This window comes from Melospiza georgiana, chromosome 1, assembly GCF_028018845.1.
Source record: "Melospiza georgiana isolate bMelGeo1 chromosome 1, bMelGeo1.pri, whole genome shotgun sequence".
Classification (NCBI taxonomy): Eukaryota; Metazoa; Chordata; class Aves; order Passeriformes; family Passerellidae; genus Melospiza; species Melospiza georgiana.
In genome coordinates this window covers 154,279,634-154,346,810 of record NC_080430.1, presented here as the reverse complement: position 1 = coordinate 154,346,810, position 67,177 = coordinate 154,279,634, and the positions used below count along the sequence as shown (strand labels likewise).

Here is a 67,177-nt window from a genome sequence, read left to right as displayed (position 1 = left end):
GATGTTCGCTGAAAAACTGGATTTCCACGCCATAGCATGTGCGCAGCTCGAGCATTGTCTCACCGGGACACTCGCCAATTTGTTTGCTCGGGAACACCGGCGTGAAATGACCAAACCGGATGGTTTCACCAGGCTGTGTCTCAAACCGGGTGTCACACACCTTCAGGAACGTGTCCCGACACTGCCCTTTCTGAGTGTCCCTCAGTGTGGCCAGGGCATCGGTCAGCAGGAAATGCAGTGTTTTGAAGTGGAAGTTGTCCCGGTATTCCTGCCTGGAGCGCCCAACCACATGCACGGCCTCATTGAATGTCCTGGGGTCAGTCATTGTGAAGGCCATGATGGCAGTGGCCTGCTCTGCAGACAGAGGGGACTCAGGGAGGCCCTGACCCTGCACCTTGGCTGCAGCCTTCACCCAAACCTCAGCAAACTCCTCGTTCTGCTGGAAATCAGAGCGGTTGAGGGCCGGCAATGCCGCCTTCATGGCAGGGCCACAGCCCCGGTACTGGTCATCGAAGGAGTCCGGGGCCATGTCCAGGGGAATCACGTCGACAGCCATGGTGTCCATGGCCATTGCCAGCAGTGCCAGTGTCTGAGCCAGTGGGGCCATGGCAGGGAGAGGCCACAGGGACCGATGTGGACACTGGAGGACACAGAGGGGACATGGGAGAGACACGGGGAGGGTTCATCAGTGAGGGACTGGGTAAGGGAGTGGGATCAGCAGGTGAGTGGGGTCAGGGGGAAGGGAGGCACTCCTGCCCAGCGGACACCTAAACATATCTGAGTTCCTTGATCTCAAATCCTGGGGTTACTTATGCCTCCCCAAGATACCCCAGCCCCACAGACCCCAATCCCACAGTACCATCGCGACCAGAAGCCCAATCCCACACCTGACTACAAGTCCCCTCAGCCCCAGCAGAATCCCGACCCAAATCCTGGGGTCACTCCCCGAGACCCCCGGTGTCCCCCTCAGCTGGTCCCCAGACCCCACTCCTACTACCATTCCCGAAATTCTTTGGTGTCACCCTATAACCTCAACCCAAATCCAGGCATCATCCCCAGCCCCAAAAGTGTCTCCCAGCCCCCCATGACCCCAGTCGCACTCTCACCATACCATGTCCCCCCTCATTTTCCCCCAGAAAACCCCATTACCCCAATCCCAGACCTGTGACTCCCCAGTATTCCCCCATGTCCACAATCCCAGTCCCTCAGTCCCGTGTCCCCTCAAGGAGTCCTCCCACACTCACCCCTCCACAATACCTAAATCAGCTGGAGTGAACTCCCGGATAGATATGGAGATAGCAGAAAGCCAGAATTCTTTATCAGCTCGGACTCACAACAGATCTCTCCTGGTCCTGCACATCAGGGGGAAATTTGCCATGGGGTATTTATTCACCATAATTATAAATATTCATTAAAATGTCTCCCTTATCTAATACAGAAACTGTACTTTTCTAGTAAATCATTTGCATTGATCCACCTTCTTTGACAAGTCCTTTTATTGTCCTGGAGAGTCATAAAAATGGGGCTTCAGGGGCTCAGTTTCACCAAATACTGTGATATCAAAGGGACTGTTCCTGGAACAATTTCTTTGCACAGGTGCTGTTTGTTCCTGTTACAGAACTTGCCAAAACCCCACTGGAGTTCCCTTTAGCTGTTTCTCCAACGGTTCTAGCCGTGACTTTCATCCTGTGTGCACTCCTCTCCATCCTTTTATCATTTCTGCCAGTTTGTCTTCAGGCTTTGTCCAGCACCTTCAGGGGAAGGGTAAATTTCCATTCTCTCTGTTATTTGTCACTTTGTGACAGAAATGCTCCAGTTCTGTCATCATCCATGCTGCCTTCCAGGATCTCCAGGTCTTTCCTGTCCTGAGGAGCCCAGAATGGGCAAGAGCACTGGGCAGAACTGGACATGGCACTGGGCAGAACTGGACATGGCACCGGGTAAAACTAGACATGGCACTGGGAAGAGGTTGACACCGCCCTGAGCACAGCTGGAAATGGCTCTGAACAGAATTGGGCACAGCACTCCTAATGTGCCTCACTGGCAGGGAGAGGGACATGATCACTCCCTGACTTCCTGGCCTCGCTCATCTGAGTGTCCCCCAGATCCCTTCTGGCCCCAGGCCACATGGCCAGCTCCACTGGTCACCCAGCAGCAGCCCCCGGTCATTCCCTAGAGCTGCTCCAGCAGGTCTCCACCAGCCAGGCAGGGCACTGGTGCTAAATTGGGCTAAAACCAGCACAAGTCACCAACCCTGAACAGACAATTGAGGGTAAAGCACCAGAACTGGGCCTGGCCATCCATTACCTGACTCTGGCAATGCCCAGTCCCCTCTCAGACAGAAATTCTTCTCCCCTATTCATACTTGGAATGAAATATGTGTGAAGTTCCTCCCTCAGGAAGGGCACGCTCCCCAAGAGTCCTCCTCAAAGGTGGGAGAAAGAGACGTTCCCACAAGTGTTGGTATGGGGAGTGACAATGAGCCCTGCTTAGGAATGGTCACTTTTGACTGGCTTTGTCAGAATTACTTCATGGAATAATTTTGGTAGAATTATTTAACGGAGTTGTTTTGATAGAATCAGGTAATAGATTTTATTTGACACAATATGTTAATAGAATGTGAATTGACTAAACTGGACCTTCTGGCCACACTGTGCCTGAAATTGGACATCATGCACACCCCAGAACACGTGGTGACACTGCCCTTTCTGAGCATGCCTCAGTGTCACCTGTGCATCAGTTAGCAGGAAATGCACTGTTTTGAAGCAGAAGTTGTTCTGGTATTCCTGGCAGGAGCATGCAGCTGCACACATGGCTGCGTTGAAGTCCTTGTAAATGTCCTTTGTTGTGTAGGCCGTGAGAGCGACGGTCTGGGCTGGAGATGCCAGAGGGGACAGTGGGAACCCCCGCTTTGCCAATGAGCCTCGGCCTTCACCCAGGTCTGGGTGAAGAAGGGAGGATTCACCTAGAACTCAAAGTGGCTGAGAGCTGGCAAGGTGGCGATAATGGCAGGGCCTCAGCCCCGGTACTGGTCATTGAAGGAGTCCTGGGTCCTGTCCAGGGGCACAACCTTGATGGCTGCAGTGGTCACAGTCATTGCCAGCAGTGCCAGGGGGTGAGCCAGGAGAGCCATGGCAGGGAGGTTACTGGGAGCAGTGTGGGAAACTCGGGGACAAAGTGGGACACATACTGAGGGGACACTGAGGACACACGGGGGTACATGGGAAGGGTTCCTCTGTGAGGGGCTCAGCATGGCCACCAATCTCCAACCAGATGAACTTTAGTACAGTGGCCATTTATTCTCATTTTCTAGGAGGCCTTGGACATTATTCTTTTGTTCTCCTATGCAGTGAATCTCTTTGTCAGTGCCATGATTGCCTTTGGCAAATTTTTATGGATTGTGATCTGTACTCTATATATTTCATCCTGAATTTAGCAGATGACCAGTTCTGGGGTCTTAATTAGATAATAGCCTTACAGATGGGAACTGCTTTAACATGTATGCATTACATAAAAAACCAAAAAAGAGGGAGATGTGGAAGCCCAGACCACTACAGAAGCTCAAATGGGGAGCACGGCAGACCTTGCAGCCCTGGTACAGTGAAGACCATGAGAGAGAAAAATTCAATAAAGAACAGAAGTGAAGACATCATCTCTGGTCACTCTGACCCTCTGACGCTGACCACTCTGAGTAAAGAAGAGATGACAGGGACGTTTCTGGTGAAACAGACAACAAGGACATTACTAGTGAAAGAAGGATAATTGAGAAAATTGTGCTTTTAAGGGGACTGGGGCAAAGGGGTCCAAGTAGAAAATTTTCATATGAACATAGTGAGCTATAAATCCTGGTAAACTGGTGTAATAAATGGCTTTGCTTTGCTGGCATTGAAGAGTCCATGTCTCTCAATCCCCACACACCAGCCACCCAGTCCCAATCCCAATCCTCTGTTTATCCTTCCAGTGTCCCCTTGGTGCTCCCCAGGATCTCATTTATACTCCCAGACATTTATAGCCCTGTTGTGACCCCAGCACGCTCAGGAACCTCACTCATACTCCTTAAGCCACCCCGTCATTTGCCCCCAACCATCTGCCTTGGTCCTCTCCCAGATGCCAGACCCACACACAGTCCTGTTACCCATTTCATGTCACCCCAGGACACCTAACTAAATTCAGGGACCAACCCGTGACCCTGCAATGTCGGCCTGGAGCCCTCCAGGCCCCCACTCTACAATCCCAGTCCCATGTCCCTCCACTAGTGTCCCGTGGAATAGTCCCAGCTACCAATATCGAAATCGGCAGGAGCAAACTCCCTCATGGAACTGAAGGTAGCAGAAAGATCGAATTCTTTATCAGCTCGGACTCACAACACATCTCTCCTGGTCCACATCAGGGGGGACCTTGTCAAGAGAATCTGTTAATCCTAATTATAAATAGTCATCAAAATGGGCTTCTTAGCTAATACAAAACCAGCACATTTCCCGTAAATAATTGGCATGGCTCGGCCTCTTTTGGGAAATAATTATTATTGTCTTGGAGGGTCATAAAAATGGGGTGATAGGAGGTGGGTTTCACTAAGTGCCCCAATATGCCAGATGACCTTGCCTCAAACTTTTGCTTTTGCAGTGACTGCTCTTTTTGTGTTACAGAACTTGCCAAAAACCCCTCACTGCATTGCCCTTTATCTCTTCCTCTACAGGCTCCAGCAACCTTTGCCCTTCTGTGTACATATTTTTACATCCTTTTATTGTTTTTTGCTCGTTCTTTTTAAAGCCCTATGCAGCACCTGCAGGAGAACTCAAACTTTTTATTCTCTCTCTTATTGCTCAGCCTCCAAGACCCCAATCCCATGTCCCTCCAGTGCCACCCAGTCCCACTCCCCACTTCTCACTGAGTTGCTGCCACACCTCAGATACCTGTTGGAGATCCCTATCAGATGACATCCCAGTAGGCACCTTGAACCTGAGTATGGTTCTCTTGAGGAGTGCCTGGGTGACTTCCCTGGCCTTGTTGGTGTGGCAGGAGTACTTCTGGACCCCTCAAAAAGGGATCCACCAACACCAGGAGATACCTGAGCCTATGTTGGCATGGTAGTTCAGAAAATCCATTGGCCAGTTATAGCCAGGAGTGTTTCATCGTTCAGTGACACCTGGAGGTGATGGTTTTGAATTCAAAGGGTTCTTTTGAAGACATATCAGACATTGCTCTGTAACAGACCTGACAATTTTCTCCTATGGACACTGAGGATCTGAGGCTGCAGACCAGTACCCTTCACATCAATGCCCCAGAGCTTTGCTGGTGCTTTTCTCCTTTACAAATTGCAGCATCAACTGGGGAGGGCCTGAAACCTGGTTATTGGGAATTACCTCTCACCCACTCACCCAGCCACCCTCTTTATTGTGTGCTTCTAGATAAGCAGCCAATTTCCAATCTGCCCAACTCTACCCAGGCTTCACCTCTGGGGCTGAAATTCCTTTCTCAGGAATTAACACCAGGATGCTTTGTTTCAGAACCTCTCCTGCAGCTTTATTGTAAGTTTATTTCCCACAGAGATTTGTCAGTCCTCAAGCTGGTATGCCCTGGATTGTTGTACAGCCACTTCTTTGGGCAGCTGGGTGGTAAACAGGACACATAGGGACTGCTGCTTTCATTGGTACACAAAAAGCTCAAAGGAGAGGAAATCCCACGGGAGATGCAGACCTGAGGAGCATCTTTAAGTTACTGAATGCCTGTCCTTCCAGAGGAGTCCAAATCAAGGTCATTTGGGGGCCTCATGTTTGAGGGAGCCTTCAGGGCTCCTGTGGGGTGCTCTTCAAAACAACTCGACATCAGCCAGGATTGGCACAAATGAATGTAAGCCACAGCAGTGACTGTTCTCCTCATCCAAGTAGCCCAGAAATCCAATTTGTGACAAAGGTTTCTGGTATATACTCTGGTCACTGTAACTGCAAGGAGATGTAGAACAAGGGGAGGAGCTCGATGTGTTACAAAGAGCTCTGGAATTGGCAGTGAGGAAAAGGGCAAACCTAGGAACTCACTTGCCATCTGCTTTGAGCACTACTCATGCCCATGGAGACATATGGAAATAAATAAGTCAATTACAGCACAGGGATCTCCGATTAAATATAAGCAAGAATTATTGTCCCTCCTTGATTCCACCCAGCTGCCCAAAGAAGTGGCTGTACTACAATCCAGGACACACCAGGTTGGGGGCTGAAAAATCCCTGTGGGAAATAAACTTGCATCAAAGCTATACGGTAGGTTCTGTGACAAAGCATCCTGGTGTTAATTCCTGAGACAGGAATTTCAGCCCCAGAGGTGAGACCTGGATAGAGTTGGGCAGATTGAAAATTGGCTGCTTATCTAAAAGCCCACAATAATGAGGATGGCTGGGTGGGTAGGTGAGAGGTAACTCCCATTAACCAGGTTTCAGGGCCCCCCCCAACTGATGCTGCAATTGGTAAAGGAGAAAAGCACCAGCAAAACTCTGGGGAATCGATGTGATGGGGATCGATCTGTGGCCTCAGAACCACAGCGTCCTTAGAACAAATTGTCAGGTCTGTTAGAGAGCAATGCCTGATATGTTTTTAAAAAAACCATTTGAATTCAAAACAATCTCCTCCGGGCATCACTGGAAGTGGAATCACTCCTGGCTATAACTGGCCAATGGATTTACTGAGCTTCCACACCAACATAGGCTCAGGTTATCTCCTGGTGTTGGTGGATCCCTTTTTGGGGTCCAGAACTTCTCCTGCCACACCAACAAGGCCAGGGAAGTCACCCACGCACTCCCCCAGGAGATCATCCCCAGGCTCAAGGTGCCTACAGGGATGCCATCTGATAGGGGACCCCAATTGGTATCTGAGATAAGGCAGCAACTCAGTGAGGAGTGGGGAGCGAGACTGGGGGGAACTGGGGAACATGGGACTGTGGGATTGGGGTCATGGGGACTGAGCAATAGGAGAGAGAAATGAAAGTTTCAGACCCCCTGAAGATGCTGGATAGTGCTTTAAAAAGAACTAGCAAAAAACAATAAAAGGATGTAGAATTGTGCACACAGAAGAGCAAAGGTTACTGGAACCTGTGGAGAAAGAGATATAGGGAACTGCAGTGAGAGGTATGTGGCAAGATCTGTTACACAAAGATCTGTTACAGTGCCAGCCCAAAACGAAAGTTTGAGGCACGGTCATCTGAGATATTGGGGTACTGAGTGAAAAACCCACATCCTGATACCCCATTTTTATGACCCTCCAGGACAATAAAAATTATTTCCCAAAAGAGGCAGAGCCATGCCAATTATTTATGGGAAATGTGCTGGTTTTGTATTAGCTAAGAAGTGCATTTTGATGTATATATACAATTAGGATGGATAGATTCTGCTGGCAAAGTCCCCCCTGATGTGCAGCACCAGGAGAGATGTGTTGTGAGTCCTTGCTGATAAAGAATTCCGGCTTTCTGCTACCTCCAGTTCAATCAGGGAATTCACTCTGGCCGATTTTGATATTGGTGGCTGGGGGGATTCCACGGGACACTTGTGGAGGGGCATGGGACTGGGGCTGTAGACTGTGGTCATGGAGGGCTCCAAGCTGACGTTGCAGGATCAGGGGTTGGTTCCCAAATTTGGGTTGGGGTCCTGGGGTGACATGAAATGGGTAACAGGGCTGGAAGTAGGACAGTGGGACTGGGGTCTGGGAGAGGGCCAAGGCTGATGGGGGGGGCTGATGGTGACTTTAGGAATTTGGGTGAGGTTCCTGAGTGGCCTGGAGTCACAAGTGGGCTACAAAGGTCTGGGAGCAGAAACAAGATGCTGGGGAGTACCAGTGGGACACTGGAAGGGTAAACAGAGGTTTGGGATTGGGACTGGGTAGCTGGTGTGTGGGGATTGAGAGACATGGACTCTGCAATGCCAGCAAAGTAAAGCCATTTATTACACCAGTTTACCAGGATTTATAGCTCACTATGTTCATACGAAAATTTCTACTTGGTCTTCTTTGCCCCAGTCCCCTTAAAAACCCAATATTCTCGATTATCCTTCTTTCACTAGTAATGTCCTTGTTATCTCTTTCACCAGCTACATCCTGATTATCTCTTTTCTGTCCTGAGCAGTGAGTGTGAAAGTCAGGAGTGTCCAGACATGATGTTCAGAGTGATCAGAAGTGATGTCTGTTGTTGCCTTGATTCTTTCTCTCCCACAGTCCTCACGGTACCCAGGCCACAAGTTCTGCCATGCTCCACAGTTGAGCTTCTGTAGCAGTCTGGTCTTCCACATCTTCTCCTTCTCTGTTCTTTATGCAAAGAGTTTGTGTACCCTTATGTTAAAGCAGTTCCCACCTGTAAGGCTATTATCTTATTAATACTATTACTGGTTATCTGCTGAATACAGGATGAAATATATAGAGTAAAGAACACAATCAAGAAAAATCTACTGAATAAAATCATGTCACTGACAAAGAGACTCACTGCATAGAAGAACAAAAGGATAATATCCAAGGCCTCCTTGGAAATGAGAATAAATGACCACTGTTCTAAAGTTCCTATGGTTGGAACTTGAGAGCCATGCTGAGCCCCTCACAGAGGAACCCTTCCCATGTACCCCCGTGTGTCCTCAGCGTCCCCTCAGTGTGTGTCCCACTTTGTTCCTCCAGTGTCCCACACTGCTCCCAGTAAGCTCCATGCCATGGCTCTCCTGGCTCACACCCTGGCACTGCTGGCAATGACTGTGACCACTGCAGCCATCAAGGTGGTGCCCCTGGACAAGGCCCAGGACTCCTTTGATGACCAGTACCAGAGCTGCTGAGGCTGCTGGCCCTCAGCCACTCTGAGTTCCAGGTGAATCCTCTCTTCACCCAGACCTGGGTGAAGGCCGAGGCTGAGTGGCAAATCAGGGCTCTCCCGTGTCCCCTGTGTCCCCTCTGGCATACCCAGCCCAGGCTGTTGCTCTCATGGCCTACACAAGGATATTTGCAAGGACTACAATGCAGCTGTGTGTGCAGCCTGGCGCTCCAGCCAGGAATTCTGGAATGACTTCCACTTCCAAACTCTGCATTTCCTGCTGACCAAGGCCTTGGTGATACTGAGGCATGCTCAGAACAGGCAGTGTCACGTTGTGTTCTGGGGTGTGCATGATGTCTGGTTCCAGACACGTTGTGGCCAGAGGGTCTGGTTTGGTCAATTCACATTCTATACAATTATTCTGTCAAATCAAATCTATTAAATGATTCTATCAAAACAACTCCATTAAATGATTCTACCAAAACAATTCCATGAAGTAATTCTTACAGAGCCAGACAAAAATGACCATTCCTAAGCAGGACTCAATGTCACTCCCCATACCAACACTTGCGGAAAAGTCTCTTTCTCTCAGCTTTGAGGAGGACTGCTGGGGAGCATCCTCTCCCCGAGGGAGGAACTTCACACACATTTAATCTCAAGTCTGAATAGGGGACAGAAATTTCTGTCTGAGGGGAGACTGGGCATTGCCAGGGTCGGGTGATGGATGGCCAGGCCCAGCTCTGGTGATTTACCCTCAATTGTCAATTTAGAGTTGGTGCCTTGTGCTGGTTTTAGCCCAGTTTAGCACCAGTGCCCTGCCTGGCTGGTGGAGACCTGCTGGAGCAGCTGTGGGGAATGACCTGGGGGTGCTGCTGGGTGACCAATGGAGCTGGCCATGCAGCCAGGAGGGATCTGGGGGGCACTCAGATGAGCAAGCCCAGGAAGTCAGGGAGTGTTAGTGCCCCTCTCCCTGCCCAGTGAGGCACATTAGGAGTGCTGTGCCCAACTCTGTTCAGAGCCATTTCCAGCTGTGCTCAGGGCTGTATCAACCTCTTCCCAGTGTCATGTCCAGTTCGCTTGGGGCTGTGTCCAGTTCAGCCCAGTGCCATGTCCAGCTCTGCCTAGAGCCATGTCCAGCTCTGCCCAGTGCTCTTTCCCATTCTGGGCTCCTCAGGACAGGAAAGACCTGGAGATCCTGGAGGGCAGCATGGATGATGACAGGACTGGAGCGTTTCTGTCACAAAGTGACAAATAACAGAGAATGGATATCTTCCCTTCCCTTGAAGGTGCTGGACAGAGCCTGAAGACAAACTGGTAGAAATGATAAAAAGAGGGATAGGTGTGCACACAGGATGAAAATCATGGCTAGAACCTGAGGAGAAACATATAAAGGGAACTCCAGTTGGGTTTTGGCAAGTTCTGTAACAGGAACCAACAGCACCTGTGCAACGAAATTGTTCCAGGGAAAGTCCCTTTGATATCAAAGTTTTTGGTGAAAATGATACCCAGAAGCCCCATTTTTACAACATTCCAGGGCAATAAAAGAACTTGTAGGAGGAGGGAGATATATGCAAATGATTTATGGGAAAAGTACATTTTCTGTATTAGATAAGTGGCACATTTTAATTAATATTTATGATTATGGTGAATAAATACCCCATAGCTGAGTCCTCACTGATCTGCGGACCAGGAGAGATCTGCTGTGAGTCCCAGCTGATCAAGAATTCCGGCTTTCTGATACCTCCAGTTCCATCAGGGAGTTCACTCCGGCCGATTTCGGTATCGAGGTCTGGGGGGGACTCCAAGCAGACACTTAGTGGTGGACATGGGACTGAGGGATTGGGATTCTGGTGCTTGGGGGATACTGGGGGAGTCACAGGACTGGTATTGGGGTCATGGGATGTTCTGGGGGTAAGTGAGGGGAGAACACGGGATGATGAGAGGGGATTGGGGTCATGGGGGTGCTGGCAGACACTTTTGGGGCTGGGAGTGATGCCTGGATTTGGGTTGATGTCCTGAGGTGACACCAAAGGAACTGGGGAATGGGAGTGGGATTGGGGTCTAAGGATGGGTGAGAGGGACACTGGGGGGCTCAGGATGTGACTCCAGGATTTGGATCAGTGTTGTAGGGGGCCTTGGGGAACTTGAATTCCTGTGAGTATAATTGGGCTTCTGGGGGGCTGAGGTACTGCGCAATTGGAATTGGCATCCCTGGGGAGCTTGGGGAGGCCTAAGTAACCCAGAATTTGGGATCAGGGACTCCAGACATGCCCAGGGGTCTGCTGGCCAGGAGTGCCTCCCTTCCCCCTGGGCTGACCCCACTCCCCTCCCCAGTCCCTCACTGAGGAACCCTCCCCGTGTCTCCCCCATGTCCCCTCTGTGTCCTCCAGTGTCCACACTTGGTCGCTGTGGCCTCTCCCCGACATGGCCCCTCTGGCTCAGACCCTGGCACTGCTGGCAATGGCCATGGCTACCACGGCTGTCGAGGTGGTGACCCTGGACATGGCCCCGTACTCCTTCGATGACCAGTACCAGGGCTGTGGCCCTGCCATGAAGGCAGCATTGCCAGCCCTCAACAACTCCGAGTTTGAGCAGAATGAGAAGTTTGCCGAGGTTTGGGTAAAGGCTGCAGCCGAGTGGCAGAGACGGGGGCCCCCTGAGTCCCCTCTGTCTCCAGAGCAGGCCACTGCCATTATGGCCTTCACAATGGATGGCCTGTCCAGCATGTTCAATGATGCTGTGCGTGTGGCCGGGCGTCCTGACATGGAATACCGGGACAACTTCCACTTCAAAACGCTGCATTTCCTGCTGACCGATGCCCTGGCAACGCTGCGGGATGCTCAGAAAGGGCAGTGTCTTGATGTTTTCCAGAGGGTTTGTGGGGTCTGGTTTGAGGCACAGCATGGTGATATCATCCGGTTGGGTGAATTCATGTTGGTGTCCCCGAGCAAACCAACTGGCGAGTGCTCCAATGACACGGTGCTCGAGCTGCACACGTGCCATGGCGTGGAAATCCAGTTTTTCACTGAACATCCAGAAGAGAAGGTGGTGCTGATCCCACCCTTTGAGACCTTCAATGTCACCCAAATCACCCAGGAAAGAAACAAGACACAGATCCAACTCCTCTCCACCGGCACCTTAAGCGAATTCAACTGCGTGTGGTGTGAGGTGAGAGCACTAAGGAACGGCCTGGGGGGATGGGAAACCCACTGTGGCCATGGGGACACCCATGAGAGGGCACAGAGGACAATGACACTCACTGGGGATGGGGACTGGGACAGAGACTCCCACTGTGTGTGGGGGAACATGCTGGAGACAGCAAGTTTGGGGACTGCTGTTGTGGGCATGGGGATAGGAACACCCATGAAAGGCCACAGGGATGGGGGCCCGCACTTCTGGGTGGGAACACGGACAGAGACACCCCTGCCAGGGGATAACAGGGACAGGGACAGAGATTGGGATCTCCTCGTTCTGACCCTGTCCCTCCCCGCCCTGGGCAGTGCTGTGAGAATGGGCCCTGTGAGCGGGATGAGGGTGGGTCATGAACCCCCATGGCTCCCCCCTGTAACCCCTAAGCCCACCATGAATCCCTGACCTCCCTGGCTCCCTATAGACCCCTATGCCCTCACCGACATCCTGCAATGCATCACCTCATGGTCCCCATCACTCCTGTAATCCCTCTCTCCCCATTATGGCCATCCCCAAACCCCTCACTCCCCTCACAGTCCCTCTGATCTCTCTCTTTGTCCCTCAGGTTGGAGCATCCCCAGCACCCCTTTCCACCTCAGAGGACTCCTCCTAGCTGCCACAGCTCTGGCAGTGGACACCAGGATCCTCTGAGCCATGAGGCTGCCAAGGTCACTGAGGTCACCATAGTGACTCTGGAAGCCATGGCCACCATGATCACCAAGACTCCCTGAGATACAAGGCTTCCACAGCCACACTGACCACTGTGCATACCAAAGCCATTGGGCAAACACATTTTAATAAATAATTCTATCAAAACAACTCCATTAAATAAATCTGTCACAGCCAGCCAAAAGTGACAATTCTTATGCACGGCTCGATGTCACTCCCCGGACAACACTTTTGGGAACGTCTCTTTCTCTCAGCCTCGAGGAGGATCCTTGGTGAACAACCCCTTCCCGAGGGAGGAATGTCACACACATTTCATTCCAAACAGGAATAGGGGAGAGGAATCTCTGTCTGAGAGTGGGCTGGACACTCCCAGGGTCAGTTGATAGATGGCCAGGTCCAGCTCTGGCACTTAATCCTCAGTTGTCTATTTGGGGTTCATGATTTGGGCTGGTTTTAGCCCAATTCAGCACCAAAATTAGATCAAGACACCCCTCAATGTTGCCCTGATGGCCACAAAAATAGAGTACTGTCCCTTGGGTGCATTCTAGGAAGAGCATCCAGCCACATCCTGGACTTCAGGGGACCTTAAAGACTGGAAACTGGGAGGTTCTAGAGGGCATGGGCAGGTCCTGTCCCTGGGGGAACACAGTCCCCAGTGCCAGTCCTGGCTGGTGGGGATGTGCTGGAGCAGCTCTGGAGAAGGACCTGGGGGTGCTGGTGGGTAACAAGTAGAGCTGGCCATGACGATAAGGGCCAGAAGGGAACCAGGGGGTGTTGGAAAGTGTGAGGCCAAGAGGTCAGGGAGTGATTGTGCCCCTGTGCCCTGCCCAGGGAGGCACATCGCAAGTGCCGTGTCTAGCTCTGCCCAATGCCATGTCCTGTTACGGGGCTGCTCTAGTTTCCAATCCCAGTCTCAGGGATGATGCTGCCTGAGCTGGGAGGTGGGGCCAGGTGCCCACTCTGGGTCCTTCCAGCCTGACCCATTCTGGGATTCGGGGATTCTGGGAGTTGTGGTTCAGGAATTGTCCACCGGAGGGCAGCAGCGAGTCTGGGAAATCAGCAGCACTGTGCATGCACCGCCCCCAGCTGCACTTCCAGGTGCCAACAGCAGGTGGCAGCACGAGCTGCTGGCCCTGCTGGCGCTGCTGAGTGCCTAAACCCCCCCCCCCCCCCCACCATCTCGGCCCCGGGGGCTCTGCAATGGTTTGGGATGGAGAACCCTTAAAGCCTTAAAGCCCGTCCGGTGCCAGCCCTGCCATGGGCAGGGACATCTTCCCCTGGGCCAGACTTCCCTTTATCTCTTTGAACACTGCTTCCAGCCACTTTAATTGTCCTGTGTAAATACTTTTACATCCTTTTATAATTTTTGCCAGTCAGACTTTAGGCTCTAACCTTCAGCATGTGGGGAAAAGCCACACTAGGAAAAGCTAAGTGTTCACAAAATAGTCTTGAAACTCAATTCAAATAAAGGGACAGAGTTTCCACAGCCATATTCCCTGTGGGGTTTCTCTCTCCAAGTTCTGGAGTAAAAACTTTCTGGTCAAAGCACCAGGGTTCAGTGACAAACTTCATTTTTGTGGAGCCATCAAGATCCATTTTGAAGACATTGACAACAATTTCTCCCGAAAAAGAATCCAATTCATCTAGTCATTTTTCACAACCCACCTTTGCTATAAAATCCTTCCCAGTGACAGTGGTGATGCCCCGGCAGAGGCTGCCCAGAGAAGCTGTGGCTGCCCCATCTCTGGCCATGTCCAAGGCCAGGCTGGGCAGGGCCTGGTGCAGCCTGGCCCAGGGGAAGATGTCCCTGCCAATGCCTGGGCTGGCACCGAACGGGCTTTAAGGGTTCTCCATCCCAAATCATTGCAGAGCCCCCGGGGCCAGCATGGAGCAGGGCAGGCCCTTGGCAGCGCCAGCAGCTCGTGCTGCCGCCTGCTGTTGGCACCTGGAACTGCACAGTGCAACTGAATTCCCACGCTCACTGCTGTCCTCCGGTGGACAATTCCTGAACTGCAACCGCCAGAATCCCCAAATCCCAGAAAGGATGAGACACGAAGGACACAGAGTGTGCACCTGGCCCAACCTCCCAGCTCAGCCAGCATTATCCCTGAGACCACGAATGGATCCAGAGCAGCCCAGAACTGGACATGGCACTGGACAGAGCTGGACACAGCAATCCTGATGTGCCTCACTGGGCAGGGCAGAGGGGCACAATCACTTCCTGACCTCCTGGCCCCGCACCTCCTGAAGTCCCCTAGATCCCTCTTGGCCCCAGGCCACACAGCCAGCTCCACCAGTCACCCACAAGCAACCCCATGTCCTTCTCCAGATATGCTCCAGTATGTCTCCCCCAGCCTGGACTGGAACTAGGGACTGTCCCTCCCCAGGGACAGGACCTGTCCTTGCCCTCTTCAGCCTTCCAATTTCCAGCCTTTAAGGTCTCCATGAACAGCAGGATGTGGTAGGATGCTCTGCCTGGAATGTGACCAAGAATCAATGCCCCATTTGTTGCCATCAGGGCTGGATTGGGAGGGGTCCGGTGCTGATTTTGGTGCTGAATTGGGCTAAAACCAGCCCAAATCACCAACTCTGAATTGATAACTGATGCTGAAGCACCAGACCTGGGCCTGGCTATTCATCAGCTGACCCTGGGAATGTCCAGTCCCCTCTAAGACAGGGATTCCTCTCCCCTATTTCTGCTTGCAATGAAATGTCTTTGATGTTCCACTTTTGGAAAGGGGATGTTCCCTAAGGATCCTCCTTGAAGCTGAGAGAAAGAGAAATTCTCGTGAGTGTTGGTGTGGGGAATGACATCAAGTCCTGCTTAAGAATAATCACTTTTGGCTGGCTGTGACAGATTTATTTAATGGAATTGTTATGATGGCATTATTTAATAGAATTCCTTTGAACAAAGGCCTTGGTGGTCATAGTGGTCACAGTGGCTGTGGTATCCTTGTGGCTCAGGGAGTCTCGGTGATCATGATGGTCACAGTGGCCTTGGTGGTTTATAGTGGTCATGGGGACCAGAGTGGCTGTGGTGGCCTTGGTAACTTTGGGGGTCTTATTTCCATGGGAGTCTTGGTGATCTTGCTGATTGTGGTGGCCACAGCAATGACAGTGATCTTGGCATCTATGGTGGCCATGGTGGCCACAGTTACCACAGTCACCACAGTGACCTCGGGGGTCTTGCCAGCCTTGCGGCTCAGAGGATCCTGGTGGCAACTTCCTGGGATGTGGGGTGAGGAGGAGATCTCTGAGGTGGAAGGCGGCTCTGGGGGTGCTCCTGGGGATGCTCCTGCTAATAAAAGAGGGTGCTCAGGGGGACCAGGGAAGGAGTAAGGTCAGGGACAGTCATAAAGGTATGTCAGGGGTGACAAGATAGAGGGGACCATGAGGTGACAGGTGATGAGGTTTTGGGGGCTGTGGGGTATGGGGGCCAGGGGTGTAAGAGATTTCATGGTGGGCTTAGCAGTGACAGGGGTTAGGGGGACTCACGGAGTGCCATAGGGGTGACAGGGGTTCAGGGAATGCTATGGTGCTCCTGGCCCACCCACATACAGCACAAAGGGCCCATCCCCACAGCAGTGCATTTGGTAGGGAGGGACAGGGTGAGTATGGGGATTTCTCTGTCTCTGTCGCTTTCTCTGTCTCTGTCTCTGGCCTTTCCTGGCAGGAATGTCCCAGCTGAGGGGTTCCCCTCCAAGTGTCCTGTCATGGGTTTTCCTTTTCCCATGACCACAAATGGGTGTCCGTAGATTCAGTGTCCCCATCATGGGGTGTCCCTCACCCCAAACTCTCAGTTAGTGTCCCCACAGGTGACAGGGAGTGTCCCCAAACCCCACATGTCCTGTCTTGTGTGTCCCCAGCCAACAGTGGCTGTCCCCAGGACTGGGTTTACCTGTCCCCACACTGTCAGTGGGCGTACCCTGCACTGGCTATCCCAGTGTTTCTCTCCAGCTCTGGGTGTCCTTGTCCACCCACTGTTCCCCATCCCCAGTGAGTGTCATGGTCCTCTGAGCCTTGTCATGGGAGTCCCCATGCCCACAGTGAGTGTCCGCATCCCCCCAGGGTGTCCCCAGTGCTGTCACCTCACAGCAATGCGCAGTTGTATTTGCTGAAGGTCCCGAAGGAGCGGAGCCAGATCCATGTCCTCTTCCCATCCCAGATGACTTGGGTGACCTGAAAGGTCTCAAATGGTGGGATCAGCACCTCTTCCTCTGTTGGATACATGGAGAACTGCCGGATATCCACACCATGGCACGTCTGCACTTGGAATATCGTGTCTGTCCCAAAGTGCAGAGCAATCTCTTTACGTGGAGATGTTGATGTGAATTGACCAAACCGGACCCTCTGGCCTTGCCGCGCCTGGAACCGGACATCACGCACACCCCGGTACACCTGGCGACACTGCCCGTTCTGAGCCTGCCTCAGTGTCACCAGGGCCTGGGTCAGCAGGAAATGCAGCATTTTGAAGTGGAAGTTGTTCCGGTATTCCTGGCGGGAGCGTCCAGCCACGTGTACGGCTGCATTGAAGTCCTTGTAAATGTCCTTCATTGTGTAGGCCATGACAGCGACAGCCTGGCCTGGAGACGTCAAAGGGGACACATGGGAGCCCCGCTTGCGCCACTCAGCCTCAGCCTTCACCCAGGTCTTGGCAAAGAGAGGATTCTTCTGAAACTCAAATTTGTAGAGTGCTGGCAATGCCTTGGTCATGGCAGGGCCGCAGCCCCGGTACTGGTCATCGAAGGAGTCCTGGGCCATGTCCAGGGGCACCACCTTGATGGCTGTGGCGGCCAAAGTCATTGCCAGCAGTGCCAGGGTGTGAGCCAGGAGGACCATGGCAGTGAATGTCCACCAAGACCAGTGTGGGAAACTGGAAGACAAATATAGACACACAAAGGAGACACTTAGGTGGCACTGGAGTACATGGGAAATGTTCCTCTATGAGGGACTGTGGACGGGAACTGGAGTCCACCTGGAGCAGGGTTGAGAGGCAGCTCAGGCCAGAAGACCTGTGGACACATCCTGGAATGCTGATCCCAAATCCTGAGATTATTCCTGGAATCCCCAGTATCCCTCAGAAACCCAGGACATCAATCTCACTGCCAAGGTCCCATGTCCCCTACAACTGGTGTTCTCCTAATGAGCCCCAGGAACTTGACCCAAATTCTGGCATAACTTTCTGTTCCCCCAGCACTGTCCCGCAAGACCCCAGTCCCACTCCAACAATGCACCCCCTATACCTGACTTTTGTGTCCCCCTCCCAGTGTCATTCCTTTGCCCACAAACCCCACAACTGCACTCACAGTCCCGTGTTCCTTCCCCCCTAGTATCACCCCAGCCCCTCTGCAGTTCTCCAGCCCAAACCCTGGGAACAATCCCTGACATCCCCATTGTCATCTCAGTGCTCCACAACTCTCCAGTCCAAATCTCAGTGCTTTGTTCAGCCTTCTGATATCCCCCCAATTCTCCCCAGAAACTCATTCCTACTACCACAACTCTTTAGACCACTTGTGACCCAGGCCTCTCAGGAACCTCTCCCAAATTCCTAAAGCCACTCCCTCACCCACCCCAGCATCCCCCTCAGCCCTCTCCTAAACCTCAGTCACGCTCCCTGTCTCATGACACTTTTGGTGTCACCCCAGGACCCCAAATCTGGGGATCAACCCCTGTCTCCACAATGTCATGCTGGAGCCCCCCATGCCCCAGTCTGCAACCCCAGTCCCGTGGCCCTCCCTCCTGACTCCCCAGTGTCCCCCACCACCTGATACCGAAATCAACCGGAGTGAAATCCCTGATGGAGCTGGAGGTAGCAGAAAGCTGGAATTCTTGATCAGCTCGGACTCACAGCAGATCTCTCCTGGTCCTGCAGCTCAGGGGGGACATTGCCATGGGGTATTTATCCACCACAATTATAAATATTCATTACAATCAGCTTCTTATCTCATACAGAAACAGCACTTTCTCAAGAAATAATTTGCATGCCTCCACCTTTCTCTGGAAGTTCTTTCATTGTACTGGAAGGCCATAAAAATGGGGTCTCAGGGGGGCCATTTTCACTGAGTGCCCCAATATGCCAGATGACCTCACCTGGAATATTTGCTTTTAACAGGTGCTGCTCATTCTTTATTGCCAAAAACCCCTCACTGGCGTTCCCTTTACCTGTCTTTCCATGGGCTCCAGCCACGTTCTTCCTTCATTTTCATCCTTTTCATCCTTTTCATGCTTTTATCAGTCAGTCTTTAGGCTCTATCCAGTGCCTTCAGGGAAACTGAAACTTTCTATTTTATTTCTATCAACTGAGACTTCAGGTGACCTGTGTGGTGCTTTTCCAAACAACTCAGTCAGACACGACTGGCCCAGGTCAATGTGGGCTGTAGCAGCAACTGCTCTCCTCATCCAAGAAATCCGGGAAATCCAATTTGGGACAAAAGTTTGTGGTATACACTATGCTCATCGTAACTGCAAAAAGATGTGTTACAAGGGGCAGAGCTCGATATGTTACAAAGAGCTATGGAATTGGAAGTGAGAAAATTAACAAGCATAGGAACTCACTTGCCATCCGCTTTGAGCATTGTTCATGCCCACGGAGCCATTGCTGTGAGGTGACAACACAGGAGACAGCCAGGGGCTTGTGGGATGGCGGGTGCAGGATTAGGGTGCTGGGGCAGTGAGAAATAACAGAAAGAATAGAAAGTTTCAGTTCCCCTGAAGGTGCTGGGTAGAGTTTAATGCCTGATTGGCAAAAGCAAGAAAAGGATGTAAACATGTGGATATGCAGAATAAATGTGGAGGTGACGGGGAGTAACCACCCTCTTTATACTGGGCTTTTAGATAAGCAGCCAATTTTCAATCTGCCCAACTCTATCCAGGCCTCACCTCTGGGGCTGAAATTCATTTCTCAGGAATTAACACCAGGATGCTTTGTTGCAAAACCTCTTGTGCAGCTTTATTACAAATCTATTTACCCACCGAAACTTGTCAATCCCCAAGCTAGTGTGCACTGGAATGTAGTATGGCCACTTCTTTGGGCAGCTGAATGGAATCAAGAAGGAACAATATTTGCTCTTTATATTTAATCAGAGACTGGTGTGCTGATAACCGACTTCCTTCTTCCAATATGGCTCCATGGGCATGAGCAATGCTCAAAGCAGCTGGCAAGTGAGTTCCAATGTTTGCTCTTTTTCTCACTGAGAGCTCTGGAGCTCTATGTAACATATCGAGCTCTGCCCCTTGTACCACATCTTCTTGCAGTTACGATGAGCAGAGTGTATACCACAAAATTTTGTCCCAAATTGGATTTCCCTGATTTCTTGGATGAGGAGAGCAGTTGCTGCTACAGCCCGCATTGAACTGGGCCTATTGTGTCTGACTGAGTTGTTTGGAAAAGCACTGCACAGGTCACCTGAAGTCTCAGTTGATAGAAATAAAATAGAAAGTTTCAATTTCCCTGAAGGCACTGCATAGAGCTTAAAGACTGACTGATAAAAGCATGAAAAGGATGAAAATGGATGGAGGATGAAGGATGAACAGGGCTGGAGCCCATAGAGAAACCCATATGTAAAAGGAGCTCCAGTGAGGTTTTTCTGGCAAGTCCTGTAACTTGCCGAAGTTACAGAATGAGCAGCATGTGTTCAAAGCAAATATTCCAGGTGAGGTCATCTGGCATATTGGGGCACTCAGTGAAAATGGCCCCCCTGAGACCCCATTTTTATGGCCTTCCAGTACAATGAAAGAACTTCCAGAGAAAGGTGGAGGCATGCAAATTATTTCTTGAGAAAGTGCTGTTTCTGTATGAGATAAGAAGTTGATTGTAATGAATATTTATAATTGTGGTGGATAAATACCCCATGGCAATGTCCCCCCTGAGCTGCAGGACCAGGAGAGATCTGCTGTGAGTCCGAGCTGATCAAGAATTCCAGCTTTCTGCTACCTCCAGCTCCATCAGGGATTTCACTCCGGCTGATTTCGGGATCAGGTGGTGGGGGACACTGGGAACACATGAGGGAGGGACAGGGGACTGGGGTTTCAGACTGAGCCATGGGGAGCTCCAGCATGACATTGTGAAAACAAGGGTTGATCCCCAGATTTGGGTTGAGGTCCTGGGGTGACACCAAAAGGATCATGGGATGGAGAGCTAGACTGTATTGTAGGAGAGGGCTGAGGGGGATGCTGGAGTGGGTGAGGGGGTAGCTTTGGGATTTTGGGTGAGATTCCTGAGGGTCCTGGGGTCACAAGTGGTCTAATGAGATATGGGAGCAGGAATGAGTTCCTGGGGAGCATTGGGGGGACATCAGAAGGCTAAACACAGGACTGGGATTCAGATTGGGAGTTGGTGAAGCACTGAGGGGACCCTGGGGATGTCAGGGATTGTTCCCAGGGTTTGACCTGGGAAACTGCAGAGGGCTGGAGTGACACTAGGCGGGAAGTGAAATGAGACTGGGAGTGGGGTTGGGGGGCTAGTGGGCACAGAGACAACATTTGAAGGGTCACAGAAATGGGATTCAGGAGTTCACTACTGGGGGAACAGGGAGTTACCTCAGAATTTGGGTTAAGTTCCTGGGGGTCATTAGGGGGAACCAGTGGTTGGGGACATGGGACCATGGGAGTGGGATTGATGTCCTGGGATTCTGAGGGATACTGTGGAGTTCTGGAATGACCCCAGGATTTGGGATCAGCATTCCAGGTTACATCCTCAGGTCTTCTGGCCTGAGCTGCCCCTCTAGCCCTGCTCCAGACTGATCCCATTTGCCCTCCTCAGCCCCTCATAGAGGAACACTTCTCATGTAACCCTGTGTGCTCTTATTGTCCCCTCAGTGTGTCCCTCTTTGTCCCCTAGTGTCCCACCCAACTTCTAGTGGCCTCTCACCGCCATGGCCCTCCTGGCTCACACCCTGGCACTGCTGGCAATGGCTGTGGCCACCGTGGCCATCAAGGTGGTACCCATGGACATGGCCCAGGACTCCTTCGATGACCAGTACCGGGGCTGCGGCCCTGCCATGACCAAGGCATTACCAGCACTCTACAAATTTGAGTCTCAGAAGAATCCTCTCTTTGCCAAGACCTGGATGAAGGCCGAGGCTGAGTGGCGCAAGAGGGGCTCCCATGTGTCCCCTCTGGCATCTCCAGCCCAGGCCGTTGCTGTCATGGCCTACTCAACAAAGGACATTTACAAGGATTTCAACGCAGCCGTGCGTACGGCTGGACACTCCCGCCAGGAATACCGGAACAACTTCCACTTCAAAATGCTGCATTTCCTGCTGACCCAGGCTCTGGTGAAACTGAGGCAGGCTCAGAATGGGCAGTGTCGCCAGGTGTTCCGGGGTGTGCATGACGTCCAGTTCCAGGCCCGTCGTGGTCAGAAGGTCCGGTTTGGTCAATTCACATCGACATCACTGAGCAAAGAGGTTGCCCAGAAGTACGGAACAGATACCATATTTGAGGTTCAAACGTGCCACGGTGTGGACATCCAGGCTTTTTCCTTCTATCTGAGCAACCGTGAGGTGCTGATCCCGCCATACGAAACCTTTGAGGTCACCAAAGTCACCCAGAATGGGAAGAGAGCATGGATCACTCTCCGATCCTCCGGGACCTACAGCAAATACAACTGCGCATTGCTGTGAGGTGATGGCACAAGGGACAGCCTGGGGTGATGGAGACACCCATAATAAGGCACAGGGGACAACGACATTCACTGCAGATGGGGGACAGGGCCATTCACTGTGAGTGGGGGGACAAGGACATCCACAGCTGGGGACAAGGACCGGGATACCTTGTCTTGTGGACACTCACCGTAGGTGGGGCCACAGCGACACCCAGTGCTGGGGACAGCAAGTGTGGACAGGGGACATCCATGACAGGGCACAGGGAGTGGGGACACTCACTAAGAGTTTGGGGATCAGGACACCTCATGCTGGGCACACCAAATCTGGTGACACTGATTGCGGGCATGTGGATAAGAAGGCCCCTGACAGGGCACAGGGATGGAGATCCCCACATCTGGGGGGAGACAGGGACAGGAACACCACTGCCAGTGGTGGACAGGGACAGGGGCAGAGACAGGGACCCTCTTGTACTGATCCTGTCCCTCCACACCAAAGGCAGTGCTGTTGGGACAGGCCCTGTGTGCTGAATGCAGGTGGGGCCAGGATCCTCCTTGATACTCCCTCTCTCAACCCCTGTCAACCCCATGGCAGCCCCTGACCCCTGTCACCCCTAAGCCCACCACGATCCTTGGACAACCCTGTCCCCTAACAACCCCATGACCTCCTTGACACCCTGTCACCTGTCACCTCAGGGTCCCCCATATAACCTGCCACAACCAACACCCCACTATGGCTGTTCCTGATCCTCTGATTTCTCACATGTTCCCCCTGATGTCCTTCTTTTTCTCCCAGGTGGGAGCATCCACATGGCCACCTTTCACTTCCGAGGATGCCTCCTGGCCAATGCAGCCTTGGCAGTGGCCACCAGGATACTCTGAACCACGAGACCACCAAGGCCACCGAATTCACTGTGGTCGCTGTGGGAACCATGGCCACCATGATCATCAAGACTCCCTCAGCCACAAGGCTACCACAGCCAACCTGGCCAGGATGGCCATCAAGACCATTGTGAAAAGCCATTCTATTAAATAATTCTATCAAAAGTATTCTATTCAATAAATCTGTCACAGCCAGCAAAATATCACAATTCTTAAGCTGGGCTTGAGGTCGCTCCCCAGAGTAACACTCGTGGGAAAATATCTTTCGGACAACCTTCTCTCTTGGGGAGCATCCCCATCCAAGGGCATGAACCTCACACACATTTTATTCCAAGGGGGAATACGGGAGAGGAATCTCTGCCTGAGTAGGGGCTGGACATTCCCAAGTTCAGGTGATGAACGGCCAAGCCTGGTGCTTCACCCTCAGTTGTCAATTCAAGGCTGGTGATTTGGGCTGGTTTTAGCCCAATTCAGAAACAAAATCAGCACAAAACCTCTCTCAATGCTGCCCTGACGGCCACAAATGGGGCATTGTCCATTGACCACATTGCAAGCAGAGCATCCTGCCACATCCTGCAGTTCAGGGGAACCTTAAAGGCTGGAAATTGGAATGTTCAAGAGGGCAAGCGCAGGTCCTGTCCCTCGGGAGGGACAGACCTCAGTCAGCAGTCCCGGCAGGAGGGACCTGCTGGATCAGCTCTGGAGAAGGACCTGGGGGTGCTGGTGGGTGACCAATGGAGCTGGCCATGTGGCCTGGGACCAGGAGGGATCTAGGGGGTATCAGGAAGAGTAGGACCAGGAGGTGAGGGAGTGACCGTGCCCCTCTGCCCTTCCCAGGGAGGCATATCAGCAGTACCGTGTCTGGTTCCGTCCAGTGCTGTGTCCAGCTCCGCCCACTGCCATGTCTTGTTATGTCCTGCTCTGGACTCAATCCCATGCTCAGGGACAATGTCACCTGAGCTGGGAGGTTGGGCCATTCTGGGAATGGTGCCCACTCTGGGTCCTTCCAGCCTGACCCATGCTGGCATTTGGGGATTCTGAGAATTGTGGTGTGGGAATTGTCCACTGGAGGGCAGCAGCGAGAGCAGGAATTCAGCCACGCTGTGCAGTTCCAGGTGCCAACAGCAGGCGGCAGCACAAGCTGCAGCCGCTGCCCAGTGCCTGCCCTGCCCCATCCCGGCCTCATGGGCTCTGCAATGGTTTGGGATCAAGCAACCTTAAAGCCCATCTGGTGCCAGCCCAGGCATTGGCAGGGACATCTTCCCCTGGGCCAGGCTGCTCCAGGGCCCCCCCAGCCTGGCCTTCAACCCTTCCTGGAGTGGGGGTGCCATAGTTTTGGTATAGATTGGCAATATGATGATTGACTCTTCTAATTAAGGGATGAATCTCGTCTGTATGTTAAGAGAAGTTTTCTTGTTGTATGGCTATGTTATTGTAGTTTGTTGTTTGGACATCCTCTGTTCTCCCCACTGTCCCCTTTCCCCGCTCTGTGTTGTTTCCACCAATGGCCCTGGTTGTCGGGGTTGTCAGGGACATGTGGAGGCCAGACATGTACCTGTGCCCCTTGCATGGGGCAGCTGGGAATGGGGAAAGACTGTTGCTGGCAAGGCATGGCATGCCTCACCTCACCTCACCTCACCTCACCTCACCTCACCTCACCTCACCTCACCTCACCTCACTCCAGTTGAGTTGCCAGAAGGTCTTCACCAAAGGACAGTGAAGAAGGGTTAAATGGCAGACTTTGGGAGAGCCAAGGTTAGCTGACACAACACTGGGTATATAAAAGTCGAAGATGCCATTTTGTGGACGAGTGTCTGGAAGTCAGCCATGATCCCAGTGCTGCCTTTTTTTCTTTATTCAGTTCCTTTATTGTGTTTGTTGGTGTTTAATTAACCTTTAATAGTTTAAAGTGAGCAGTTGTTTCTCACAATCATCATGGTCTCCATGATCACCATGGCCACAATGACGCCCAGAAAAATATGTTCACCAAGGCCACCACTGCTATTTTCCCTGGAGGAAAAGGGAAAAAAGGGAAAAGAGTAGAGGAAGAGAAGAAGAAAAACAAAAATCTTCCCCACCCCCTCTCTCCCCCAACATCTCCCTGACTGTCTTTAACTTCTTTGGAAATTCATTCATTTGCATTCTTGACCAAATACTGTGCTTTCCCAAATATTCAGGATTTAAACACAACCAAACTCTATTTCTACACCACAATTAATTCAACCCTGAAAGGAATAAGATGAATGTTTCTTCACAAACAGATTGTGTGGAGCTGGTGGTAGATAGGGCCAGGGACTTGTAGAGAAGGAAGTTACCAGAGAAACTATCAGTTTCAGAAAATGATTCTCATTGACACGGACTGCTGCTCAGTCAAGGTCCTGCCAAATTCCTGAACTTTGAGAAGAAGAAAAAAGACTTAACAGGCTTATGAATATTTTTCCCCACCCAGGGTGGAATTAAAGCTCAATTCAATGTTCACGTGTATGTTTTACAGAAGGGCAGGGTGCATAGAGGGACATTCAGTAAGTGGATTGGGAAGTCTGGACCTTCCAAATACCTCTGCCAATGAGGAAAGAGGAGAGGGAGAAATGGCCAGTAAATTGGAATAAAAAGGAGGATGCATTGTCCAGCGATTTGGGAGACCTCATGACGAAATTCCCCATTGCCTCTCCCTTTATTAATGAATAAAATTACAGGACACTTCTGTCTTCTTTGTGCAAGTAAGCCTCTGGCAAGGTGAATTTTTCTGCTCAAATGTTCAATAGCAAAATTGTTGTTCCACTTGAATCCTAAGCGGTGTGATTAGCTTCAGCCAGAGTCTCATCCACAAAATGGCACCTCTGCCTTTTATACCCCTGGTGTTGCATCAGCCAAATACACATTCATAAGTAGTGATACATATACAAAAATTTTCCTTCTATATAACTCACCCCTCCCAGAGTCTGTCTGTCAGTTGCCTCTTCCATGCTGTCCATTGGTGGAGACCTTTCTTAAGTCTGACTGGAGGTGAGGTTGTCATGACATGCCTACCCAGCAACAGGCTTGGCCCTTTCCCAGTTGCCCCATGCAAGGGGCACAGATACATGCCCTCCCTCCACATGACCCTGACAACCTGGACAACCAGGGCCCCATGGTGGGAACAATAGAGAAGGGGGAAAGGGAACTATGGGGAGAAAAATGTATGTCTGAAAAACAAACCACCATAACATAACCATAAATCAACAAAACTTCTCTCAAGGTACAAACAATATTTATCCCTTAATTGTGAGAGCAAATCATCATGTTACCCATGTATACCAAAGCTGTGGCTGTCCCACTCCTGGAAGCATTGAAGGCCAGGCTGGGCAGGGCCTGGAGCAGCCCAGCTCAAGAGAAGATGTCCCTGCCCATTGCAGGGCTGGCACCAGATGGGCTTTAAGGTCGCTCCATCCCAAACCATTGCAGAGCCCCCGGGGCAAGGATGGGGCAGGGCGGGTGCTCAGCAGCACCAGCAGCTCGTGCTGCCGCCTGCTGTTGGCACCTGGAACTGCAGTTGGAGGCAGCACATGCGCAGTGCTGCTGATTTCCCGCGCTCGCTGCTGCCCTACGGTGCACAATTCCCAAGCTGCAACTGCCAGAATCGCCAAATCCCAGCATGGGTCAGGCTGTAAGGACTAAGAGAGGGCACCTGGCCCAACCTCCCAGCTCAGGCAGCATCATCCCTGATACCAGGTTTGGGTCCACAGCAGGACAGAACAGGACATGGTACTGGGCAGAGTTGGACACGGCACTCCTGATGTGCCTCCCTGGGCAGGGCAGAGGGGCACAATCACTCCCTGACCTCCTGGCCCTGCTCTTCCTGATGCCCCCTGGATCCCTCCTGGCCCCAGGCCACATGGCCAGCTTCACTAGTCAGCCACTAGCACTCCCAGGTCCATCTCCAGTACTGCTACAGCAGGTGCCACCAGCCAGGGATGGCACTGGTTACTGTCCCTCCCCAGGGACAGGACCTGCGCTTGCCCTCTTGAACATCCCAATTTCCAGCCTTTTAAGGTACCCTGAAGTGCAGGATGTGGCAGAATGCTCTGCCTGGATGTGCCCAAGGGACAATGCCCCATTTGTGGCCATCAGGGCAGCACTGAGAGAGGTCTTGTGCTGATTTTTGTGCTGAATTGGGCTAAAACCAGCTCAAATCCCCAACCCCAAATTGACAACTGAGGGTGAATCAGCAGAGCTGAGCCTGGACCAGCAGTGTCTCCAATGAACACAATCCCACTTCGACACTGCGCCACCTTGACCTGACTTTTGTGTGCTCCCCAGAGTTATGCCTTTGACCACTAGCCCCACAACCACACTCCCAGTCCCTTGTCCCTTCCCCCCTAGTGTCACCCCAGTCCCTCTGCAGTTCCCCAGCCCAAACCCTGGGAACAATCCCTGACATCCCCACGGTCACCTCAGTGCTCCACCACTCTCCAGTCTGAATCCCAGTCCTGTGTTTAGCCTTCTGATGTCCCCCTAGTTCTCCCCAGGAACTCATTTCTGCTACCACACCTCTTTAGAGCTCTTGTGACACCAGGGCCCTCAGGAACCTCACCCAAATTCCCAAAGTCACTCCCTCACCCATCCCAGCCTCCTCCTCAGCCCTCTCCTAAACCCTAGTCAAGCTCCCAGTCCTGTGACACTTTTGGAGTCACCCCTGGACCACAACTCAAATATGGGGATCAACCCCTGTCTCCACAATGTCATTCTGGAGCCCCCCATGGCCCAAGTCTGCAACCCCAGTCCCATGTCCCTCCCTCAAGTGTCTCCAGTGCCCCCCAGGAACTTGAATTGATATAGGAATAAAGTACACAGGCATTTAGTAGAAAAATCCTAAATTTATGTTTCTAAAGTTGTGAATAAGAATATTCCTTAAGTAAGTAAGAAACTGTATTGTGTAAGACGGTGAAAGGTCTATAGTACAGAAATGTGATTGAATACAGTAAGTGAAGAGTTTATGAGTTATAATAGAAGCCAAGGTGTGCATGTGACTTAGAAGCCCATTGAGTAAAAACATCTGCAGTGCATTGGAAATGAGTTACGGCGATAGGTTAGAAATGCAAAATAAATGTCCTTTAGATTAGAATGGTATATAGTGTATTGCAACAAAGAACTTGTGACCATTTTGTGTTACGGCTGACTGCCTGCTCCTCTAAAATCCCATGGCCTCTGAGACTGATGGTTATCTTAGCAATAAATCCTTCTTAGCCCAATGGCAGTCCCATCTCTTCATTAAAAGTGGTGGCAATGATAACTGGCAAATGGAATTTCTGAGCTACCATGCCAACATGGGCTCAGGTATCTCCTGGTGTTGGGGGATCTTTTCTTGGGGGGGTCCAGAAATTCTCCTGTCACACCAACAAGGCCGGGGAAGTCACCCAGGTGACTTCCCAACCACTCCTCCAAGTGATCACCTACAGGCTCAAGATGCCTAGAGGGATGTCATCTGATAGAGGACACCAATTGAGGTGCGACAGCTACTCAGCAGCTGGGAGAGGGACTGGGGGGAACTTGAGGCATGTGGGACAGTGGGAGAATGGGAGCAGGATTGGAGTGTTGAGGGGGGGGATTGTGGCCATGATATTTTCTGAAAAATCCTTTCCTTAAGATTTTTTATCCTGAGAAGCTGGGAGGCCTCAGGAACAAAATGCAAACAATGGTTATCTGCTGCTGAGAATGCAACAGGTGCATCTGTGATTGGTCTCATGTGGTTGTTTCTAATTAATGGCCAATCACAGTCAGCTGGCTCAGACTCTCTGTCCAAGCCACAAGCCTTTGTTATCATTCTTTCTTTTTCTATTCTTAGCTAGCCTTCTGATGAAATCCTTTTAGTATCTATTCTTTTAGTATCATTTTAATAGAATATATATAATAAAATAATAAATCCAGCATTCTGAAACATGGAGTCAGATCCTTGTCTCTTCCCTCATCCTAAGACCCCTGCAATCACCATCACAGTGGGAAAAAGAGGAGAAAGAAAAGGAAGTTTCAATTCTCCTAAAGGCACTGGGTAGAGTTTAAAGACTGACTGACTAAAGCAAGAAATGGATGTAAAAGTGTGGATATGCAGCATGAACGTGGAGGCGACTGAGAGCAGCCACCTTCTTTATTGTGGGCTTTTAGATAAGCAGCCAATTTTCAATCTGTCAAACTCTATTCAGGCCTCACCTCTGGGGCTGAAATTCATTTCTCAGGAATTAACACCAGGATGCTTTGTCACGGAACCTCTCATGCAGCTTTATTGCAAATCTATTTACCCACAAATATTTGTCAATCCCCAAGCTGGTGTGTGCTGGAATGTAGTATGGCCACTCCTTTGGGCAGCTGAGTGTTACCAAGGACTGACAATATTTGTTCTTCATATTTAATCAGAGATCGATGTGTAGTTATTTGACTTTTTTCTTTCCAAATGGCTCCATGGGCATGAGCAATGCTCAAAGCAGATGGCAAGTGAGTTCCTATGTTTGCTCTTTTTTTCACTGAGAGTTCTGGAGCTCTTTGTAACGCATCGAGTTCCTACTCTTGTTCCACATCTTCTTGCAGTGACAGTGAGCAGAGTATGTATCACGAATTTTTGTCCCAAATTGGATTTCCTGGCCTCTTGGATGAGGAGAGCAGTTGCTTCTACAGCCCACATTGACCTGGGCCAATTGTGGCTGATTGAGTTGTTTGGAAAAGCACCACACAGGTCACCTGAAGTCTCAGTTGATAGAAATAAAATAGAAATTTTCAATTTCCCTGAAGGCACTGAATAGAGTTTAAAGACTGACTGGCAAAAGCATGAAAAGGATGAAAATGGATGGAGGATGAAGGAAGAACATGGCTGGAGCCCATGGTGGAACAGATAAAGGAACTGCAGTGTGGATTTTTTGGCAACACAGGAGGATCAGCGCCTGCTCAAAGCAAATATTCCAGGTGAGGCCATCTGGCATATTGGGGCACTCAGTGAAAATGGCCCCCAGAGACCCCATTTTTATGGCCTTCCAGTACAATGAAAGAACTTCCAGAGAAAGGTGGAGGCATGCAAATTATTTCTTGAGAAAGTGCTGTTTCTGTATGAGATAAGAAGCTGATTGTAATGAATATTTATAATTGTGGTGGATAAATACCCCATGGCAATGTCCCCCCTGAGCTGCAGGACCAGGAGAGATCTGCTGTGAGTCCGAGCTGATCAAGAATTCTGGCTTTCTGCTACTTCCAGTTTCATCAGGGATTTCACTCCGGCTGATTTCGGTATCAGGGGCTGGGGGACACTGGGGACACATGGGGGGGGGACACGGGACTGGGGTCACAGAGTGGGGCCTTGGGGGGCTCCAACAGGAGGTTTTGGAGACAGGGGTTGATCCCCAGATTTGGGTTGGGGTCCTGGGGTGACACCAAAAGTGTCACGGGACTGGGAGCTTGAATGGGGTTTGAGAGAGGGCTGAGAGGCACACTGGGGTGGGTGAGGGAGTGGCTTTGGGAATTTGGATGAGGTTCCTGAGGGCCCTGGTGTCACAAGTGGTCTAATGAGATATGGGAGCAGGAATGAGTTCCTGGGGAGCATTGGGGTGACACTGGAAGGGTAAACACAGGATGAGATTAGAACTGTGGGTTGGTGGAGCACTGAGGTGACCCTGGGGATGTCAGGGATTGTTCCCAGGGTTTGGACTGGGGAACTGCGGAGGGTCCGGGGTGACACTAGGGGGTAAGGGATACTGGGCTGGGAGTAGGGTTATTGGGCTAGTTGGCACAGAAACGACATTTGAAGGGTCAGAAATAGAAATGGGATTCAGGAGGTCACTGCTGGGGGAACAGGGAGTTACCTCAGAATTTGGTTTAAGATGCTGGCAGTCACTAGGGGGAAACCACTGGTTGGGAATATAGGACCATGGGAGTGGGATTGTCATCCTGGAGGTCTGAAGGACACTGTGGAGTTCTGAAATGACCCCAGGATTTGGGATCAGCATTGCAGGATGTATCCACAGTTTTCTGACCTGCACTCCCCCTCTAGCCCTGCTCCAGGCTTTCCCCAGTTTCCCTCAGCCCCTCATAGAGGAACACTTCCCATGTAACCCTGTGTGCTCTTATTGTCCCCTCAGTGTGTCCCTCTTTTTCCCCTAGTGTCCCACCCAACTCCTAGTGGCCTCTCACCGCCATGGCCCTCCTGGCTCACACCCTGGCACTGCTGGTAGTGACTGTGGCCACCGTGGCCATCAAGGTGGTGCCCCTGGACATGGCCAGGGACTCCTTCGATGACCAGTACCGGGGCTGCGGCCCTGCCATGACCAAGGCATTACCAGCACTCTACAAATTTGAGTCTCAGAAGAATCCTCTCTTTGCCAAGACCTGGATGAAGGCCGAGGCTGAGTGGCGCAAGCGGGGCTCCCATGTGTCCCCTCTGGCATCTCCAGCCCAGGCCGTTGCTGTCATGGCCTACACAATGAAGTACCTGTACAAGGAGTTCAACGCAGCGGTGCACGTGGCTGGACGCTCCCGCCAGGAATACCGGAACAACTTCCACTTCAAAATGCTGCATTTCCTGCTGACCCAGGCCCTGGTGACACTGAGGCAGGCTCAGAACGGGCAGTGTCACCAGGTGTACCGGGGTGTGCGTGATGTCCGGTTCCAGGCGCAGCAAGGCCAGAGGGTCCGGTTTGGTCAATTCACATCGACATCACCGAGCAAAGAAGTTGCCCAGCATTACGGGACTGACACAATTCTCCAACTCCACACGTGTCATGGTGCAGACATCCAGGCTTTTTCCTATGATCCTAGCAACCGAGAGGTGCTGATCCCGCCATATGAAACCTTTCAGGTCACCCAAGTCATCTGGGATGGGAAGAGGACATGGATCTGGCTCCGCTCCATCGGGACCTTCAGCAAATACAACTGCGCATTGCTGTGAGGTGACAGCACTGGGGACACCCTGGGGGGATGCGGACACTCACTGTGGGCATGAGGACTCCCATGACAAGGCTCAGAGGACCATGACACTCACTGAGGATGTGGGACAGGGGTACAGGGGCACCCACACTGTGTGGGTAGACAAGGACACCCGCAGCTGGGGAGAAACACTGGGATACCCAGTGCTGGCAACGCCCACTGACAGTGTGGGGACAGGTAAACCCAGTCCTGGGGACAGCCACTGTTGGCTGTGGACACGCATGACAGGACATGTGGGGTTTGGGGACACTCCCTGTCACCTGTGGGGACACTCACTGAGAGTTTGGGGTGAGGGACACCCCATGATGGGGACACTGAATCTACGGACACCCATTGTGGGCATGGGGAAAGGAACACCCATGACAGGGCACTGGGAGGGGAACCCCTCAGCTGGGAGGGGACAGGGACAGGGACATTCCTGCCAGGAAAGGCCAGGGACAGAGACAGCAACAGCGACAGGGACGTTCCTATACTGACCCTGTCCCTCCCTACCAAATGCAGTGTTGTGGGGATGGGCCCTGTGTGCTGTACATGGGTGGGCCAGGAGCCCCATAGCATTCCCTGAACCCCTGTCACCTCCTGCCACCCCTATGACACTCTGTGAGTACCCCTAACCCCTGTCACTGCTAAGCCCACCATGAAATCTCTTACACCACTGGCTCCCATACCCCACAGCCCCCAACACCTTGTCACCTGTCACCTCGTGGTCCCCATTTATCTTGTCACCCCTGACATACCATTATGACTGTCCCTGACCTCCTTACTTCTTCCATGGTCCCCCTGACCCCCATCTTTCTTCCCCAGGAGCATCCCCGGGAGCATCCCCTGGAGCATCCCCAGAGCCTTCTTCCACCTCAGAGAACTCCTCCTCACCCCCCATCTCTGGAAGTTACCTCCAGGATCCCCTGAGTCACCAGGCTGGCAAGGCCACCGAGGTCACTGTGGTCACTGTGGTGACTTTGGCAACCACGGCCACCATGGATGCCAAGGTCACTGTCATTGCTGTGGCCACCACAATCAGCAAGACCACCAAGACTCCCATGGAAATAAGACCCCCAAAACTACTAAGGCTGCCACAGCCACTTTGCCCACCATGCTCACTGTAACCACCAAGGCCACTGTGACCACCTGATCACCAAGACACCCTCAGCCACAAGGATACCATAGCTGCTCTGGTCAGTGCGGCCACCAAGGCCACTGTGCAAAGAAATTCTATTAAATAATTCAATCAAAACAATTCCCTTAAATAAATCTGTGACGGCCAGCCAAAAGTGGCAAGGGCTCAATGTCACTCACCACAACAACACTTGTGGGAATGTCTCTTTCTCTCAACCTAGAGGAGAATCCTTGGGGAGCATCCCCTTCCCAGACGAGGAACCTCTCATACATTTCATTCCAAGCAGGAATAGGGGAGAGGGATCTCTGTCTGAGATGCAACTGGACATTCCCAGGGTCAGTTAATGGATGGCCAGGCCAAGCTCTGGTGCTTCACCCTAGTTGTCACGTCAGGGTGGTGATTTGGGCTGGTTTTCACCAAATTCAGCACCAATATCAGTACAAGATCCCTCCCATTGCAGCCCTGATGGCCACAAATGGGCCAATTATCCCTTGTCCAGAATCCAGGCAAAGCATTCTGCCATATCCTGCACTTCAAGGGGACCTTAAAGGCTGGCAACTGGGAGGTTCAAGAGGGCAAGAGCAGGTCCTGTCCCTGGGGAGAGACAGTCCCCAGTGTCAGTCCCAAATGGGGATGACCAGCTGGAGCAGCTCTGGAGAAGGACGTGGGGGTGCTGGTGGGTGATCAGCATAACTGGCCAACTGTCCTGGGACCAGGAGGGATCCTGGGGGCACCAAAATGAGCAGGGCCAGGAGGCCAGGGAGTGTTCGTGTCCCTCTGCCTTGCCCAGGGAGGCACATCAGGTGTGCCATGTACAACTCTGCCCAGTGCTCCATCCAGTTCTGGGCTGCTCTGGACCAAACTCTGGTCTCAGGGATGACGCTGCCTGGGCTGGGCGGTTGGGTCAGGTGCCCACTCTGGGTCCTTCCAGCCTCACCCATTCTGGCATTTGGGGATTCTGGCAGCGGTGGCCTTGGAGGACACATTTTTCTGGGGGTCATGCTGGCCATGGTGATCGTGGAGACCTTGGTGACTGTGAGAAATAATTGCTCACTTTCTAATTTTAAAGGTTTATTAGACCTCAACAACACAACAAAGGGACTGCCAGTGGCTCATCCACAAAATGGTGGCTTCATCTTTTATACCCCCAGCGTTGCATCAGCCAAACCTGGCTTTCCCAAAGTCTGCCATTCAAACCTTCTTTGCCATGTGTTGGTGGATAATTTCTTGTTACTTGACTGGAGGTGAAGTGAAGTGAGGTGAGGTGAGGTGAGGTGAGGTGAGGTGAGGTAGGGTGAGATGAGGTGAGGTAAGGTGAGATGAGGGGATGTGAGGCATGCCACGCCTCCCCAGCAACAGGTTTTCCCCATTCCCAAATGCCCAATGCCAGAGGCACAGGTACATGTCTGGCCTCCACATATCCCTGACAACTCTGACAACCAGGGCCATCTGGTATGAACAATACACAGGGGGGAAAGGGGGCAGTGGAGACAGCAAAGGACGTCCGAAAACCAAGCTACAATCACATAAAAATAAGTCAACAAAATTTCTCTTAATATACACACAATACTCACCCTTTAACTGTGAGAGTCAATTATCATATTACCAATCTATAACCAAGTTGTTGCCCCACACCTGGAAGCGTTCAAGGCCAGACTGGGCAGGGCCTGGAGCAGCCTGGCCCAGGGGAAGAGGTCTCTGCCCATGGCAGGGCTGGCACTGGATGGGCTTTAAGGTCACTCCAGCCCGGAGAAGCACATGTGCAGTGCCGCTGATTTCCCATGCTTGCTGCTGCTCTCCGGAGGACAATTCCCAAACCACAACTGCCAGAATCCCCAAATCCCAGAATGAGTCAGGCTGGAAGGACCCAGAGTGGGCACCTGGCCCAACCACCCAGCCCAGGCAGCATCATCCCAGAGACCACGATTGGGTCCAGAGCATCCCAGAACTGGACACAGCACTGGGCAGAGGTGGACACAGCACTTCTGATGTGCCTCCCTGGGCAGGGCAGAGGGGCACGAACACTCCCTGACTTCCCGGCCCTGCTCTTCCTGATAACCCCTGGATCCCTTCTTGCCCCAGGCAACACAGTCAGCTCCCCTGGTCACCCACCAGCACCCCCACGTCCTTCTCCAGAACTGCTCCAGCTGGCCCCCCCCAGCCTGGACTGGCAGTGGGGACTGTGCCTCCCCAGGGACAGAACCTGCCCTTGCCCTCTTGAACCTCCCAAACCCCAGCCTTTAAGGTCCCCATGAACTGCAGGATGTGGCAGGATGCTTTGCCTGGAATCTGGCCGAGGGACAATGCCCCATTCATGGCCATCATGGCTGCACTGAGAGGGGTCTTCTGCTGATTTGGGTTCTGAATTGGGCTAAAACCAGCCCAAATCACCAACCCTGAATTGACAACTGAGGCTAAAAGACCAGAGCGGGGCCTGGCCATCTATCAACTAACCCTGGGAATGTCCAGTCCCCTCTCAGACAGGGATTCCTCTCCCCTGTTCCTGCTTGAAATGAAATGTATGTGACGATCCTCCCTTGGGAGGAGGATTCTTGCCAGGGATTCTCCTCAAGGATGAGAGAAAGAGACATTCCCACAAGTGTTGGTGTGAGGACTGACATTGAGCCCTGCATAAGAATTGTCTCTTTTTGCTGGCTTTGACAGAATTATTTAATGAAACTGTTTTGATAGAATTTTTTAATAGAATTGCTTTGTACAATGGCCCTGATGTGCACAGTGGTCAGAGTGGCTCTGGTGGCTCAGGGAGTCTTGGTGTTCACAGCGGCCTTGGTGGTTATACAGACCATGGTGTCCGGGTGGCAGTAGCTGCCAATGCCATAGTGGCAGTGGTGGCCATGGTGGCCTTGGTGGCCTTGTTTCTCTGGTCATCCTGGTGGCTTTGGTGATCGTGGTGGCCACAGTGACAACAGTGACCTTGGTTGCCACAGTGACCACAGTGAAGACAGTGACCTTGGTGGCCTCATGGCTCAGAGGATCCCTGTTGCCACTGCAAGAGCTGTGGTGGCCAGGAGGAGTCTGCCGACATGGAAAGGGGCCCTGGGGATGCTTCCACCTGGGAGACAGAGAGAGGGGTCAGGGGGACCATGTGGGGAGTGAGGGGGTTGGGGACGGATAAAATGGGGTGTTAGGGGTAACTGGTGAGATGGGGCCATGAATTGACAGGTGACAGGGTGTTGTGGGGGGCATGGGGGGTACAGAGGCCAGGGAGGTCAGGGGTGTCATGGCTTAGCAGTGACAGTGTCAAGAGGAGTCAGAGGTGTCATAGGGGGGACCGAGGTTCAGGGAGCGCCAGGGAGTGTCCGTGACTCACCCACATCCAGCACACAGGGCCCATCCCCACAGGGATGCAGCGGAGGGGGACTGGGTAGTCACAGGGGGTCCTTATCTCTTTCTCTGTTCCTGTTGTCCCATGGCAGGGGTGTCCCGGTCTGTGTTCCCTCCCAGAAATTGGAGTCCCCATCCCTGTGCCCTCATGGGCATTCCTGTCCCCATGCCCACATTCATGTCCCCAAACTTGGTGTCCCCAGCATGGGCTGTCCCTGTCCCCAAATGCTCAGTGATTTTCCCCACCCTCTGTGCCCTGTCAAGAGTATCCACTGTGTATACGGGGTCTCCCCCCCACTGGGTGTTGCTGTCCCCCAACCCCGAGGGAGTGTCATTGTCCCTGTGCCTTATCATGGTGTCCCCATGGCCACAGTGGGTGTCCCCATTGCCCCAGGCTGTCACCTGTGGCGTCACCTTCCAGCCACTCGCAGTTGTAGTTGCTGAAGGTCCCGTTGGACCAGAGGTGGATCCATGCACTGTCCCCTTCCTGGCAGACTTCGATGACCTTGAAGGTCTCAAAGGGTGGGATCAGCACTTCCTTCTCACCGGGATAGTTGGAGAATTCCCGGATTTCTGCACCATGGCACGTGTGCACCTGGAACATCGTGTCCATCCCGAATTGCTGGGAGGCTTCTTGACTCTGTGACGCCGATGTGAATTGACCGAATCGGATGATGTCACCATGCTCTGCCTTGAACCTGACCCCATGCACCCCCCGGTACACGTTGTGACACTGCGGTCCCTGAGTGACCCTCAGTGTCTTCAGGGCCTGGGTCAGCAGGAAATGCAGCGTTTTGAAGTGGAACTTGTCCTGGTATTCCTGGCGGGAGCGCCCGGCCACACGCACGGCTGCGTTGAAGTTCTTGTACAGATCATCCATCGTGTAGGCCATGAGGGCAACAGCCTGGGCTGGGGACGACAAAGGGGACACAGGGGACCCCAGACTCTGCCACTTGGCTCTGGCCTTAGGCCAGGCCTGGGCAAAGAGAGGGTTCTGATCAAAGTCGGAGCGGTTGAGGGCTGACAACACCTCAGTCATGACAGGACCACACTCCCGGTACTGGTCATCAAAAGAATCCTGGGCCATGTCCAGGGTTACCACCTTGACAGCTGTGGTGGCCACGGTCATTGCCAGCAGTGCCGGGGTTTGCACCAGGAGGGCCATAGAGTGGAGAGGCTACAAGGATGAGGGTGGAACACTGCAGGACACAGAGGGGACACAGAGGAGACACAGAGAGGGTTCCTCAGTGAGGGATTGGGGAGGGAAGTGGGGTCAGCCCAGGGGGATAGAGAGGCACTTCTTGCCAGCAGACCCCTGGGCATGTCTGGAGTCCCTGAACCAAATCCTGGGGGTCACTCCCTGAGACCCCCAGTGTTCCCCTCGGCTGGTCCCCAGACCCCAATCCCACTCCCAGTCTCCAATTTCTTCGGTGTCACCCCAGAACATCAACCCAAATCCAGCCATCACTCCCTTCCACCACACCGTCTATCAGCCTCCCATCACCCCAATCCCACTCTCACCACCCCCTGTCCCCCCTCATTTTCCCCCAGAGCCCCCCATTACCCCAATCCCCAACATGTGACTCCTCCACTGTCCCCCCAGCACCACATACCCAATCCCTCAGTCCTGTGCCTCCCCCAAGAATCCCCAGGGGTCCCTCCAGCCTCAATACTGAAATCAGCTGGAGTGAACTCCCTGATGGAACTGCAGCTATCAGAAAACTGCAATTCTTTATCAGCTCAGACTCACAGTGGATCTCTCCTCGTCCTGCAGGTCACGGGGGACTTTGCCACAGGGTCTTTATCCACCACAATTTCAAATATTCATTACAATGTGTCCCTCACCTAGTACAGAAACTTCACATTTCTGAAAAATAATTTTCATGCTTCTGCCTCTTTCTGGAAATCCTTTTATGGTACCGGAGAGTCCTAAAAATGAGTTTTCTCAGTGTGGTTTTCACAGTACGCCCTAATATCCCAGAAGACCCCAGCTTGAACTTTCACATTTGGCAGACACTGCTGCTCCTTCTGTGTTACAGAACTTGCCAAAAACCCCTCAAATGACTTCCCTTTATCTCTTTCTCTTTGCTCTCATGTGCACACATTTTGCATTCTATTATGGCTTTTTGCTAGTTCTTCTTTAAGGCCTATCCAGCACCTTTAAGGGATCTGAAACTTTCTGTTCTCTCTCTAATTGTTCAGGCCCCATGATCCCAATCCCACAGTCCCATGTCCCCCCAGTTCCACCCAGTCCCACTCCCCATTGCTCACTGAGTTGCTCTCACACCTCAAATACCACTTGGGGTCCCCTAACAGATGACATCCCTGTAGGCATCTTGAGCCTGGGGATGATCTCTTAGAGGAGCACCTGGGTGACTTCCCTGTGTGGCAGGAGAAGTTCTGGACCTCCAAGAGGGGATCCACCAACACCAGGAGATACCTGAGCTCATGTTGGCGTGGTAGCTCAGAAAATCCATTTGCCAGTTATCCCCAGGAGTGTTTCCTCTTTCTGTGATGCCTGGTGGTGGTGATTTTGAATTCAAAGGAACCTCTCATGCAGTTTTAATGCAAGTCTACTTCCCACAGGGATTTGTTGATCCCCAAGCTGGTGTGCCCCATATTGTATTACGGCCACTTCTTTGGGCAGCTCAGCGCAGCTCAGTCACCCAGGCACTGCCCCAAGAGATCATCCCCAGGCTCAAGGTGCCTCCAGGGATGTCTGTTGAGGGATTTTTGTGGGAAAATGGACACTGTGCCCAAGCCAGTGTTTAAGGGGTCTGAGTAGAACTTCACAGTGTCCCCGATAGCTCAAAAACAGGAAGAGCCTACTCAGGAGAAAAACAAGTCCAGGATGTGAGGCACGCTAAGAAGACGGAGCAAAAAAACCACAGCAGAGTGCATGAAGGCAAAACAATAAACCACAATGATATGCATGAAGAAAGAAGACTAACCAATCAGCTGAAGGCTTGAGACATGTGCACAGATAGGCTGAACCAATCATGTATTAGCTTGAGCTAAGTGAACAACAGAACAAAGACCAAATACATTTTGTTCTTGCAATAAATTTGATTTCACTTGATCATATTGATCATGGCGTGATGTCCCATTCACGTGCTGATCCTCCACAGATGGCATCTGATAGGGAACCCCAAGTGGTATCTGAGGTGTGAGTGCAATTCAACGAGCAGTGGGGAGTGGGACTGGGGGCAACTGGGGGGACATGGGATGGTGGGATTGGGGACCTGGAGGGTGAGCAATAAGAGAGAGAATAGAAAGTTTTAGATGCCTTAATGTTGCTGGGTACAGTTTAAAGATGAATGGGCATAAAACAATAAAAGGATGTAAAAGTGTGGACATAGCAGGACAGAGGTGGTTGTAATCTGTGAAGAAACAGATAAAGGAAACTGCTGTAAAGGGTTTTTGGAAAGTACTGTAACACAGAAGGAGCAGCGCCTTCCCAAAGTGAAATTATGAGGCAAGGTCATCTGGGATAATGGAGTACTCAGTGAAAACTACACTGAGATAACTTTTTTATAGGACTCTCCAGCACAATGAAAATTATTTCCTAAAAGAGACAGAGTCATGCAGATTATTTATGGGAAAAATGCTGGTTTCTGTATTAGATAAAGTACACCATTTCATTCATATTTATAATTATGATGCATAAATACCCAATGGAAGAGTCCCCCCTGACATGCAGGACCAGGAGAGATCCCCTGTGAGTCAGAGCTGATCAAGAATTCTGGCTTTCTGATACATCCAGTTCCATCAGGGAGTTCACTCTGGTTGATTTCGGTATCAGGGACTGGTCCCCCTTGGGGGGAAACGTGGGACTGAAGGATTGGGATCTGGAGGGGCACTGGGGGTGTCATAGGACAGGGACTGGGGTCCTAGGGTGGTCCTGGAGCCAGCAATGGGAGACACAGAACCATGGGAGTGGCAATGGGGTACTGGGGGACTCTTGGGGGGCACGTGGGACTGGATCAGGGTCTAGGGGTCACCAGGGAGGTCATGGGACTGAGAGTGGAATTCAGGTAAGGGGGGGAGGGGACAGGGACAAGTGGGACCCATTGGGGACCCTAAACCTGGAGTTAGGGTCCTGGGGGACATGGGGTCACTGGGAGGGGTACAAGGGATTGGGGTAATGGAGACACTGGGAAACACCGGGAGGCAGGGACACAGAACGGTGGGAATGGAATTGAGATTCTGGGGGTCACTGGGGCTACTGCGAGGGGTCAGGAAGTGACCCCTGGATTTGAGTAAGGGTCCTGCAGGCAGGCTGACAAAACACATTGAGGGGGTTATAGGACTGTGGGGGTGGGATTGGGAGTTGGGGTGTTTGGGGGACATTGGGGCATCCAGGAGTGACTCCAGGATTTGGGATCAGATTCCAGGACATGTTCAGGGGTCATGTCCAGCTCTTTTAATTCCTCTCCTGCAGATCACCACATTTCCTAAAGTAAAGCTTTTCTGGGAATTTTTGTTATAGGCAAATCAAAGTTTTACTTTTCAAACTTCATTTTACAAAGGGGTGCTGGAGAAATGTTCCTCCATTTTTCCTCATTCACTGCAGACCCTTAGAAATGACCAGGAGGGACTGGAGCATGTCCAGGGAAGGGATGGAGGTGTGGAAGTGTCTGGAGCAGCAGGAAAGGCTGAGGGACCTGGTGGGGGCTGCTCAGTGCAATTTTAAAAGGATGAATGGTCAGTCTGGGGCCTGTTCCAAATTTCCTGATTTGAGGCAATGCAACAGAAGAAGCACTGGGAGGAAAGAAAGAAAAACAAACAGAATGAGAAAGGAAGAAAAATAAAATGGAGAAAAGGGGACAGAGGTTGCACCCCCTATTTTTTGATGAAAAACCCTGATGTTTCGCTGAGGAAACACTTCTTTTCTTTCAAATCAGGGATTTTCCCTCTTTACCTGCTCATCTCCATGGGAGAGCTGGGGGACACTGCAGGGAGCAGGGGGTCATCCCTGCATTTGGGTTGCAGTCCTGGGGTGTATCATTTCCAACAACTCCAAAGGGAACACCAGACTGGGAGTGGGATTGGGGCAAGGAGGTGAGGCAAGAGCGATACTGGGAATGTCAGGGGGTGACCCCAGATTTGGGTTGGGGTTCTGGAGAGTGTGAAAGGACATTGGGGACATTGCACCAAGAATGCGGGTGTGGGATTTGGGCCCCTGGGGAGACTGGAGGACACTGGGTCACCCAGGAGTTACCCCACGATTTGGGATCAGGCTCTCAGGATGTGTATAAACGTCTCTTGGCCAAGGCTGCCCTCCCTGTCCTTGGGCTGACTCCATCCTCCTTCCCCAGCTCCTAAAGGATAGGTCTTCTCTGTGTCCCGTGGTCCCCCCATGTCCCCTCAGCATCCTCTCAGCGTCCCATCGGTGTCCTGCCATGTTCCTCAGTGTTCCCCGTGTCCCACAGTGCCCCCTCAGTTTCCCAGTGTCCCCCAGTGTTTCACACTGGTCCTGGTGGCCTCTCCCTTCTCTGGACTCCCTGGTTAGGACCCTGGCACTGCTGGCAATGACCATGGCCAACACAGGCTTCTCAGTTGTCCCCCTGGACATGGCCTGGAACTCCTTTGATGACCAGTACCCAGGGCTGCCGACACACCATGACTGAGTTGTTACCAGCCCTCAATCACTTTGAGTTCCAGCAGAATCCTCTGTTTGCCCAGACCTGGGTGAAGGCTGCAGACCAGTGGTGGAGGCGGGGGCCCCCTGTGACCCCTCTGTCCCCAGCCCAGGCCATTGCCCTCATGACCTATACAATGAAGGACGTGCACAAGGAGTTCAATGCCGCCGTGCATGTGGCCAGGCGCTCCCACCAGGAATACCGGAACAACTTCCACTTCAAAACACTGCATTTCCTGCTGATCCAGGCCCTGGTGACACTGAGGGACAATCGGGGACCACGATGTCACCATGTGTTTCGGGGGGTGCGTGGTGTCTTGTTCGAAGCACGCTATGGTGACACCATCCGGTTTGGTCGATTCACATCAACATCACTGCATAAACAGATTGCTCAGCAATTTGGGACAGACACGATGTTCCAGGTGCAGACATGTTACGGAGTGGATATCCAAAAATTTTCCTCCAATCCTAGTGAGAAGGAGGTGCTGATCCCACCCTTTGAGACCTTTGAGGTCACCAGTGTCACCCAGGAAGGAGACAGGGCATTGATCCAGCTCCGCTCCAGTGGGACCTTCAGCAGATACAGCTGTGAGTGGCTGCGACGTGACACCATGGGGAAGACCTGGAAGACAGGGATACCCACTGCGGGTATGGGGACACCCATGAGAAAGGCACAGGGGAAAATGACACCCACAGGTGATGGGGGACAGGGACAGAGACACACATGACAGGGTGCAGGGAGGGGACACGGACACCCCTTCCAGGGAATGTCAGGTACAGGGACGGAGAAATGGACAGAGATAGGAACCCTCCTCTGCTGTCTCCATCCCTCCCCTCTGCAGACCAGCTCTCTGGGGACCAGCCCTATGAGCTGGTCATTGGTGGGCCAGGACCATCCTGACCTCCCCTGAGCCTCTCCCACCCGCCCTGACACCCCCCATGGCACTCCCTATCTCCCCCAACACCTGTCAGCCCCAAAGACCATCATGGTCCCCCTGAAACCCCTTGCTCCCTGTATTACCCCACTGCTCCTCTGAAACCCCATCATCCCTAAAGCCCCCATGGCCCCTTGACCACAAACCTCCCTCCTGCACACCAGCCACTGGTCACCCCCAACCCTCCCAATGCCCATGGCCCCCATCTTTACTCACCCCGTGTTATGGCCCCCTCTGAACCCCGGACAGCCCCCATGGCCCTCCTGACTACCCTGATCCCCACCCCCATGGTATTCCATCCCACCTGAACTCCCCTCACGCCCCTCCTTGTACCCCTGAAATTCCTGACCCCTCTCTGACCCGCCTCAACCTGTTCAACTCCATGGACCACTCATCCTCCTCTTTTTCCCCCCAGGTGGGAGCATCCCCAGGGCCCCCTCTCACCTCAGAGGGCTCCTCCTGGCCACTACAGCCCTGGCAGTGGCCACCAGGATTGTCTGAGCCACGAGGTAATGAAGGTCACCGTGGTCTCCACAATCACCAAAGCCACCATGACCGCCAGAGAAAAGAGGCAACCAAGGCTACCAAGGCCACCACTGCCATTTTCCCTGGGCAGAAAAAAGGGAAAAAAGAGGAAGAGAAGAGAAAAAGAAAATTCTACCTACTCCCCACCCACAACATTTCATTAACTGCCCTTTACTTCTTTGAAAATTCATTTTTTTTCGTTCTTGCCCGAATCCTGTGAATTCCCACATATTCTGCACTTAAACCAAACCAAACTCTATTTCCTCATCCCAATTAATTCAACCTAGAAAGGAAAAAGAGGAATGTTTCTTCACAAATAGATTGTGTGAATCTGGTGGTAGATAGAGCCTGGGACTTGCAGATAAGGAAGTTATCGGAGAAACTGTCAGTTTAAGAAAATATTCTTCATTGACATGGACTGCTGCACAGACAAGATCCTGCAAAATTCCTGAACCACAACAAGAAGAACAAAGCTTTTACAGGCTTATGAATATTAATTACCCTGCCCAGGGTGACCTTAAAGCTCATTTTAATGGTCATGGGTTAGTGTTACAGAAGGGTGGGGTGCATAGCAAGGGAGATGTTCATTAGGTGGATTGAGAGGTCTGCACCTTCCAAGTACCTCAGCCAATGGGGAAAGGAAGTGGGAGATACGGGTGGGAAATTGGGGTAAAAAGAGGCTGCATCTCCAGCAATTTGAGACACACCATGGGGAAATTCCCCATGGCCTCTTCCTTTGATCACGAATAAAATTACAGGGCACTTCTGTCTCCTTTCTGCAAGTAAATCTCTGGCAAGGTGAATTTTTCTGCTCCAAAGGTAGATAGCACAAATGTTCCACTTGAATCCTATGCGATATGCTTAGCTGCAGTCAGAGTCTCATCCACAAAATGGCAGCTCTGTCCTTTATACCCCTGGTGTTGCATCAGCCAAATACATATTCAGAAGCAGTCACACATATTCAAACATTTTCCTTCTTCATCCCTGGCCCCTCCCACCGCCTGCCAGTTAACTGTTCCATGCTGTCCATTGGTGGAGACCTTCCTGCAGTGTGGTAGGAGGTGAGATGTTGCCATGCCACGCCTCCCCGCAGCAGCAGGCTTTCCCCATTCCCAACCACCCCGTGCAAGGGGCACAGGTACATGTCCCTGACAATCCTGACAAGCACAGCTGTCCTGTGCAACAATACAGGTGGGGGAAAGGGGGCAATGGGGAGAACACAGAGTGTCAAAACAACAAACTAAATAACATAACCATACATCAACAAAATTTCGCTTAACATAAACACAATATTCATCCCTTAATTTTGAGAGTCAATCATCATATTAGCCATCTATAACAAAGCTGTGGCTGCCCCACTCCTGGAACAGTTCAAGGCCAGGTTGGGCAGTGCCAAGAACAGCCCAGCCCAGGGGAAGAAGTCCCTGCCCATGGCAGGGCTGCACCGGACGGGCTGTAAGGTCGCTCCATCCCAAACCATTGCAGAGCCCCCGGGGCCGGGATGGGGCGGGGCAGGCGCTCGACAGCACCAGCAGCTCGTGCTGCCGCCTGCTGTTGGCACACGGAACTGCAGCTGGGGGCGGCGCATGCGCAGTGCTGCTGATTGCCCGCTCTGGCTGCTGCTGCTCTCCAGTGGACAATTCCTGAACCACAACTGCCAGAATCCCCAAATCCCAGAATGGGTGAGGCTGGAAGGACCCAGAGTGGGCACCTGGCCCAACCTCCCAGCTCAGGCAGCGTCATCCCTGAGCACAGGATTGAGTCCAGAGCAGCCCAGAACTTGACACGGCACTGGGCAGAGCTGGACACAGCACTCCTGATGTGCCTCCCTGGGAAGGGCAGAGGGTCCCGAATACTCCCCGACTTCCTGGCTCTGCTCTTCTCAATGCCCCCTGGATCCCTCCTGGTCCCAGCCCACAGAGCCAGCTCCACTGGTCACCCACCAGCACTCCCAGGTCCTTCTCCAGAGCTGCTCCAACAGGTGCCCCCAGCCAGGGATGACACTGGGGACTGTTCCTCCCCAGTGACCAAACCTGCCCCAGCCCTCTTGAATCTCACAATTTCTAGCCATTAGGGTCCCCCTGAAGTGCAGGATATGTCAGGATGCTTTGCCTGAAATGTGCCCAAAGGACAATGCCCCATTTGTGGCCATCAAGGCTGCACTGAGAGAGATCTGGTGCTGATTTTGGTGCTGAATTGGGCTAAAACCAACTCTGAATTGACAACTGAGAGTAAATCACCAGAGCTGGGCCTGGCCATCCATCAGCTGACCCTGGGAATGTCCAGTCCCCTCTGAGACAGTGATTCCTCTCCCCTATTCCTGCTTGGAATGCAATGTGTGGGAAGTTCTTCTCTTGGGAAGGGGATGCTCCTCAAGGATCCTCCTCGAGGCTGGGAGAAAGAGACGTTCCCACAAGTGTTGGTGTGGGGATTGACATTGAGCCTTGCTTAAGAATTGTCACTTTTGGCTGGCTGTTACAGATTTATTTAATGGAATCATTTTGACTGAATTATTTTATAGAACTGTTTGCACAATGGCTTTGGTGGCCACAGTGGTCACAGTGTCTGTGGTATCCTCATGGCTCAAGAAGTCTTGGTGATCATGGCTGCCAAAGTGGCCTTAGTGGTGATTGTGACCATAGTGGCCAGAGAGGCTGTGGTGGCTGCAGTGGCAACAGTGACAGTGGTGGCCCCAGTTACCTCATGGTGGCAATAGCTGCCAGGGTGTCCCTAGTGGCAGTGGTGGCCTTGGTAGCCCTGGTGGTCTTGTTTCTCTGGGGGTCCTGGTGGTCTTGGTGATTGTGGTGGCCACAGTGACAACAGTGACCTTGGTTGTCACAGTCACCACAGTTACCTCGGTGGCCTCGTGGCTCAGAGGATTCCAGTGGCCAGTGTCAGGGCTGTGGTGGCCAGGAGGAGTCCTCCACCATGGAAGGGAGCACTGGGGACACTCCCACCTGAGGGAAAAAGATGAGCATCAGGGGGACCATGAGGCGAGTGAAGGGGTCAGGGATGGCAATAATGGAGGCTTCGGTGTTACAGGAGAGATGGGGTCCATGAGTTGACAGGTGACAGGGTGTTGGGGGGGGCATGGGGGGTACAAAGGCCAGGGAGGTTGTGGGCCATGGTGGCCTTAGGAGTGACAGGGGTCAGGAGGAGTCAGAGGTGCCTTGAGGGGGGAGGAGGGCTTCTGGGAGTGCCAGAGAGTGTCCGTGACCCACCCATATCCAGAACACAGGGCCCATCCCCACAGCATGGCCTTTGGCGGCGCGGGACAGGGTAGGTACAGAGGGTCCCCATCTCTTTCCCTGTCCCTGTTGTCCCATGACACGTGTGTCCCTGTCCATTTCCCTCCCAGAAGTGGGGATCCCCATCCCTGTGCCCTGTCATGGGCATTCCTGTCCCCACAATGGGTGTCCCCAGATTTGGGGTCCCCAGCACGGGGCGTCCTTGTCTTCCCCCACACAGCGGGTGTCCCTGCACTATCCCCAGTGAATTTCCTGGTGCCCTGTGCCTTATCATGGATGTCCCGATGGCCACAGTGGGTGTCCCCCTCCCTGCAGGTTGTCACCTGTGGTGTCACCTTGCAGCCACTCGCAGTTGTATTTGCTGTAGGTCCCAGTGGATCGGAGCTGGATTTTTGCCTTGTCCCCTATCTGGGTGATGTTGATGACCTCAAAGGTCTCAAATGGTGGGATCAGAATGAAGTGAATTGGGGAATCTCCGATTTTTATGCCGACACTCGCGCCCTCACATGTGTGCACCTGGAACTCCATCTCCTTCCCAGAGCACTGTGCAGGCTCATCTCTCATCCATATTGGCATGAAGTGACCAAACCGGACTATAGCACCATAATGTGCCTTGAACCAGATCCCACACAGGTGCTGGACCATGTCATAACACTGCCCTTGAAGACTGACCCTCATTGTTGCCAGGGCCTGGGTCAGCAGGAAATGCAGCGTTTTGAAGTGGAAGTTGTCCCGGTATTCCTGGTGGGAACGCCCGGCCACGCGCACGGCATCATTGAACACGCTGTGGAGGCCATCCATTGTGAAGGCCATGGTGGCGATGATCTGGTCTGGGGACAGAGGGGACTCAGGGGGTCCCTGCCTCTGCCACTCAGCTGTAGCCTTTACCCAGACCTCGGCAAACTTCTTGTTCTGCTCAAACTCGGAGCGGTTGAGGCCCGGTAATGCCGCCTTCATGTCAGGGCCACAGCCCCGGTACTGGTCATCGAAGGAGTTCAGGGCCATGTCCAGGGGCTTCATCTCATTGGCCACAGTAGCCATGGCCATTGCCAGCAGTGCCAGGGTCTGTGCCAGAGGGGCCATTGAGAGGAGAGGCCACAGGGACCAGTGTGGACACTAGGGGACACAGAGAGGACACAGAGGAGACACAGGGAGGGTTCCTCAGGGAGGGACTGGGCAGGGGAGTGGGGGCAGCCCAGGGGAAGGAGAGGCATTCCTGGCCAGCAGACCCCAGGGCATGTCTGGGATCCTTGATCCCAAATCCCGGGGTTACTTATGCCTCCCCAATGTGCCCCAGCCCCAGGGATCCGAATCCCACAATACCAAGCCCCCCAGAAGCCCAATCCTACTCCCATGACTACAAGTCCCCTCAGCCCCAGCAGGATCCCGATCCAAATCCTGGGGTCACCCTGTGAGCCCGTCAGTGTTCCCCTCAGCCCAGCCCCAGGCCACAATCCCACTACCATTCCCCAATTTCTTTGGTGTCATCCTAGGACCTCAACCAAAATCCAGGCATCACCCCCTGCCCCCAAAGAGTCGGCCAGCCCCCACCATGACACCAGTCCAACTCTCACCCTCCTGCGTCCCCCCTCATTTTCCCCCAGAGCCCCCCATTACCCCAATCCCAGACCTGTGACTCCTCAGTGTCCCCCCATGTCAGCAATCCCAATCCCTCAGTCCCGTGCCTCCCCCACAAGAGTCCCCCTGGAGTCCCCCCAGCCCCGATACCAAAATCAGCCGGAGTGAACTCCCTGATGGAACTGGAGGTTTCAGAGAGCTGGAATTCTTTATCAGCTTGGACTCATAACAGATCTCTCCTGATCCTGCACTTCAGGGGGGACTTTGCCAAGGGGTATTTATCCATCCTAATTATAAATATTCATTAAAATGTGTCCCTCACCTAGTACAGCAACTTCACCTCTCCTAGCAATAATTTGCATGGCTCCACCTCTGTCTGAAAATCCTTTTATGGTACTGGGGAGTACTAAAAATGAGTTTTCTCAGTGTGGTTTTCAGTGCGTGCCTCAGTATGCCAGATGACCTCAGGTTGAGCTTTCACTTTTGACAGACACTGCTTGTTCTGTGTTACAGAATTTGCCAACACCCCTCACTGGAGTTCCCTTTATCTCTTTCTCCACACGTTCCAGCCCCTTTGTTCTTCTGTGTACACACATTTACATCCTTTTATTGGTTTTCTGCTAGTTCTTCTTTAAGTGCTATGCAGCACCATTAAGGGATCTGAAACTTTCTGTTCTCTCTCTTATTGCTCACCCCCCAGGAACCCAATCCCATGGTCCCATGTCCCCTCAGTTCCACCCAGGCCCGCTTCCCACTGCTCACTGAGTTGACACCTCATCTCAGATACCAATTGGAGTCCCCTATCAGATGACATCCCTGTAGACACCTTGAGCCTGGGGATGATCTCTTGGAGGAGTGTCTGGGTGACTTCCCTGGCCTTCTTGGTGTGGCAGGAGAAGTTCCGGACCTCCAAGAGGGGATCCACCAACACCAGGAGATACCTGAGCCCATGTTGGCGTGCTAGCTCAGAAAATACATTTTCCAGTTATCATTGGGAGTGTTTCCTCTTTCAGTGATGCCTGGAGGCGATGGTTTTGAATTCCAAGTGTTCTTTTGAAAACACATTGAGCATTACTCTGTAACAGACCTGACAGTTTTGTCCTAAGGTCGCTGAGGATCTGAGGCCACAGAGCAGTTCCCATCACATCAATTCCCCAGAGCTTTGCTGGTGCTTTTCTCCATTACAAAATTTAGCATCAGTTGAGGAGAGCCTGACCTGGTTATTGGGAGTTATCTCTCACCCACCCACCCACCCACCCACCCAGTCTCCCTCTTTATTGTGTGCATTTAGATAAGCAGACAATTCTCAATCTTCACAACTCTATCCAGACCTCACCTCTGGGGCTGAAATTCCTTTCTCTGAAATTAAAGCCAAGATGCTTTGTGGTGGAACATCTCGTGCAGCTTTATTGCAAGTCTATTTATGACACAGATTATTCAATCCCCAAATTTCTGTCATCCAGAAATTCTCCATCAGACAACAGGAGAAGATGCTGCCGATTCCACCCTTTGAGACCTTTGAGGTCACTGATGTCAACACAGAAGGAAGCAAGTTGAACATTGTGCTTCGCTCCACTGGGAACTCCAGCAACTACAACTGCGAGTGGCTGCGAGGTGACATCTTGAGAACAACCTGGGGGATTGGGATACTCAGTGAGGGCTGGGGAAAAGGACACATGGTGATGGGGACACCCATGGCCCAGAGGGGACAGGGATACCCACTGTGGCTGGGAGGCAGGACACCCAGAGCTGGGGACAAGGTCAATGCTGGGGCACAGGGATTGGGGACACCCAGTGCCAGGTGAGGGGGACAGGGACATCCCGTGCTGGGGTTGGGGGGACAAGGTACATGGTACATGGCTGGGTAGTGGCAAAATGGGCCTTGTTATGGCCCTCTCTGACCCCACATCCTCAGGGCCCCCCACTACCTCTGTCCCTCCCGCCATGGCCCTCCTGATGCCTCCCTGATCCTCCAGCTCCAGCATCCCTCTGACCCCTCTCTTTGTCCCCACAGGTGGGAGCCTCCCCAGGAACTCCCCCCATCTTGGGGGGGTTCTCCTGGCTACCGTGGCCATGGCAGTGGCCATTGGAACCCTCTAAGCCGCAGGGCCACAATGGTCACTGTGGTCTGGGATGCCACTGTGGGAGACCACCAGGACGAAGGACCCCCAGATAAATGGGGCCATCAAGGCTACTGAGTCCATTATGACCACTGTGGCCCCTTTGTCCACAGTGACCACTGTGGCCATTATTGCCACTACGGCCTCTGTGGCCACTTTGGTCTCTACGACCACTCTGGCCACTCTGGGCATTGGAATCACCATCGTCAGCATGGCCATTGTGCCCACGGTGACCCATGATGTCACCACGCCCATTGTGACTACTGTGTTCACTGCAACTTCTGAGACCACCATTGACACCATGGCTATCAAGACAACCAAGGTCACCGTGGCCATACAGCCACTGTGGCCACCATGGTCACTGTACCATGGTGTCCATCCTGGAAAAGTCCCTCCAAGAGATGTCCAGTGAGGGAATGATGCCAGGCCAGCAGGACCAGCACAAGGGGCCTGGAGCTGCCAGGACAGCACAGGACAGCAGAGATTGGGCAGCACCTGGGGCCACTTGGGCACTTCCGGACAGAGGGGTTGGGGAGTGGCAATGTCACGGCCACCTCCTAGCGCTCCTTGGCTGCCTTGCCTGGTGTAGCAATAAATTGCTGCTTGCTCACTTGCTGTATAAGAAATGAATCCTTGCTCACCTGGTGTATCAAAAGTTTACCAAAATTTGCTGCTGGCTCACCTGATTGTCCTGGGTTGACTATATGATGCTTTTATCCCCAATCGTCTTATTCTGTTTATGTTGAATAATAAGTTTTGTACCTTTAAGAGTGTTCCAGAGAGTGAAGGGGGGGAGAGAAGAAGGACGCACAGTTTGTTTTCAGACACTGCACTCACTCCTCCACATTCCTGCTCCTGACTGTGTTGTCTGCGGACAGACAGCAGGACAGAGAGCTCTTCTTTTGCTTTTTAGTTAGTTTTTAGCTATCTGAGGCAAAGAAGTTCCCTGGACTGTTTTTTTCCCTTTTTTCTTTGGACCTCTTGAAACTGCTCTGGACTGAACACCCAGGAGAGCACCGGCAGCTGCAGCTGTGGCCCTCCGGGCTGGGCCTGGCCTGTGACAATTCCAGCACCAGAGGGACTAATCAGAGACTGAGCGAGCTGCTTCCTGAACCTGGGGTTTTCTCAGTTTGTCATTTCTTTTAGAGTGGCAAGGGGTCTCATTGTTTCATATTGTTTTGGTTTTATTGTTTAATAAACAGTTTTTTTCCATCTTTCTCCAAGGAGGTATTTTTTTCCCTCCCGAACCAGTTGGGAGGAGGGGCCGATAGGATCTGCTTTTCCCACCGGAGCTCCTTAGGGGAATTCTCCCCCAAATTTTGCTCTAAACCTGGACAATCATGTATCCCCTACAGCTCCTTTAACGCCTTTCCTGCAGAGTGCCTCATTTCCTAAAATAAAGCAGTTCCTGGAGTTTTCTTTAGAGACCACTGAAAGCTTTATTGTTCAAGCCTTGGTCTTCAAACAGGTGATGGAGAAATATTCCTCCCTTTTTCCTGAAGAGGGAAATGTTTCCCTTTTTCACGGGAGACCCTCAGAAAGGACCTGGAGGGGCTGGAGAGCGTCCAGAAAAGTGATGGAGCTGTGGAAGGGTCTAGAGCACCAGGAAGGGCTGAGGGAGCGGGCGGGGCTGTTGAGTGCAATTTTAAAAGGATGAACAATCAGTCTGGGGCCAGTTCCAAAGTTCCTGATTTGAGGAAATACTTCAGAAGAAGTATTGGGAGGAAAAAAAGAAAAACAAACAGATTGAAGAAGGATAAAAAATAAAATAGAGACATGGGACCAGATGAAGCACCACCCATTTATTGAAGGAAAATCCTCCTGATGTTTCTCTCAGGAAAATCTTTTTTCTTTCAAAGCAGGGAATTTTCCCACTTTACCCGCGCATCTCTTGGAGCTCTGGCTTGGGAATTGTCTACAGGAGGGCAGCAGGGAGCGCGGGAAATCAGCAGCACTGCGCATGCGCTGCTCCCAGCTGCAGTTCTGGCTGCCAACAGCAGGCGGCAGCACGATGTGCTGGCGCTGCTGAACACCCGCCCCACCCCATCCCGGCCCCGGGGGCTCTGCAATGGTTTAGGATGGAGCCACCCTGGCATATTGACCCCACTCTTTCCAACATCCCCTGGGTCTCTCCTGGCCCCAGGCCACACAGCCAGCTCCACTGGTCACCCACCAGCACCACAGATCCTTCTCCAGATCTGCTCCAGCAGGCCAACCAGCCAGGACGGGCACTGGGGACTGTCCCTCCCCAGGGACAGGACCCGCCCTTGCCCTCTTGAACCTCCCAGTTTCCAGCCTTTCAGGTCCCCCTGAACTGCAGAATTTGGCAGGATGCTCTGCCTGGAATGTGCCCCAGGGACAATGCCCCATTTGTGGCCATCAAGACTGTGCTGAGAGCGGTCTTGTGCTGATTTTGGTGCTGTATTAGTCTAAAACCAGCCCAAATCACCAACCTTGAATTGACAGCTGAGGATGAAGTATCAAAGCTTGGCCTGGCTGTCCATCAGCTGACCCTAGGATCATTGAGGCCCCCTCTGAGCCAGAGATTCCTCTCCCTTATTCTGCTTGGAATGAAACGCTTGAGAGGATCCTCCCTTGGGAAGAGAATGGTTCCTAGGGATCCTCCTTGAGGCTGAGAGAAAGAGACATTCCCATGATTGTTGCGGTGGGGAAAGACATTGAGCCCTGTTGAGGAATTGCCTCTTTTTGCTGGCTTTGACAGGATTATTCAATGAAATTGTTTTGATAGAAATTTTTAATAGGATTGCTTTGCACAATTGCCCTGATGTGCACAGTGGTCAGAGTGGCTGTGGTAGCCTTGTGGCTCAGGGAGTCTTGGTGACCATGGTGTTCACAGCGGCCTTGGTGGTCATACAGACCATGGTGTCCAGAGTGCCTCTGTTGGCCGCAGTGACCTCAAGGTGGCAATAGCTGCCAAGGTTGCCAGAGTGGCAGAGGTGGCTTTGGTAGCCTGGGAACTCTTGTTTATCTGAGGGTCCTGGAGATTTAGGGGATCATGGTGACCACAGTGACCTCAGTGACATTGGTGGCCTCATGACTCAGAGGATCCCTCTTGCCACTGCCAAGGTTGTTGTGGCCAGGAGGAGTCCTCCAAGGTGGAAGGGAGTGCTGGGGATGCTCCCACCTGGGGGACAGAGAGAGGGGTCAGAGGGGACCATGTGGGGAGGGAGGGGGTTTGGGACATGCATATTGGAGGGTTAGGGGTGGCAGGAGAGAATGGGGGTCATGAGTTGACAGGTGAGAGGGTGTTGTGGGAGGCATGGAGGGGTACAGGGGCCATGGAAGTCAGGGGTGTCATGGTGGGCTTAGGTTTGACAGGGGTCATGTGGAGTCAGGAGGTCCCATGGCGGGTGACAGGTGGTGACAGAGGTTCAGGATGTGCCATGAGGGGTCCCAGCCCCCCCACGTTCACCCACGTTCAAGGCCCATACCCACAGTACTGCCTTTTGGTGGCGAGTGACAGGGTCGGAATGGGGTCGGGGACCATGTCTCTGTCCCTGTCCCTGTTGTCTCCTGGCATGGGTGTTCCTTTCCCTTTTCCCTCCCACAAGCGGGGGTCTTCATCTTTGTGCCCTGTCTCCGTGCCCAGAATGGGTGTCCCCAGACTTGGTGTCCCCAGCATGGCCTGTCCCTGTCCCCAAACTCTGAGTGAGTGTCCCCACCCTCTGTGCCCTCTCATGGGTGTGCCCTGTCCACTGTTGGTGTCCCAATGTCCACAGTGGGTGTCCCCATCCCTCCTATGCTGTCACCTGTGGTGTCACCTTGCAGCCACTTGCAGTTGTAGTTGCTGAAGGTCCCGTTGGTGCGGAGCTGGATCCTTGCCCTTTCTCCTTCCTGGCTGACTTTGATAACCTTGAAGGTCTCAAAGGGTGGGATTAGCACCTCCTTCTCATCAGTTATTGTTACTATGGCCACTGTGGCAACTTTGGCCTCTATGACCACTCTGGCCACTCTGGGCATTGGAATCACCATTGTCAGCATGGCAATGGTGCTCACAGTGACCCATTATGTTACTGTGGCCTCAGTGGCTACCGTGGTCACTGTAACAGCTGAGGCTACCATAGCCAGCATGGTTACCAAGGTCACTGTGACCACCACGGTCACTGTACCAAGGTGTCCATCCTGGGGAAGACACTCCAAAAGTTGCCCAGCAAGGAAGCAATGCCAGGGAAGCAGGACCAGCACAACGGGGCTGGAGCTGCCAGGACAGCACAGGACAACATAGACAGCAGAGATTGGGCAGTGCCTGGGGCCACTTGGGCACTTCCCAATAGAGGAGTTTGGGAGTGGCAATGCCACGGCCACCTCCTAGCACTCCTTGGCTGCCTTGCCTGATCTAGCATCAAATTGCTGCGTATTCACCTGGCGTATAAAAAAATGTATTAAAAACTTGATCCTTGCTTGCCTGGCATATCAGAAGTTTACCAAAATTTACTGCTGCCTCATCTGATGTATCTGCTACAGCTCCTTTAACATTTTTCCTGCGTAGCTCTTTATTTCCTAAATTAAAGCCGTTCCTGGAGCTTTTGTTGGAGGGAATTTAAAGGTTTATGTTTCTACCTCCATCTTCAAAGAGGTGCTTGATGAATGTTCCTCCCCTTTTCCTGGAAAGGGAAATGTTTCCCTTTTTCACTGCAGCCCCTCAGAAAGGACCTGGAGGGGCTAGAGCATGTCCACGGAAGAGATGGAAAAGTGGAAGGGTTTGGAGCACCACGAAGGGCTGAGGGAGCTGGCGAGGGCTGCTCAGTGCAATTAAAAAAGGATGAACAATCAATTTGGGAACAGTTCCAAAGTTCCTGATTTGAGGCAATGCAACAGAAGTAGCACTGGAAGGAAAAAAAAAAGAAAAAACAAGCAGAAAGAGAAAGGATGTATAAAAAAATGGAGAAAAGGGGAGAGAGGCAGCACCAACCATTTATTGATGAAAACCCCTGATGTTTCACTCAGGAAACTCTTTGTGTATTCAAATCAGGGGTTTTCCCTCCTTACCCCCTCATATCCTGGAGTTGTGATTTGGGAATTGTCCACCCGAGGGCAGCAGCGAGTGTGGGAAATCAGCAGCACTGCACATGTAATGCTCCCAGCTGCAGTTCCAGTTGCCAACAGCAGGTGGCAGCACGAGTTGCTGGCGCTGCTGAGTGCCCACCCCGCCCCATCCCAGCCCCGGGGGCTCTGCAATGGTTTGGGATGGAACGACCCTGGCTTATTGACCCCACTCTTTCCAACATCCCCTGGGTCTCTCCTGGCCCCAGGCCACACAGCCAGCTCCACTGGTCACCCACCAGCACCACAGATCCTTCTCCAGATCTGCTCCAGCTGGCCAACCAGCCAGGATGGGCCCTGGGTATCTGTCCCTCCCCAGGGACAGGACCAGCCCTTGCCCTGTTGAACTTCCCAAACCCCAGCCTTTAAGGTCCCCCTGAACTGCAGGATGTGGCAGGATGCTCTGCCTGGAATGTGACCAAGGGACAATGCCCCATTTGTGGCCATCAAGGCTGCAGAGAGCGGTCTTGTGCTGATTTTGGTGCTGAATTGGACTAAAACCAGCCCAAATCACCAATCCTGAATTGCCAATTGAGGGTAAAAGACCAGAGCTGGGCCTAGCCATCTATCACCTGACCCTGAGAATGTCCAGTCTTTTGTCAGACAGGGATTCCTCTCTCCTGTTCCTGCTTGAAATGAAATGTGTGTGAGGATCCTCCCTTGGGAAGAAGATGCTCCCCAGGGATCCTCTTCGAGGCTGAGAGAAAGAGGTGTTCCCACGAGTGTTGGTGTGAGGACTGAAATTGAGCTGTGCAAAAGAATTGTCACTTTTTGCTGGTTTTGACAAAGTTATTTAACTGAATTGTTTTGATAGAAATTTTTAATAGGATTGCTTTGCACAATTGCCCTGACGTGCACAGTGTTCAGAAGGACTCTGGTAGCCTTGTGGCTCAGGGAGTCTTGGTGACCATGGTGTTCACAGTGGCCTTGGTGGTTATACAGACCATGGTGTCCAGAGTGCCTCTGATGGCCACAGTGACCTCATGGTGGCATTAGCTGCCAAGGTGGCCAGAGTGGCAGAGGTGGCCTTGGTAGCGACAGTAGTCTTGTTTGTCTGGGGGTCCTGGAGGTTTTGGTGATTGTGGTGGCCACAGTGACCACTGTGACCTTGATGCCATGGTGGCCATAGTCGCCACAGTGAACCACGGTGACCTCAGTGACATTGGTGGCCTCATGACTCAGAGGATCCCTGTTGCCACTGCCAAGGTTGTGGTGGCCAGGAGGAGTCGTCCAAGGTGGAAGGGAGCCCTGGGGATGCTCCCACCTGGGGGACAGAGAGAGGGGTCAGAGGGGACCATGTGGGGAGGGAGGGGGTTGGGGACATGCATATTGGAGGGTTAGGGGTGGAAGGAGAGAATGGGGGCCATGAGGTGACAGGTGACAGGGTGTTGGGAGAGGCACAGAGGGGTAGTGGGGCCATGGAGGTCAGGGCTGTCACGGTGGACTTAGGTTTGACAGGGGTCATGTGGAGTCAGGAGGTGCCATGGCAGGTGACAGGTGGTGGCAGAGGTTCAGGATGTGCCATGAGGGGTCCCAGCCCACCCACGTCCAGCACACAAGGCCCATCCCCACAGCACTGCCTTTGGTAGGGAGTGACAGGGTCGGAATGGGGTCGGGGATCATGTCTCTGTCCCTGTCCCTCTTGTCCCCTGACATGGGTGTTCCTTTCCCTTTTCCCTCCCACAAGCGGGGGTCTTCATCTTTGTGCCCTGTCACCGTGCCCACATGGGTGTCCCCAGACTTGGTGTCCCCAGCATGGCCTGTCCCTGTCCCCAAACTCTGAGTGAGTGTCCCCACCCTCCGTGCCCTGTCATGGATGTGCCCTGTCCACTGTTGGTGTCCCCATGGCCACAGTGTGGTGTCCCCATCCCTCCAGGTTGTCACCTGTGGTGTCACCTTGCAGCCACTCGCAGTTGTATTTGCTGAAGGTCCCGTTGGAGCGGAGCTGGATCGTTGCCCTTTCTCCTTCCTGGCTGACTTTGATGACTTCAAAGGTCTCATATGGTGGGATCAGCACCTCCTTCTCGTCAGGATACTTGGAGAAATTCCAGATTGCTGCGCCGTGGCACGTGTACACCTGGAACACCGTGGCACTCCCAAAGAGCTTGGCAGTTTTTCCATTCCGTGATGCTGAAGAGAATTGACCAAACCGGACCATGTCACCGGGCTTTGCCTTGAATCGGTACTTGCTCACCCCCCGGTACACGTTGTGACACTGCCCATTCTGAGCCTGCCTCAGCGTCACCAGGGCCTGGGTCAGCAAGAAATGCAGCGTTTTGAAGTGGAAGTTGTCCCGGTATTCCTGGCTGGAGCGCCCAGCTGTACGCACGGCCTTGTTGAACTCTGTGTACAGCTCATCCATCGTGTAGGCCATGAGGGCGATGGCCTGGGCTGGAGATGACAGAGAGGACACAGGGGACTTCTGACCTCGCCACTTGGCTGTGGCATTAAGCAAGGCCTGGGCAAAAAGAGGATTCTGCTGGAACTCGGAGTTGTTGAGGGCCGGCAATTCCGCGATCATTTTAGTGCCACAGCCCTGGTACTGATCATCGAAGGAATCCGGGGCCATGTCCAGGAGCATCACATCCACAGCCGTGGTGACCATGGCCATTGTTAGCAGTGTCAGGGTTGTAGCCAGGGGAGCCATGGAGAGGAAAGGCCACAATGACCAGTGTGGGACGCTGGTGAATACAGATGGGACATGGGGGAGACACAGAGAGGGTTCATCAGTGAGGGACCGGGAAGGGAAGTGGGGTCATCCCAAGGGGAAGGGAGGCACTCCTGTCCAGCAGACACCAGGGCATGTCTGGGGTCCCTGACCCAAATCCTGGGGGTCACTCCCTGAGACCCCCAGTGTTCCCCTCGGCTGGTCCCCAGACCCAATCCCACTCCCAGTCTCCAACTTCTTCGGTGTCACCCCAGAACATCAACACAAATCCAGCCATCACTCCCTTCCACCCCAGTGTCTCCCAGCCCCCCCCCCATCACCCCAATCCCACTCTCACCATCCCCTGTCCCCCCTCATTTTCCCCCAGAGCCCCCCATTACCCCAATCCCCAACATGTGACTCCTCCAGTGTCCCCCCAGCACCACAAACCCAATCCCTCAGTCCTGTGCCTCTCCCAAGAGACCCCAGGGGTTCCTCCAGCCCCAGTACTGAAATCAGCTGGAGTGAACTCCCTGATGGAACTACAGTTATGAGAAAACTGGAATTCTTTATCAGCTCAGACTCACAGTGGATCTCTCCTCGTCCTGCAGGTCACGGGGGACTTTGCCACAGGGTCTTTATCCACCACTTTATCCACCAATTTCAAATATTCATTACAATGTGTCTCTCACCTAGTACAGAAACTTCACATTTCTGAAAAATAATTTGCATACTTCTGCCTCTTTCTGGAAATCCTTTTATGGTACCGGAGAGTCCTAAAAATGAGTTTTCTCAGTGTGGTTTTCACTGAGTGCCCCAATATCCCAGAAGACCTCAGCTTGAACTTTCACATTTGGCAACACTGCTGCTCCTTCTGTGTTACAGAACTTGCCAAAACCCCTCAAATGACTTCCCTTTATCTCTTTCTCTTTGCTCTCATGTGCACACATTTTGCATTCTATTATGGCTTTTTGCTAGTTCTTCTTTAAGGCCTATCCAGCACCTTTAAGGGATCTGAAACTTTCTGTTCTCTCTCTAATTGTTCAGGCCCCACGACCCCAATCCCACAGTCCCATGTCCCCCCAGTTCCACCCAGTCCCACTCCCCATGGCTCACTGAGTAGCTGTCACACCTCAAATACCACTTGGGGTCCCCTATCAGATGACATCCCTGTAGGCATCTTGAGCCTGGGGATGATCTCTTAGAGGAGCACCTGGGTGAATTCCGTGTGTGGCAGGAGAAGTTCTGGACCTCCAAGTGGGGGTCCACCAACACCAGGAGATACCTGAGCCCATGTTGGCGTGGTAGCTCAGAAAATCCATTTGCCAGTTATCCCCAGGAGTGTTTCCTCTTTCTGTGATGCCTGGTGGTGAAAGTTTTGAATTCAAAGGAACCTCTCGTGCAGTTTTAATGCAAGTCTACTTCCCACAGGGATTTGTTGATCCCCAAGCTGGTGTGCCCCATATTGTATTACGGCCACTTCTTTGGGCAGCTCAGCTCAGCTCAGTCACCCAGGCACTGCCCCAAGAGATCATCCCCAGGCTCAAGGTGTCTACAGGGATGTCTGTTGAGGGATTTTTGTGGGAAAATAGGCACAGTACCCAAGCCAGTCTCTATGGGGTCTGAGTAGAACTTCACAGTGTCCCCGATAGCTCAAAAACAGGAAGAGCCTACTCAGGAGAAAAACAAGTCCAGGATGTGAGGCGCGCTAAGAAGACGGAGGAAAAAAACCACAGCGGAGTGCATGAAGGCAAAACAATAAACCACAATGATATGCATGAAGAAAGAAGACTAACCAATCAGCTGAAGGCTTGAGACATGCGCATAGATAGGCTAAACCAATCATGGAGTAGCTTGAGGTGAGTGAACAGAAGAACAAAGACCAAATACATTTTGTTCTTGCAATAAATTTGACTTTTCTTGATCATATTGATCATGGCGTGATGCCCCATTGTTGATCCTCCGCAGATGGCATCTAATAGGGGACCCCAAATTGTATCTGAGGTGTGAGTGCAACTCAGTGAGCAGTGGGGAGTGGGACTGGGGGCAACTGGGGGGACATGGGATGGTGGGATTGGGGTCCTGGAGGGTGAGCAATAAGAGAGAGAATAGAAAGCTTTAGATGCCTTGGTACAGTTTGGTCCTTGGTACAGTTTAAAGATGAATGGGTGTAAAACAATAAAAGGATGCAAAAGTGTGGACATAGCAGGACAAAGGTGGTTGTAATCTGTGGAGAAACAGATAAAGGAAACTGCTGTAAAGGGTTTTTGGAAAGTTCTGTAACACAGAAGGAGCAGCGCCTGCCCAAATTGAAATTATGAGGCAAGGTCATCTGGGATAATAGAGTACTCAGTGAAAACCACACTGAGATGATTCTTTTTTAGGACTCTCCAGCAGAATAAAAATTATTTCCTAAAAGAGACAGAGCCATGCAGATTATTTATGGGAAACGTGCTGGTTTCTGTATTAGATAAAGGACACAATTTCACGTACATTTATAATTATGAGGGATACATACTCCATGGTAAAGTCCCCCCTGATGTGCAGGACCAGGAGAGATCTGCTGTGAGTCTGAGTTGATCAAGAATTCTGGCTTTCTGATACCTCCAGTTCCATCAGGGAGTTCACTCCAGTCGATTTCGGTATCAGGGACTGGGGACCCTTGGTGGGGAACATGGGACTGAGGGATTGGGGTGAGGAGGGGCACTGGGAGGGTCACAGGACAGGGACTGAAGTCCTGGGCTGGTCCGGGGACCAGCGATGGGAGACACAGGACCATGGGAGTGGCAGTGGGGTACTGGGGGACACTTGGGGGGCACGTGGGACTGGATCAGGGTCCAGGGGTCCCCAGGTCTCATGGGACTGAGAGTAGGATTTGGGTAAGGGGAGGAGGGGACAGGGACTGGTGGGACCCATTGGGGACCCCAAACCTTGGGCCAGGGTCCTGGGGGACATGGGGTCACTGGGAGGGGTACAAAGGATTGGGAGAGTGATTGGGGTAATGGACGCACTGGGAAACCCCGGGAGGGTGGGATTCAGAGTCTTGGGGACACTGGGGTGTAAAGGAACGACCCCAGGATTTGGGATCAGGTTCCAGGACATGTCCAGGTGTCTCCTGGCCAGGGCTGCCTCCACTCTTCCTAGGCTGACTCCACGGTCACTCCCCAGCCCCTCACCAAGGAAGCCTCCCCATGTACCAACATGTCCCTCAGTCCCTTCTGTCCCATCAGCATCCCCTGTTGTCCCCCAGTGTTCTTCCTGTGTCACACAGCCTGTCCTCTGTGTCCCCACAGTGTCTCACACTGGTCACCATGGCCTCTCTTCTCCATACCCCACCTGGCTCACAGCCTGGCACAGCTGGCAATGACCGTGGCCACTGTGGACTGCAAGGTGGTGCACCTGGACATGGCCCACAACTCCTTTGATGACCAGTACATCAACTGTGGCCCAGCCATGACTGCGACCTTGCCAGCCCTCAAGCGCTCCGACTTCCAGAAGAACCCTCTTTTTGCCCAGACCTGGGCAAAGGCCACGGCCGAGTGGCAGAAACAAGGCTCCGATTCATTCTCTCTGACCAAAGACCAGGCCATCGCCCTCATGGTCTACACAATGAATGATATGTTTAAGAAGTTCAACAAGGCCGTGCGTGAGGCTGGACGCTCCTGCCAGGAATACCAGTACAACTTCCACTTCAAAACGCTGCATTTCCTGCTGACCCAGGCCCTCCAGAAGCTCAGATGCCCTAATAAGTGTCTGGATGTATCCCGGGGAGTGAGGAATACCCAGTTCAATGTGAAATTTGGTGATAATGTCCGCCTCAATCAATTCACTTCATCGTCAATGAATAAATCGGTGGCCGAATATTATGGGACAGACACGATGTTTGAGGTGCACACATGTCGCGGAGCACACATCGAGAAGTTCTCCTTCAATCAAAGTGAGAAGGAATTGCTGATCCCACCCTTTGAGAACTTTCAGGTTGCAAAAGTCACCAGGGAAGGGAAGAAGCTGCAGATTGAGCATCGCTCAACTGGGAACTCCAGTAACCACAACTGCGAGTGGCTGCGAGGTGACATCTTGGGAACAACCTGGGGAGATGGGGGCACTCAGTGAGGGTTGGGGACAAGGACACACGGTGCTGAGGACGCCCATGGCCCAGAGGGGACAGGGAAACCCACTGTGGCTGGGAGACAAGACACCTAGAGCTGCGGACAGGGTCAAGGACAGCATTGCATGGGCACAGGGGTTGGGGACAGCCAGTGCCAGGTGAGGGGGACAGGGACATCCAGTGCTGGGGTTGGGGGGACAAGGTACATGGTACATGGCTGGGTACAGGGGACATGGACCTCATTATGGCCCCCTCTGACAAGACACCCTCAGGGCCCCCAACCACCTCTGTCCCTCTCCCCATGGCCCTCCTGATGCCCCCCTGGCCCTCTCACCCCAGGATCCCCTGACCCCTCTCTTTTTCCCCACAGGTGGGAGCCTCATCAGGAACTCCCCCCATCTTGGGGGGCTTCTCCTGGCCACCGTGGCCATGGCAGTGGCCATTGGAACCCTCTAAGCCTCGAGGCCACCAAGGTCGCGGTGGTTGTGGAGGCCACTGTGGAAGGCCACCAGGATGAAGGCCACCAGGACAAAGGCCACCAGGACCCACAGAGAAATGGGGCCACCAAGGCTAGCGAGGCCATTATGACCACTGTGGCCCTTTTGTCCACAGTGACCACTGTGGTCGTTATTGTCACTATGGCCTCTGTGGCCACTTTGGCGTCTATGACCACTCGGGCCACTCTGGGCATTGGAACCACCATCGTCAGCATGGCCATTGTGCTCACAGTGACCCAAAATGTCACCATGCACACTGTGACTACTGTGTTCGCTGCAACTACTGAGACCACCAGTGACACCACGGCTAGCAAGGCGACCAAGGTCACCGTGGCCACCACAGCCACTGTGGCCACCATGGTCACTCTACCAAGGTGTCCGTCTTGGAAAAGCCCCTCCAAGATGTGCCCACTGAGGGAACGATGCCAGGCCAGCAAGACCAGCACAGGGGGAGGAAGGGGGGGGGGTGGGGACTGGAGCAGCCAGGACAACACAGGACAGCAAGGACAGCACAGATTGGGCAGTGCCTGGGGCCACTTGGGCACTTCCCAATAGAGGGTTTTAGGAGTGGCAATGTCACGGCCACCTCCTAGGGCTCCTTGGCTGCCTTGCCTGATGTAGCATCAAATTGCTGCTTACTCACCTGGTGTATAAAAAAATTTATCAAAAACTTGATCCTTGCTTGCCTGGCATATCAAAAGTTTACCAAAACTTACTGCTACAGCTCCTTTACACTTTTCCCGCACGGCTCCTCATTTCCTAAAATAAAGCAGTTCCTGAAGTTTTTGTTGGAGGGAATTTAAAGGTTTATGTTTCTACCTCCATCTTCAAAGAGTTGCTTGAGAAATGTTTCTCCCTTTTTCCTGGAAAGGGAAATGTTTCCCTTTTTCACTGTAGCCCCTCAGAAAGGACCTGGAGGGGCTAGAGCATGTCCAGGAAAGAGATGGAAAAGTGGAAGGGTTTGGGGCACCAGGAAGGGCTGAGGGAGCTGGCGAGGGCTGCTCAGTGCAATTTAAAAAGGATGAACAATCAATTCGGGGACAGTTCCAAAGTTCCTGATTTGAGGCAATGCAACAGAAGTAGCACTGGGAGGAAAAAAAAGAAAAAACAAACAGAAAGAGAAAGGATGTAAAATCAAATGGAGAAAAGGGGAGAGAGGCAGCACCACCCATATATTGATGAAAACTCCTGATGTTTCATTCAGGAAACACTTTTCTGTTTCAAATCAGGGATTTTGCCTCTTTACCCGCTCATCTCCTGGAGTTGTGGTTTGGGAATTGTCCACCGGAGGGCAGCAGCGAGTGTGGGAAATCAGCAGCACTGCGCATGCGCCGCTCCCAGCTGCAGTACCGGGTGCCAACATCAGGCGGCAGCACGAGATGCTGGTGCTGCTGAGCGCCCACTCCACCCCATCCCGGCCCCGGAGGCTCTGCAATGGTTTGGGATGGAGCAACCCTGGCATATTGACCCCACTCTTTCCAACATCCCCTGGGTCTCTCCTGGCCCCAGGCCACACAGCCAGCTCCACTGGTCACCCACCAGCACCACAGATCCTTCTCCAGAGATGCTCCACCAGGCCAACTACCCAGGACGGGCACTGGGGACTGTCCCTCCCCAGGGACAGGACCTGCCCTTGCCCTGTTGAACATCCCAAACCCCAGCCTTTAAGGTCCCCCTGAACTGCAGGATGTAGCAGGATGCTCTGCCTGGAATGTGACCAAGGGACAATGCCCCATTTGTGGCCATCAAGGCTGCACTGAGAGGGGTCTTCTGCTGATTTTGCTGCTGAATTGAGCTAAAACCAGCCCAAATCACCAACCCTGAATGAACAATTGAGGATGAAGCATCAGAGCTTGGCCTGGCCATCCATCAGCTGACACTGGGAATATTGATTCCCCTCTGAGACAGAGATTCCTCTCCCTTACTCTGCTTGGGATGAAATGTGTGTGAGAATCCTCCCTTGGGAAGGAAATGCTCCCTAGGGATGCTCCTTGAGGCTGACAGAAAGAGACATTCCCATGATTGTTGGTGTGGGGAAAGACATTGAGCCCTGTTTAGGAATTGTCTCTATTTGCTGGCTTTGACAGAATTATTCAATGAAATTGTTTTGATAGAAAATTTTAATAGGATTGCTTTGCACAATGGCCCTGATGTGCGCAGTGGTCAGAGTGGCTCTGGTGGCTCAGGGAGTCTTGGTGTTCACAGCGGCCTTGGTGATTATACAGACCATGGTGTCCAGATTGCCTGTGATGGCTGCAGCGACCTCATGGCGGCAATAGCTGCCAAGGTGGCCAGAGTGGCAGTGGTGGCCATGGTAGCCTTCGTGGTCTCATTTCTCTGAGGGTCCTGGAGGTTTTGGTGATCGTGGTGGCCACAGTGACCACAGTGACTTCTGTGACTTTGGTTGCCTCATGGCTCAGAGGATCCCTGTAGCCACTGCCAAGGTTGTGGTGGCCAGGAGGAGTCCTCCAAGGTGGAAGGGGGTGCTGAGGAGGGTCCCACCTGGGGGACAGAGAGAGGGGACCATGTGGGGAGTGAGGGAGTTGGGGACATGCATACTGGAGGGTTAGGGAAAAAGGAGAGATGGGGACCATGAGTTGACAGGTGACAGGGTGTTGGGGAAGGGACGGAGGGTTGTCTCCTGTTGTCTCCTGGCATGGGTGTCCCTTTCCCTTTTCCCTCCCACAAGCGGGGGTCTTCATCTTTGTGCCCTGTCCCCATGCCCACATGGGTGTCCCCAGACTTAGTGTCCCCAGCATGGCCTGTCCCTGTCCCCAAACTCTGAGTGAGTGTCCCCACCCTCTGTGCCCTCTCATGGGTGTGCCCTGTCCACTGTTGGTGTCCCCATGGCCACAGTGGGTGTCCCCATCCCCCCAGGTTGTCACCTGTGGTGTCACCTTGCACCCACTCACAGGTGTAGTTGCTGAATGTCCCATTGGAGCGGAGCCAGATCCTTGCCTTTTCTCCTTCCTGGCTGACTTTGATGACCTGGAAGGTCTCATATGGTGGGATCAGCACCTCCTTCTCGTTAGGATACTTGGAGAAATTCCAGATTGCTGCGCCATGGCACGTGTACACCTGGAACACCGTGGCACTCCCAAAGCGCTTGGCAGTTTTTTCACTCTCTGACGCCGAAGAGAATTGACCAAACCGGACAATGTCACCAGGCTTTGCCTTGAACCTGTACATGCGCACCCCCCGGTACACATTGTGACACTGCCCATTCTGAGCCTGCCTCAGCGTCACCAGGGCCTGGGTCAGCAGGAAATGCAGCGTTTTGAAGTGGAAGTTGGCCAGGTATTCCTGGCTGGAGCGCCCGGCTGTACGCACGGCTGCGTTGAACTCTCTGTACAGCTCATCCATCGTGTAGGCCATGAGGGCGATGGCCTGGGCTGGAGATGACAGAGAGGACACAGGGGACTTCTGACCTTGCCACTCGGCTGTGGCATTAAGCCAGGCCTGGGCAAAGAGAGGATTCTGCTGGAACTCAGAGTGGTTGAGGGCCGGCAATTCCACAATCATTTTAGTGCCACAGTCCTGGTACTGATCATCGAAGGAGTCCGGGGCCATGTCCAGAGGGATCACATCAACAGCTGTGGTAGCCATGGCCATTGCCAGCAGTGCCAGGGTCTGATCCAGGGGGGCCATGGAATGGAGAGGTCACAGGGACCAGGGTGGGACACTGGGGGACACAGAGGGGACATGGGGGAGACACAGAGAGGGTTCATCAGTGAGGGATTGGGGAGGGAAGTGGGCTCAGCCCAGGGGGAAGGGAGACACTCCTGGCCAGCAGACCCCTGGGCATTTCTGGGGTCCCTGATCCCAAATCCTGGGGTTACTAATGCATCCCCAAAGTCGCCCAAGCCCCCAGGGACCCAAATCCCAATCCCACAATACTGTGTCCTCCTGGCTCCCCAGAAGCCCAATCCTACTCCCATGTCTACAAGTCCTCTCAGCCGCACCAGGATCCCGACCAAAATCCTGGGGTCACTCCGAGACCCCCAATGTCCCCCTCAGCCCATCTCCAGACCCGAATCCCACTCCTAGTCCCAAATTTCTTTCGTGTAACCCCAGGACATCAACCCAAATCCAGCCATCACCCCCTGCCCCCACAGTGTGTCCTAGCCCCCCCCATCACCCCAATCCCACCCCCACCATCCCATGTCCCCCCTCATTTTCCCCCAGAGCCCCCCATTACCCCAGTCCCAGTCCTGTGACTCCCCCAGTGTCCCCCCATGTGCGCTATCCCAATCCCACAGTCCCGTGCCTCCCCCAAGAGTCCCCAGGGGTCCCTCCAGC

At 52.7% G+C, this 67,177-nt stretch overlaps 11 protein-coding genes across 11 annotated transcripts in view; 5 read left to right on the top strand and 6 right to left on the bottom strand.

Moving 5' to 3' along the window:
• LOC131087425 (erythroblast NAD(P)(+)--arginine ADP-ribosyltransferase-like) overlaps positions 1-607 on the bottom strand; it is a 4,526-nt gene extending 3,919 nt beyond the window's left edge. Inside the window, exon 1 of the mRNA XM_058031118.1 lies at positions 1-607. This exon is cut by the window's left edge and continues 135 nt beyond it. Within this exon, the coding sequence (XP_057887101.1) occupies positions 1-607 (607 nt within the window).
• Positions 608-11,193: 10,586 nt separating this feature from the next.
• On the top strand, positions 11,194-15,966 carry LOC131087352 (erythroblast NAD(P)(+)--arginine ADP-ribosyltransferase-like). Its single transcript, XM_058030990.1, has 3 exons — positions 11,194-11,937; positions 13,526-13,568; positions 15,704-15,966. The coding sequence occupies exons 1-3, from the start codon at positions 11,194-11,196 to the stop codon at positions 15,964-15,966; spliced, it is 1,050 nt and encodes a 349-aa protein (XP_057886973.1).
• A 750-nt stretch (positions 15,967-16,716) lies between these two features.
• Positions 16,717-17,466, bottom strand: LOC131087301 (NAD(P)(+)--arginine ADP-ribosyltransferase 2-like). The gene has a single exon (XM_058030859.1). It carries the CDS (start codon positions 17,464-17,466, stop codon positions 16,717-16,719), a length of 750 nt encoding a protein of 249 aa, XP_057886842.1.
• Positions 17,467-21,500: 4,034 nt separating this feature from the next.
• Positions 21,501-27,430, top strand: LOC131087218 (NAD(P)(+)--arginine ADP-ribosyltransferase 2-like). The gene is made up of 3 exons (XM_058030746.1): positions 21,501-22,246; positions 23,025-23,151; positions 27,410-27,430. The coding sequence occupies exons 1-3, from the start codon at positions 21,501-21,503 to the stop codon at positions 27,428-27,430; spliced, it is 894 nt and encodes a 297-aa protein (XP_057886729.1).
• Positions 27,431-31,265: 3,835 nt separating this feature from the next.
• On the top strand, positions 31,266-32,015 carry LOC131087147 (NAD(P)(+)--arginine ADP-ribosyltransferase 2-like). The gene has a single exon (XM_058030618.1). The coding sequence runs from the start codon at positions 31,266-31,268 to the stop codon at positions 32,013-32,015; it is 750 nt and encodes a 249-aa protein (XP_057886601.1).
• A 4,142-nt stretch (positions 32,016-36,157) lies between these two features.
• LOC131087068 (erythroblast NAD(P)(+)--arginine ADP-ribosyltransferase-like) lies at positions 36,158-37,680 on the bottom strand. The gene is made up of 2 exons (XM_058030493.1): positions 36,930-37,680; positions 36,158-36,243 (listed from the first exon to the last, which is right to left on the bottom strand). Exons 1-2 carry the CDS (start codon positions 37,678-37,680, stop codon positions 36,158-36,160), a joined length of 837 nt encoding a protein of 278 aa, XP_057886476.1.
• Positions 37,681-40,457: 2,777 nt separating this feature from the next.
• Positions 40,458-43,592, top strand: LOC131086995 (erythroblast NAD(P)(+)--arginine ADP-ribosyltransferase-like). The gene is given in 6 exon segments (XM_058030376.1): positions 40,458-40,549; positions 41,089-41,182; positions 41,948-42,118; positions 42,120-42,804; positions 42,999-43,037; positions 43,507-43,592. Coding segments are annotated over 6 exon segments (1,167 nt in total).
• Positions 43,593-46,487: 2,895 nt separating this feature from the next.
• Positions 46,488-47,947, bottom strand: LOC131086926 (erythroblast NAD(P)(+)--arginine ADP-ribosyltransferase-like). Its single transcript, XM_058030252.1, has 2 exons — positions 47,200-47,947; positions 46,488-46,573 (listed from the first exon to the last, which is right to left on the bottom strand). The coding sequence occupies exons 1-2, from the start codon at positions 47,945-47,947 to the stop codon at positions 46,488-46,490; spliced, it is 834 nt and encodes a 277-aa protein (XP_057886235.1).
• An 8,857-nt stretch (positions 47,948-56,804) lies between these two features.
• LOC131086849 (erythroblast NAD(P)(+)--arginine ADP-ribosyltransferase-like) lies at positions 56,805-58,273 on the bottom strand. The gene is made up of 2 exons (XM_058030128.1): positions 57,523-58,273; positions 56,805-56,890 (listed from the first exon to the last, which is right to left on the bottom strand). The coding sequence occupies exons 1-2, from the start codon at positions 58,271-58,273 to the stop codon at positions 56,805-56,807; spliced, it is 837 nt and encodes a 278-aa protein (XP_057886111.1).
• A 2,521-nt stretch (positions 58,274-60,794) lies between these two features.
• Positions 60,795-65,219, top strand: LOC131086767 (NAD(P)(+)--arginine ADP-ribosyltransferase 2-like). The gene is made up of 4 exons (XM_058030004.1): positions 60,795-60,838; positions 61,567-62,382; positions 62,752-63,252; positions 65,084-65,219. The coding sequence occupies exons 1-4, from the start codon at positions 60,795-60,797 to the stop codon at positions 65,217-65,219; spliced, it is 1,497 nt and encodes a 498-aa protein (XP_057885987.1).
• A 75-nt stretch (positions 65,220-65,294) lies between these two features.
• Positions 65,295-66,526, bottom strand: LOC131086703 (erythroblast NAD(P)(+)--arginine ADP-ribosyltransferase-like). Its single transcript, XM_058029878.1, has 2 exons — positions 65,776-66,526; positions 65,295-65,380 (listed from the first exon to the last, which is right to left on the bottom strand). Exons 1-2 carry the CDS (start codon positions 66,524-66,526, stop codon positions 65,295-65,297), a joined length of 837 nt encoding a protein of 278 aa, XP_057885861.1.
• Between the last annotated feature and the right edge of the window lie 651 nt (positions 66,527-67,177).

What these genes read in the sequence shown, in the direction of transcription:
- LOC131086849 (XM_058030128.1), bottom strand. Translation starts at nt 58,273, where the DNA reads ATGGCTCCCCTGGCTACAACCCTGACACTGCTAACAATGGCCATGGTC. An exon ending in CAACTGCGAGTGGCTGCAAG is followed by an intron (nt 56,891 to 57,522) that starts GTGACACCACAG and finishes TCTGTCCCCCAG; the next exon opens with GTGGGAGCATCCCCAGGGCT.
- LOC131087068 (XM_058030493.1), bottom strand. Translation starts at nt 37,680, where the DNA reads ATGGCCCTCCTGGTGCAAACCCCGGCACTGCTGGCAATGACCGTGGCC. An exon ending in CAACTGCGAGTGGCTGGAAG is followed by an intron (nt 36,244 to 36,929) that starts GTGACGCCACAG and finishes TCTGTCTCCCAG; the next exon opens with GTGGAAGCATCCCCAGGGCC.
- LOC131086926 (XM_058030252.1), bottom strand. Translation starts at nt 47,947, where the DNA reads ATGGCCCCTCTGGCACAGACCCTGGCACTGCTGGCAATGGCCATGGCT. An exon ending in CAACTGCGAGTGGCTGCAAG is followed by an intron (nt 46,574 to 47,199) that starts GTGACACCACAG and finishes TTTTTCCCTCAG; the next exon opens with GTGGGAGTGTCCCCAGTGCT.
- LOC131087352 (XM_058030990.1), top strand. Translation starts at nt 11,194, where the DNA reads ATGGCCCCTCTGGCTCAGACCCTGGCACTGCTGGCAATGGCCATGGCT. An exon ending in TCAACTGCGTGTGGTGTGAG is followed by an intron (nt 11,938 to 13,525) that starts GTGAGAGCACTA and finishes GGGCTGCTCTAG; the next exon opens with TTTCCAATCCCAGTCTCAGG. An exon ending in GATGCTGCCTGAGCTGGGAG is followed by an intron (nt 13,569 to 15,703) that starts GTGGGGCCAGGT and finishes TTTCCATGGGAG; the next exon opens with TCTTGGTGATCTTGCTGATT.
- LOC131086703 (XM_058029878.1), bottom strand. Translation starts at nt 66,526, where the DNA reads ATGGCCCCCCTGGATCAGACCCTGGCACTGCTGGCAATGGCCATGGCT. An exon ending in CACCTGTGAGTGGGTGCAAG is followed by an intron (nt 65,381 to 65,775) that starts GTGACACCACAG and finishes TCTGTCCCCCAG; the next exon opens with GTGGGACCCTCCTCAGCACC.
- LOC131087218 (XM_058030746.1), top strand. Translation starts at nt 21,501, where the DNA reads ATGGCCCTCCTGGCTCACACCCTGGCACTGCTGGCAATGGCTGTGGCC. An exon ending in AAATACAACTGCGCATTGCT is followed by an intron (nt 22,247 to 23,024) that starts GTGAGGTGATGG and finishes TTTTTCTCCCAG; the next exon opens with GTGGGAGCATCCACATGGCC. An exon ending in CCGAATTCACTGTGGTCGCT is followed by an intron (nt 23,152 to 27,409) that starts GTGGGAACCATG and finishes TGTGCTCCCCAG; the next exon opens with AGTTATGCCTTTGACCACTA.
- LOC131087301 (XM_058030859.1), bottom strand. Translation starts at nt 17,466, where the DNA reads ATGGTCCTCCTGGCTCACACCCTGGCACTGCTGGCAATGACTTTGGCC.
- LOC131087147 (XM_058030618.1), top strand. Translation starts at nt 31,266, where the DNA reads ATGGCCCTCCTGGCTCACACCCTGGCACTGCTGGTAGTGACTGTGGCC.
- LOC131086767 (XM_058030004.1), top strand. Translation starts at nt 60,795, where the DNA reads ATGGTAAAGTCCCCCCTGATGTGCAGGACCAGGAGAGATCTGCT. An exon ending in TGGGGAGATGGGGGCACTCA is followed by an intron (nt 62,383 to 62,751) that starts GTGAGGGTTGGG and finishes TTTTCCCCACAG; the next exon opens with GTGGGAGCCTCATCAGGAAC. An exon ending in ACCATGGTCACTCTACCAAG is followed by an intron (nt 63,253 to 65,083) that starts GTGTCCGTCTTG and finishes TGGTGTTCACAG; the next exon opens with CGGCCTTGGTGATTATACAG.